Below are 72,089 nucleotides of genomic sequence, written 5' to 3'. Positions count from 1 at the left end.
TTTAATCAAGAAAGGTACAAAACGTCTCATCCTTCCAGGTGCTTATTTTTTTGATGAATGTAAGAGGCTAAATAAGAGATAAATCGTTTAGTCTTACATAAAAAGGTGGAAATTCTATGGATAAAGGAAATAAATCAGGAGTCTAAGAAGAGGAATTGAAGTGAGAGGAATCTGTAGATGGTGGAAAATGACTGACTTTACATGTGGTTTGCAGAGCACACAGTGGTGTCCAAACAGAAGCCTGAAGGAGCTGAGAGAGCTGTTCAAGCCAGTGTGCAGGATTTCAACAGGGCGGCGAACCTGGTGTGACTGAGGAAGAGGAAGTGGCCTTGCTGCAGTCTACCTCTGCCTCTGGGAGACCCTCGAGCGGGAAAAACCCACCAGAGTCTGAAGTCATTAGATGCTTTTAAAGGTCCCTCTGAGTCCTTCACGTGGCTTTTGACAGTCCTGGGAATATACCAGCTTGTGTGGGGGACTTCTCCACCCCGTGTTTTTCCTTTTAATTTTTAGTGCTCATCCCGCCTTCTTCTCTGTCTTTACCCCTTCCCCTTCCCCTTCCCTCCCTCCTCCTCTCCCTCTCTCCCTCCTACCTTCCTACCCTCCCACCCTCTCCCTGTGTATTTTTGATGTAGTATCTTCGTGTGTACTAGGCTGGTCCAGAACTCACCATAAAACTGTGGATGGCCTTGAACTCCTAATCCTTCAGCCTCCATTGCTCATTATAGTGCTGGGCTTATAGGTGTGTGCAACAATGCCCAGACTGATGTGGTTCTGGGTGCTGAGGATTGTTAGGGTTTTATGTATGTTAGGTGGACACTCTACTAACTCTATGTCCTCAGCCACTAGTTACTTCTTTTAAAATACCTGGGCAACAGGTGACAGCAAAGCTTCATATATGAAAAGTAGCTTGTCCTCAGGATGGTGTTGGGGCTCTGTGGGCAATGGGCTGGTGGAGAGGTGTATGGGGACATATTGCTGCCTGGTATGCTTCTGAGCATCTTTAATAATGGTAAATTTCGGTCTTTCGTGAAGATCTGAGTTCAGTGTATTTGATGGGCAAGAGAAATAAAATGTAAGGGCCGTCGAGATGCCTCACCAGCTAAGGGTGCTTGCCACCAAGTCTGGGGATCCAACTTTGATCCCTGGAACCCATACATGTGTCTTCCCCTAGAAACAAAAAGTTAAAAATCAGAAAATGGAATGAAACTGCCAACCTCAAGTGGACCATGATGGCAGTTTACACCAAGGCAGTCTACAGGCAGGCTTTTAGGGCATGCTTTCCTCTGAGCTTCCCAAGAGGCTACTGTAAAGGAAACACTTTTTATTTAGTAAATCATCCCAAGTCTCAATGATGAAAAGGCAATTTCTTTCCCCTTTAACATCAGTGGCAGGATCATTTCTTCACCAAACCTGGGATAGCTGCAGCATTAAATTTCCCAGAGTGAGGGGGTTGGCTTTGCTGGAGGTCACATGACTGGGGTCAGCCTATCAGGAGGAAGAGGGTCCACAGCTCCAGGACTGCCTTACTGCATTTCTCAGTATCACAGCGGTGCGTATGGCAATTCTCTCTTTTTACAAAAGTTTATTTGGTGATGTGCTGCCTTCAGGGGATTAGGTGGGAATTTGTTTCGTATTGGAGTAATGGTTTGGGTCAGATAACAGTTATGAAATGATTTCAGGTGAGGATTTAATTCTCTACATCTAATAGCTGCTTCTAAATGTATAAGGATGCTGTGGTGTTTCCTAAGGGACCACAGATGGGTTAGGCTTAAAATGGTGGCTCCTTTGTGTAAGACAGGAAGCAGGAATTGAAGAAGCATGGTGGGGGGGGGGGGGGGGGGGGGGGGGGGGGGGCGCTGTTCAGATGTACCAGCTTCGGCAGAGATAGGGAGCAAGTCTGGGTGTCTCAGAAGGATGCAAAAGATAGTGTCTGCTAGCTGTGGGAGCAAGTTAGCTCAATTAGTAACAAAACTCAGATTCTTTGGGTTTTGTGTCTCATGGTCTCACCAGGTTGAAAATTTGAATTATGGTAAATAAAACCAACATGTGAGACAAGGAACAACTTGCCCCTAGGTCCATTAAAGTTGGGCCATGGGATTAAACTGGGTGGGTGAGATGGCTCCAGCGGTGAAAGAGCTTGCCACCAAGTCTGACTTTGCTCCCTGCAATTCACTGTGGAGGGAGAGAACTGATTCCTGAAAGTTGTCTGCTAGGTTCCATAGATACAATAATGCGCACATGCACGCGCGCGCACACACACACACACACACACACACACACACACACACACACACATATGCACACACATACTCACACACACACTCATATACAACATGGTTTGACAGTGTTGGGATTATTTACACCACAGACATGGGCAAATGATTCGCATCAGTATCAGCATAACATTGACCTAGTACCTTTTTAACTCCAAATAGAAGGAAAATACAAAATATCTTTCTCTTATGGATGCACAAGGAACAATAATGGAACACCTCCCAAAGATTTGGTTGTTTTGGTAGCTGCTAAATGTTTCTCACAAAATAGGAAAAACATAAGGTCAAAGGTACTCAAGAGACATTCCAGTGTTTCTCAGGTCTCCTTTTCTCATGTTTATTTACATATACAAAAAAAGAATGACATTGTTATTATTAAATTAATTCATTAAAATAAATGATTATTTTTGATGTTGGGCAACCCTGAATCTGTAAGACAGGTGACAACATATAAATGACTCCCAAGTCTCTGAATTAAAGTTTAGTTCCTTCATCAGTAAAATTAGAGACCCCCCTCCATGATTTCACATGTGAAATATCTTTGTGGTTTGAATGACTCCATGATGGCTGACATACTTATTTCTACACAAAGTCCTTCAGTATGCAGTAATAGTATTACTAGATTTATGGGGTTATTAGGGGCTAGTTAATTTTTTTCCTAAAGTAATCAACTCTTTCTTTTATTTATTCCCTTTTCAAAAAAAAAAAAAAATCCAGGTATTTTGGTATTATACACTAGCCAAACGTTTGATTGACCCAGCCCTCTCCTTTTCGAGTGGCTGCAAAGGAGGTCTGTCAGGTCCCAAGTGAGCAATTGTTTAGGATGGAGATTTGAACTGTGCAAACAGTGCAGGCTTGCTCTGCTGCCGATCGCCGCCCTGTGCAATGGAGGACACCGAAGTGTAAATACACAGTTTACAGAGCGAAAAAGACAAAGAGGGGAACCCTTCTGTATCCATTTCCCTCTTGCCCCACCCTGTCCCTTTCTCACACTGAGCTTCCTTTCTTCTCTGACCTCTTTGGAGTATCAGTTGCTGATAACGCCCTGAATGCTACAGTAGCGCTTCAGAAGCATTCCGGATAGTTATCAAAGCTGTATGACCGACTTGACCGATTCAGAGGCTTTTGACTTCCTCTCTTATCTTTGGACCTTCTCCGCTGTGCGTGGCCCACACCCACATCCAGCTCTAAACACTCATTCACCACCGTAACCCCAGCGCTTCCACTCTGCTTGTGGCTCAGCTGGCTGCTGATACCCATGTCGCATCCTCGTTCTCCAGATCATGGTATTGACTCTTCTTCCACGCACTTTGGATCCAGCAGGGACAATTAGTATTTCTGTACCCTTACAGTGACATATTTCATTTGTGTTTATTCTGCATTGGAACTGATGATAAACTGAAGTTCTGTCTTTACCGGCACAGCCCTGCCAAGCCTTAGTTTCTTCTCTTGTGAAAGGAAAAGAGAGAACACTAGTACTTTTCTCTCAGAATTGTGTGGGTGAAGCAAAATGATGTATGCTATGTGCCCTGAGCTCTGTAGGCATGCAACGGATCTTAACTTTCATCTCTTGCTCCGTCCTTCTCTTCAGTACCAAAGACGAAATTTGGAAGCAGTCAGCAGATATGGGGTGAATGGTAATAGAACCCATATGCATAGGAGCTAATCTTCCCTGACTTTGATATTTATTTTTCTTTTGGAGGATTTCTATTAGTCATCTTAAATCTGCAATATGAAATAACTTACTGAAGAATAAATTTGAAATAAAGAAATTTGGGATATGGAACTGAAATTTGTGATGTACAACATGAGGAAGCAGTTACCCCCTCCCCGTGTGTGTGTGTGTGTGTGTGTGTGTGTGTGTGTGTGTGTGTGTGTGTGTGTGTAGAGGGGTTCTGACTGCTTAGAAACACATTCCATCCTGATCTTTCATGCTGCAAGTTTCACAGGGCAGGCTCCCACAGGTGTAGGTGTATGTTTTTTTCAGACTTCCGTGCACCCATTTCTGGGACTTGGTCCATCAAAAGGGCTCACTGTCTGCATGCATAAGCCACATTCTCCAACATGAGATGCGTTAAAGGTAAACACACCACCTTATCTCCATATAACACTCCTTTTGCCTCTGTGTTGGATCTGAATCTGGGTGTTTTCCTAAACCATCTCCAATATCTCCTGAAGTCCTCTTTTGTACATTCTAAAATGACAGCAGTTCAGTAACATCCTTTCTCTGCTTTACCTTTAGAAGTTCCTTTCTTATGGATTAACATGCATTCTGCAGTAAATAGAGGGTGTCATTATGGTTTCTATGATTCAAAGCACCCCATGTTATCTCTTGCTTCCTTGAAGGTGAATCATTTTCATTTCTTGTTTTTGTGTTTTGAAAATACTAGCTTGTTTTTTTTTTCAAAAAATAAAAAACTTTTGAGGCATTTCTAGCAAATTGACCTGTTAGAATCATAATTGTTATGTTTTCATCTCAATTTTTATTTTACTTGCAAATTCTTTTCCCTTTTAATATTATTGTTGTTTTAAAGTTCATACTTCCTCTTTACTAAGTGACAAGATTTCCTTCTGGAACATTGTTAGAGAGCAAAGTTGTCAGCTTGTGAGTGATTATAAAATGCTTGCATGGGTTCTTTTATCCTTTTCCCTTGGTCCTGACTCTGAACCTCTGCAAAGGGTCATAGAGAAGAGAGAATGGGAAAGGGGTGATGAATAAATGAAAGGACAGAGGGGTAGGCTTGGCAGCTAAACAGGCTTGTGACTGGGAGTTGGAAGAGTGGGGTGTTCCCCATGCCAAGCTGAGTTTTCATAGCCCAGTGAGCCTGGGGACGATTGATCATTTTCATGTGACACCAGTGGGAATGAGTGGACGTCATTGTTGGAGAGAGGGCTTGTTGAGCATAGAGAGGCATCTGTGCCAAGAGACAGACTGTGGTCAGCACATTTTGATGGAGAAAAAGATTTCCCATGAGCCAGTGACTCAGGGCATCCATGTTAGGCTGAAGGAGAGAACACAGGGGGCTTTCCTGAGTCCTAGTAGGGTTCATCCATAGGCATTCTCAGAGCAGAGGCTGGAGAAACCTTATTGTGAACTCTAGAACTTAAAGTGGCTTTTCACAGCCTGCTGACTTTTCTTCCAGAACCAGGGTTGTGTTCACTGCTCATGAGATGCAGGCACTTAGACAATAAGAAATCTAGATAATGCCAATTCTATGAACTCATGACCCAAAGTATGTAGTTGGTTTTCAGATTTCACTTTATTGGTCACAATAAAATAAGAAGAATGAAGTCCCAGGGTCAGATTCATTAGTAGCGAATTAAACACGAATACATTCGAACAATTTGGCATCTCTGACACTGGATTTGATGATGGAAATGTGTGAAATGAAGTAAATGTGGTTGTTGGTCTGCTCATGGGGGAACACACGGTCTGGAGAAGCAGAGGTTTAAGTGGACAAAGTGAATTCTCAAACAAATCAAGAATTAAGGGATTTGGGGACAGTGAGGAAAGAGAAATGGATTTTTCTTGTGCTATGAGGACAGGCAGGTTTTGTGCCATAGAAGAAAAGGAAATAGAAATGCTTGCTGTTCTTCAAAACTGATTGGCGTTTGAACGTCGTCATTAGAGTTTGTGATTGAGTTGCCTCACCCTAAGCAGAGAACATGGAACACATCAGTATGAAGATAGGCTACTGTGAGCACATATGATTTCATTATCTCAAGGAATCATATAAAACCCGAATAAGCATGTTGGAAGAAGACAGGTGTCCACAAAGGCATTTCCTACAGTAGGAAGTGTGGTTGAACTGGGTTACTACAGGGGCTAGAAATGGTGGTCAAGCTTAGCTAGGTGACCTGCAGGCAAGCAGCAGAGGTGAATGTGAACTCCTTATAACTGGAGCTGTTTGAGCCTAAGAGAACAAAGAAAAGACTTTTATTTTGCAGACACCTCTTATCAGCTGTGGAGTTGGAAATATCCTGATAAGTCTGACATCCGTTGAATGACATGCTCCCATGGGAAAGAAAAAAACAAAACAAAACAAAACACCCCTGATATAAATGCTGTCATTTTATTTGCTCGGAGAGCCTTATTGATAGACTATACAATTCCTGGAAGCTTCATGACAGCCTGAGTTGCTTCTGAAGATGGGGTTGAGAGCTAAAATTCCAGTGTGCTATGTAGATGTAATTCTGAATGGTCTTATTAAATACGAAACACAGAGCCAAATAAAGAGTTAAAAGCCTAGAGATCAAGCAACAGCTAAAAGCTAAGACCACCTTATTTTACCACTCGCTACCATCTTTCCCCTGAGAGAGAGAGAGAGAGAGAGAGAGAGAGAGAGAGAGAGAGAGACCTTCTTCCTGTGTCCTGTCTTTTTATTGCCTTTCTGTTCTGCCTTCTTATTGGTTCTAAACCCAACCACATGACTTCCTTGTCACTGCCTGTCTATACAGACCTCCAGGTCTCTATGGTTTGTATTGCGATTAAGGGATCAGGTCACCGCTCGGCTATGTCCTTGAACATACAGAGATTCTGCCTGCCATGTGATCAGATTAAGGTCGTGTGCCACCACCGCCGGACTTCTGCTAAATGGCTTGCTCTTAGCTCTGATCTCCAGGCAACTTTATTAACATACAAATAAAACCACATTTCAGCACAAATAAAATATCACCATAGTGCTAAGTTACTAGTGTTCTTCAGTGTGAAAGGAATGGTCAGGACGTTTGCTGAACGGATGATGGTGTGAAGGAGCAGTATCTTATGAATCTGTGACAGTTACCACAGTCTGAAAGTGGCTTGCATATTGTGATATAAATGTTATATAAAGCTTATTGTAAATCTATGTCTCCTAAGTAGCCACTGAGAATGGACGCGCAATTTCCAAATGCTGCTTTGCTTTCATGATTGGAAAAGACACGGCAACTCCTTATAAATATGGAAGCCAGGGCAAAATTCTACAGTGGAAATGTTGGGTAGAAGGGAGGAAAAGGATCCTTTACTGAGTGAAATTACTTAAAATGGCAGCTGGAGAGCATCACTTTTTATTGCCCGGGAAGGAGAGACATCAGTAAATCAATGGTAATTGAGTTATAACTGGAAGTAAGGAGGAGACTGGACTAAGCTTGGACTAAGCTTAGAACTCGGGGGAAAGAGCCATGATGCTCAATTTTAATTGTCAGTTTGACAGAGAGTTTCAGTGAGGGACTGTTTAGGTTAAGTTGGCTTATGGGCATGTCTACAGGGGATTGTCTTGATTGCCCTGACTGATGTGAGGACACCCATCCTGAAAGTGGGCGGTTCCATTCCCTGGTTTGGGACCATGGACTGTCTAAGAGTGCAGAAAGCTGAGCACTGAGTAGTCATTTCTCTCTGTTCTTGACTGTGGTGTGACCAGCTGCTTCAAGAGCCGCCATTATGACGGCCTATAATCTAACATTGTGAGCTGCAATAAATGCCCTTTTCCTCAAGTATTTTTTTCAAATCACAGAAACGAAAATGAATCTAGAAGACCCAGCTCTTGTTTCTTTGCAAGACTGTTTTAGTTAAACTGTTTAGCCTTTTTCAGCTCAATGAATAATTAAAATACATCAATATTTTATATTAATAATAAATAGTTAAGTGAATAATTAATAAAAATAACATCTCAGGCTAATAATTAAAATAATAATAATAATATCAACAATAATATGTTACCATGCTTGTTTATAGTTGATGGATGGTTTTAATATCAATTATTTTTTAATTTTTTCCCTCTGATTAATACCTGTATACAGTAGCTAGAGTAGATGTTATAGAAGAGTAGAAAGTGCTGGAATCCTACATTCAAATTCCAGCTCTGCCTTCGGTCTGCTCTTTAACATTGGACCTCATCTTTAGTACAAACAAGATGAGGATCTGTACCTCAGAGCAGATAAATAGGCTCCCAAAATGGAGGGAGGGCTATTAACTTCTGTCTGAGGAGTCGTTCCATAGTTTTCTGCAAATCACACATATCCTACCAGGTCCTAGGCAAGGAGTCAGAAGCATGGACTTTAGAGCTCAGTAGACTTCTGACTTAGTTCTGGATCCAGTTCTCCCAAGCTCTGTGACTGTGGACAAGTGATGCATCTTCCTGAACTTTAGTTTCTCATAATAAAATTATCTATAAAATAAATGCAGCCTCACAATGGATGGCAAGAGGAATATGATCAAAACATCTTAGGAGATCAGACATAACCTTTATCAACGTAGGGCTGGAGCCGGAAGGATATGTCAAAGTCCAAGGAGCCCTCTTCCGCCACTTGGACTCAGCTGTCAGATACACTCCCTGTCACCAGGCTCTTAACTCACCCAACTGTTAATGATGCTCACGCTGCAGGGTCCCTATAATGACCGGGTGAGATGATGATGCTAGTGGTACTTTGTAATATCACAGAGACAGGGATGTGTGATCACGTATACTGAGTGTGAGCATAGGTAATGGGTTGGGTGTTTAGTGCTGCAGCCTGTATGCCAATTTTAGTGCCAGATGATGCAAACCCTGCCTGTGAAGAGCTGCATAAAATTCCCTTCTCATTGTGTTATTTTTTCATTGTCCATCTATTGAGCCCAGGGCTTCCCTGCCCGGGAACTGACTCACTTCCAATAAGGAATCTATGTGCTATTCAGACATAAACGTTTTCCAGCCAATGGTTTAAGAGTAAGTTTACAACCGTCGTTACTCTCACCACAGACTTTTACCAAACAAACAACAAACAAACAACAAACAACAAGACAAAACATGAGAGTAAATGTAAAGTCAACTGCACTTGAGAAGGGAAATCCATTTGTAGGACTGCTCTTTTTAAATGCTATGTTGTCTTTATTATGACCTAATTTTTAAATTGCATTCATATGTCTGTGCCTGTGCCTAGGCCTGTGCATCTGAGTGCAGGTGCCCATGGAAGCCACTGGATCCCTGGAGCTGAGTTGCAGTCAGTCGTGAGCTTCCACCCAATGTGGGTGCTGGAAACTGAACTTGTGTCCCCTGCAGAAGCAGTATGGGCTTTGTACAGCTGAGTCACCTCTCCAGGCCTGGACAGACTGGTTCTTACTTACATTCATATCCAGTGCTTTCTACGATGTGTTAGAATCTAGGATGATTAAATGAGTGATTGTTTCTTCTTTGACTGAGTACTATGACCCAGCTCCTTCTTTTGGAAGCCTATGCAGTCCGGGCACAACTCTCTTGACCTCTGACCCCTTTGTCTTTTCACATGAGTTGGTTCGTTCTGCGTTTGTGGAGCTCTTTGAAGACCATCCTGCTCCAGGAGAATCTGTATTCTTAGCGACTTGTCACTCACAGTGAGATAATATCATTAGAGAAATTCAGATCTGTAAATCCCATATCTGCCAACACGGGAAATGAGCTCATGCTGGGTAGGCCACATACCTGCCACAGCACCTCAGTGTTACCCAGGCTCCCATCCCTTCTGTCCTGAGTGTGTGAAGGAAGAAGAAAAGCAACAGGCTCCAGTGTACTCCGTGACATCCTGAAAGCTTCCAGCACTTAGCTTGATCATTATTGCTTCCCATGGAACAGAGCCTTAGGCAAAATGTGGGGGAATGGCCCATTAACTGAAAAAAACAGAAAGAAAGACATCAGTGAACATGAGCACTGTAAAAAGCGTTGAGTGATTTCTTTATTTTTTAGATGATGATAGGAACAGGGGTAATGTGATTATATGATTGTGGGTTATTCGCTTATTTCCCCAAACTCCTAACCAGAGGTTTAGAGGCCAAAAGGCAAATCCTTCTCTTAAGTTTCCTAGAGAGATCTTGGAGGAGGACAAATATCCTTAGGTGCTTTGGGTAGGCCACCTATTGCATAATATCTCTATGCTGTGTGGGGCTAGCATGCAGAATCATGGGCAGTGGGAACTCAGAATGTTCCAGAATGGGGAATGTCTGTAATGGTTGGACTTTGGAGGTATTCAGGAGCTGAAATACAGGATCCACAGATATAACCAACACTGGACAGATGTTTTCCCAAGGATCCAGACTCTCTGATATGTTTGAATAATAGGTTTATTTTGTCCTAAGGAATGTCCCTAGGGGAACAGATGTGTGACCTGGATGCTACCATGTTCTCTTCTGGGCACTGGTGTGAAGGGTGCATGGGTTGGTGGTAAAGGGCCAGGAATTGGAAGTTTCTAGAATTTTAAGTTAAGCACATGGTTTAGGAAGGCTGTGCCGCCATTTTCATGTCATTTTGGCATTTATTCCTTTATATGAACTTTACTGGTTGTATAATTTCAAAATAACCTTACCTATTGATTCTAACTAGAATCAAATTTATTGATCAATATTGAATTTTCTTTTAAATTTTTTACATTGATTTGTGTGTGTGTGAGAGAGAGAGAGATGATAAAGAAAGAGAGAGAGGAGTGTGTGTGTGTGTGTGTGTGTGTGTGTGTGTGTGTGAGAGAGAGAGAGAGAGAGAGAGAGAGAGAGAGAGAGAGAGAGAGAGAGAGTATACGTGGAGGTTACAGGACTGCTTGGAGGAGTTATTTCTTTCGTTTCCACTATCTGAGTTTCAGGGAATGAAAATAGCTAGTCCGCCTTGCTGGCCAGAGCCATCACCTGCAGAAATATCTCACAGGCTTGTGAGAAGTCCCTCCCCTTGAATCAGCACCACGACAAACACAAATGAAGAATCAGAAGTTCAGTTCTCCCCACTGAAATGAAGAGAAAAGGTCTCCACGCTTCTCCTTTTCCACTTTCTCACTGATAGTCTGTGTTCAGAAAAAAATTGGATCCTATGAGTTTGAAATTTAAGTGAGAATGATTGGTCAGTGATATGGAAGTGGGAGTCACTGGCATATTGCAAATCCAGGAGACTGCCCGAGAATATTAATGGGGTGTAGAGGGAAGGAGCCAAGGACAGCGCCATTAAGAGACTGGGGAGTGATAAGGAATGGCTGGCTTGCTTAGTGGAGAGAGATGCTTGTGGTGGCCTGGAAATAAGTGAGAAAGCAGAGAAGGCTGTGTTCAGCCAAGCCTGAAGGCTTCTTACAGCCAAGCAAGTGAATATGGAGCTTGGTGTGGTGGAACATGGAAGTCACTCATGGTCCTGACCAGAGGTCACTCATGGAGTGGGCAGAACTCAAGGTTGATATTTAAGTAGACGGATTCAATCCTTGACTGAATTTTGGGTTACTTTAATGCCATCCTCACTATCATCACTGTCATTATCATGACCAGTAATGGTAAAATCCAAGAAGGATATGACTGAGGACAATGGAGAAATTTGAAATGGGTCATTCAGTGCATTTAGAAATGGTAAGTTCCCTGAGCAGGATGGCTGTATTAAGTCCTATATCCAACTGTTTTTAGGATGTACATGATACAGTCAGCAGGAAGGACGTGATGCCTGTCATTAACTTGGAATAGTTCACCTAAAAGAACGTAAGCACATAGATACATATTTATATATACAAATTGATATATGGCTTTAAAATTAAAATAAGACTTTTCAAGAAAATACAGAAATGGTTAATAATTTGTGTATTTAGATCTATGCGGTATAACATGTTTATTTAGAGTAGTGCATATGTGTTTGATTGTACTGATTTCAGTTTTTGTGGATTGGGCCTTGGATGTGGTAGACAAGTGTTCCATCATTGGACAGAAATACTCTCTGCTTCAGTTCTGTGTGTGTAGAACTTCATCCATTTGTTGACAAGTAGCACCTTTGCTGAAATCAAACAATTTTCAAGTACTGGGAAAATAAATTTAAAGTCTTGTGTTATTTAGAAAACTTGGCCACATATTGTGTAGATGTAACTATCTTGTTAAATAAGAAACACAGAACCAATTGCAGAGTTAAAAGCCACGAGGTCAGAGCAAGAGTGGAAAACCTTACCCTTCACTGCTTCTGCTGTCCTTCCTCTCTACTTCGGTGTGTCCTATCTTTTTTATAGACTTTCTGTTCTGTTTTCTCATTGATTGTAAACCAGCCACATGACCTCCTCGTCACTGCCTGTTTGTACAGACCTCCAGGTCTTCTATGGTTGGTATTGAGATTAAAGGTGTGTGTCTGCCATGCTGGCTGTGTCCTTGAACACACAGAGATCTACCTAGCTCTGCCTCCCAAGTGCTGGGATTAAAGGCATGCACCACTACCACCCAGCTTCTGCTCTGGCTTGCTCTGACCTCAAGACAACTTTATTAACGTACAAATAAAATCACATTTCAATACAAATAAAATATCACTATATGTTGGCTATACTACTTTAAAAAAAAACTGTATTATTTTTAACCCACATTATCTTTTTGTAATCTGCATTATTAAGGGTTTCACCATCCCTTTTAAAAGCCCAGATAATGCAAATTAATCAGACTTCGACTTTTGGTTTCACTGGTTTTCATGGAGTAACTCCTCCTGTTATGCAGATTTCAGTCACAGGCATGTTGTTTCTGCTGAGGAGAGATGTGTAGCAACATTCTGTCTTCTATCATCTCACTTATGCACACAAGGTAGGTAGCTGGACCTCAGGAGCACAGCTGACTGGAAAATGCACCTAAATAATTCAATAATATGAATTTTGTGTGTTTATTATCTTTAAAAGTTTCAATTTATTCATTTAATTGTAAGCTCACATAATTCAATATAGAAAATGTTTATGTTTGGCCTTGCCCCATAAGACCTCTGGAACATTGATGTTTGGCTCTTTGCTTGTTTGTGAAATAGCTGCATCCCACATTGCTAAGGCTACTGCCTCACTTTTGGGGATAATTCTGGGTCAGTAAGGGAATTTAAACTTTCCAAATTCTTAAGAGCAAAAGGAGGTCTGGAGTTTTCTCAGGCTGTGCTTTCCTCAAGCCTTCCTGTCCGTCTATGCTCGTGAACAGAAGGTGGATCAGTGTGAGGAGTTTCTTGTCCTCTCCCCATGCTCACACCATCCATCAACCTTCCTCATAGACACCGCTTTGGAAATAAAGCAAGTGAACTTTGAAAAAAGCTACACAGGCAAACAACAGCAAGGGGTAGTTCACAGAGGGAGCCATACACACCGCTGGTGGGAAGGCCAAGCTGTCCACCATGGCTATCATATGGAGGCTTCTCAAAAGTCGGAAAATAGGAACATGACTAGCTGTTCCACTCTGGAGTATTTCTTCAAAGGACTCAAAATCAACACATCAGAGAGACGCTTGCATATCAGTGTTCTGCAGTTAAATTAGGGAACCAACCTAGGCGTCCAACAACAAAGGAATAGATAAAGAAAATGTGCTACCTAGCCACGGAGTATTTCTTTTTCATTCTAGAGGATGGACTTATGTCATTTGTGGGAAAACAGATCCAACTGACTGGACAATCATATTAAGTAAGTAAAGCCAATTTCAGAGAGATAAATACCATGTTTTCTTTCATCTCTTGTTCCTAGTTTTCATATAAATATGTATATTTATGGCATGAAAGTAAAAGTGAACGTAATGATCAAGGGAGACTCATAGGAGGGAGTATCCTCAACTTACAGCATATGCTTGTATGAAATGTCCTTAATGAATATACTTAACACAGTGAAAACTTTAGAAGGCAGAAAAAGGAAAGACAAAGGAGGTCTTGGTCTGAAACCTTTCCCTGGAGACAGAATCTTTCATACCCTCATAGTCCCTGGCTGGAGCTAGGATGGCTTGGGGTGTACTGTGTACTTTACCTTCTCAGGAGGGGATAACATGTTTGACTGCTTGATGAGCTGTTTCATTGGATACCCTGAAATGCCAAGGCCATACCTGCCCACTCTGTGGGAGACCTTTCATTGTTTGAGGCTCTCCTCTTGCAAATCATGGTTGACTAGGTAGATACCTTAGAGCTGGGCCTTGTCAACTGTTGCCATATCAACATCTGGAGGGCCTCATCAGCATTTCTAAGAGGGAGACAGGACTTTCATCAAGGGCTGTGGTGATATTTTATTTGTGCTGAAATGTGACTTTATTTATATTTTAATAAATAAGGTTTGCCTGGAGATCAGAGGTCACATAGCAAGCCATAAACAGAAGTCAGGCAGTGGTAGCACACCCTCTTAATCTGATCACATGGCAAGCAGAGTCTTTGTGTGGTCAAGGACACAGCCAAGAGTGGTAACACGTGCCTTTAATCCCGGTACCAACCATAGAGACCTGGAGGTCTGTATAGACAGGCAGTGATGAAGAAGTGATGTGGCTAGGCTTAGAGCCAATGAGAAGGCAGAACAGGAAGGCAATAAAAGCTCAGTTTAGACAGGAAGAAGCTCTCTCTGGGGAAGCTATGGCATGGTGGTGGTAAGTTAAGGTAAGTTGTGGCTATTCGCTATTTCTCTGCTCTCTTTGGCTATTATCCCTGTATTTGGCTGTAGCTGGAGTTTTTTCCAGTCCTGCCTGGCCAACGGTCAAGACAATTTCTCTCACCCGCCAGTCCCACAGTCACTCAGACCCAACCAAGTAAACACACAGAGACTTATATTACTTAGAAACTGTATGGCCATGGCAGGCTTCTTGCTAACTGTTCTTATATCTTAAATCAACCCATTTCTATTAATCTATAAGTTGCCACGTGGCTTGTGGCTTACCAGTACCTTACATCTCCCTTGTCATGGCAGTGGCTGGCAGTGTCTCTCTGACTCAGCCTTCCTGTTCCCAGAATTCTCTTCTCTGCTTGTCCTGCCTATACTTCCTGCCTGGCTACTGGCCAATCAGTGTTTTATTTATTAACCAATCAGAGCAACACATTTCACATACAGAACATCCCACAGCATTTGGCTCTGTGGTTCTTATTTAACAAGACTGTTTAGAAATTCGTCTACAAAGGGCCCTGCCTCTTTCTGTCTTTAACAGACTGCTTTACAGCTGCAAGGTAGTACCCTTTTCTATTGCCAGTGCCAGTGGTGACATCTGTGATGATATCACAGAACCCAGCTTGGAGTTTCTGTGTTATGTCTATGAAGGTCCACTCCATCAGTAAAATGCACTGGTCTGCCCCAGTGTGACAGGCCAAGATCAGCAGGAGTGTATTGGGAAATAAAAAGCACAACAAAGAGTAAGGATGGGCTTATAGGGGGTTTGTTGACAGAGAGAGTAAAGTAGCGTTGTACATTTCCCCTCCAAACTTTACTGAATCCATGGCAACTTGGCAAAGGTGCTTTTGCTGGTTTTGAAAGAGCAATGATGAGTAAAGAGCCTGAAGGACTTTCTTTGATCTTTTTGATCTAATAAATATAATTTAGATGTAGGACTTGACTAAAGAGAGCCATTTAAGAGCATTCAAAGACTGTTTTATCTGTTCTTTCAAATGAAAGGTAACATCCATGTCTTGTAAAGCATTTTGTTTTCTTCTGTGCCTACCTACTGGTGATATGACCCCATTGTCTTAGAGCTTAACATCTTCTTCTCCAAGACCCTGAGATTTGATTTCAGAGTCATGGTGTCAGAGCCGAAAAGCAATGTCAAAAAAGGAGACTATTGCTTGATTCTAGACAGCAGTTCATTCAGAAAGTATTAAGGCTGGAGGTGTATCTCAGTGGGAGAGCATCTTCCTCACCATCATAAGGTCCTGGGTTGATTCTCAGAACTGAAAAGGACAAACAAGCATTGAGAAGAAGAGAAAGTTGGCTAAGGATTTTTTTCCAAGCAGAGGAATGCAGCCTACAGTCAGGCGGACCAGAGGCTTTTGGAGGAGGTGATCCTGCCTTAGATGAGAGCAGTGTGTTTTGTCAATGTTTCTATGCTGTGGCTCCCAGGAAGACTGTGGGGAGTCTATGTTTCTCTCCAAGGGTGAACTTGACAAACAAATCAGTTACAATAGAATCTTTTAGAAAGTGATTCAACATTGTGACATTTCCTAACCAGTGGCTGTCAATTTGGGAGTTCACAGAGTACTTTGTTCCCACAACTTCGCATAATTAAAGATCACATCTGGCTTTTCAATCAATCAATATGTCATTTTTTCCCCCTTCAACACAAGTCAGGGTGAGGAGCGCTGGGGACAGATCTGAGGAACGCGTGAGCGTGGCAGGCCACTCATCTTCCTGTCACTCAGCTAGTTTATTTCTTGGCTGAACACTTTCTCCCCTTGTGAATACTGTAATTTTAAATGATTTTATTCTCATATCTTTTAAAATGTGTTCTTTCAATGCAAGATCAAAATAGTGAAGCTGAAACTAGCATAATCCTGTACATTATTCACAAGATGGTTTCCACTATAATTTTTATCTGATAGAAAAGCTTGTATAATACATTGATATGTTTTTAGTACTTTGAAAGCTAATGTTACAGAGAATGGGTGATAGTCCTTGATACTAAAAATTACATCTCAACGTGATATTATTTGTGGAAAGGGCTGTACTAGTAATCAATGCTTTTGCTACTGTAATGAAGTGTCTGAGGCAGGCTAACCTTATGAGAGAAGTTCAAACACAACGATGCACGTTTGGGCAGTTCCTCCTGGTCTCTGCTCTGTCATGTTATTTCATGGAGGGTGGCCACAGTTGAGCACATGGGAGAGAGAGAAATAGGGTCATTGGTGTGCCACGGGAGGCTGGGTGCGAGAACTAACTAAGGGCACATGGGACACATAAGCAATGCTTCAGTAACTACCAAAGAGCATACTCCCCACCCCTGAGGATCCCCATCTTACAGTGATGTGATGATACTTTATTTGGGCTGAAATGTGGTGATACTTTATTTGTATGTTAATAAATAAAGTTTGCCTGGAGATCGGAGGAAATAGCAAACACAAAAGTAAACACAAAAGTCAGACAGTGGTAGCACACACCCGTAATCCAATCACTTGGCAGGCAGGGTCTCTGTGTGTTCAAGGCCATACTAGGGAACAGAGCCAAGCATGGTGACACATGTCTTTAATCCCAGTACCAACCATAGAGACCTGAAGGTCTGTACAGACAGGCAGTGACAAGGAAGTGAGGTAGCTGGGCTAAGAGCCAATGAGAGGGCAGAATAGCAAGGCAATAAAGGCATAGGTAGACAGGAAGTAGCACACTTTGGAAGCTGTGGTGTGGTGAGGTAAGGTTAGCTGGTGGCTATCACTAATTCCCTGATCTCTAAGGCTTTCAACCCTATATTTGGCTCCATGTTTTTTATTTAGAAATTTGTCTACATGGTGACATCATCCCCTGATGCCATCACTTTGAGGAGTGATCGAATAACCTCTTGAGGAGACATTGAAGCAATGTCTAACCCATAACAAAGACTAATAAATGAAAATGTGAATTTTTTCAATTGATTAATAATTAAGCTTTAGCAGTTATTAAAAAGTCCATTTCATTGCTATAATGTACAGTTAACCTCAGTCTAATACATACCTGTGCATATATAAAGCTTTAATACATGTGCATATAGTTACAGGCATAAAGTTATGTAGCGTTGAATTTAGTGCTTTATATGCTCTAAATAGAGGTTGGCTATCACTTATCCGAAGTGCCTGGGACAAGAGGTGGTTTAGATTTAGATTTTTGCTTTTGCAAATTTTGGCATATTTTCCAGTCTACCGTGAGATTTCCTGGCATCCTGGCTGGTCTAAACACATTCCTGTGTGTTATGCACACACACAGTATGGAGGTGATTTTCTATACTCTTTAGGAGCCCGTGTTTTGGCTGTGGCCTCTCACACAGGTTAGATGTGGAACTTTCCATTTGGGGTGTCATGTTAGTATTTATAAGTTTTAGAGTTTGGAACCTTAGATGAGAGCAGTGTGAGACTTGAAAGTTTTGTATCAGAGACACTTAACCTATATGACACTTCAAAAAAAGATATTTTAGCTTTTGGGGTAAATTTTCATTTTATGAAATTAATTTAGTGAAACTGAGAGTCAAAACTACTCTTTAGATATCATGATTATCATTGATAATACCAGTACTTTTACGATGTAATAAATATTATTATAATCTAAAGTAAAGACAAATATGCATTTAAAATCATTTATCTTGTGATCAATAGCTTCAAAGTGTCTTAAGAGACTGTGGGGAGGCTTATTCTGTGGAAGAGATTACAGATCATGTTATACCAGAAATGTCACAATGTGACACTGGAGTGGAGTACACACTTCATGTAATTATTTTTTGGGGTGCTGCTGGGCACCGAACCCATGGCCTCCTGCTGGTACTGAACCCATGGCCTCCTGCGTTCTAGGCAGATGTTCTAGTACTGAACTACAACCCAAGCCCTGATGAGCACTGTAGAAACATCTGAGAAGTCGTCTTTAATTATGTAGGTGAGGAGAAACACACTTCAAATTGCAGGCTTTGGGGAATGGAGAGATAGCTCAGTTGGTACAGTGCTCACCTTGCAACTTTGATCCCCAGAATCCATACTTAAAAAAGCCAGGCATGGCGGCGTGCTTGTAATCCCAGCATTGTGGAAGTGGAGACAGGCAGGTCCTGGGGTTTGCTGGCCAGCCAGCCTCATCTACCTCGCAAGTTCCAGGTCAGGTAGAGGTCCTGTCTCACCAAACAAGGCGGACAGTGACTGAGGAATGGCAGCTCACGTTGTTCTCTGACCTCCAATGCATGTGCATCTACATACATGTACACATGGACATACACATACAGGCATTGCAAGTATGTGACCCAAACCAAGTGTGGTGTCCCGTGTCAACACTGTGGGTGTTCGACACTTTATGACTCGCTAACAGTGCAGGGAACATTAAAAATGCTTTCCCTAGTGATTTTCTCTCTCACAAACAGAACACTTGGAGTTCACTGTTTTTCTAAGAAGCTTTGAGCAAGAACCATCAAAGAAAATAAATATCCAGGCTTGAAAATGGGAAAAGGCCTTCTGTTAGTCAATACTATCCAGCAAAGAGTGGATTGAAGTCAATATTTCATCAAGTTGAAAATACATATCTTGTTTGGAGGCAATTGTTTAAAATTAATATGTAATACATTTAAAAAATAATTACCTGATGAGTATAACTACCCTATAAGGAAGTTTGGCTTGACTTGGGTAGTTTCTCTTTGTTAGGTGGGAATGAAGTAAACTCAGGCACTCCCCTAGGCTCCGGCCTCCAGTTCTTAAACTGTGGCTCATGAATCTATTCTAGTTTTTCTGTTGCTGTAAAAATACACTGACCAAGACCCACTTAGGGAGGTTACAGTCTGTCACTGAGGGAAACTGAGGCAGGAACCTGGAGGCAGAAACAGAAACAGAATACTGCTTATTGGTTTGCTCCCTCCAGCTTGCTCAGCTAGCTTTCAGCTACAGCCCAGGCCTATCTGCTGGGGATGGCATTGCCCACAGAGAGCCGGGCCTTTCTGTGTTAAATAGCATTCAAGAAAATGCCCAGGACATGCCCACAGGTCAATCTAATGGAGGCATTTTCTCAATTGCGGTTTCCTCTTCCTAGGTGTGTCGCATTGACAACCAACATTAGCCATCACAGACCCCATGTCAGGTCAGGTGGGGGGAGTCACTAAATATTGGGCAGCCACAGGGAGCTTCTGAACGTGGAACAACCAAAAGTTAATTTAAAGCTAGTAGGTTAGGGTTGGAAGTAATCCTGGCGGTGCTGTCTCTGTTGTATCTGGGACCCCACTGAAGCCTCATTCTGCATGTATAGCATATGCACTTTGCAGCATGTGGGGCATTGCACCATGGTGCCGCTGACTGCTGCCTGAGCCCACTCGGCTCAGATTCAAGACTGTTGTCTGCTATGCATCGCTGTGCTTTTCCTGCACATGTAAAGTTTTCCACTCTTACAAAACCAGAACCGTTTAATTATGGAAAACACAGGCTTTTAATATCTTCCTCTTGTCATTCACCAGCTCGTAAGCATTAAATTATGTATCTTTGGATTGTACTGTGTTGGAATGCTTGGGTTTAAAATTTCTCTTTGAGTTGTTAAGTCAAGTTTTATATAAAGGAAACCCACTCAACGGAGTTTGGCTTGGGACGAGGACCTAATATCCAACGATCTCGGAAACGGCCATAAGTGTCCCCCTGCCCCCTTTGTACTGTGTACTTATGCAAAGTGGCATTTCACAACTGATGACTATAAAATCAAGAGTTTCTATCCACTTTGAAAATTGTCGAAGATGCTTTATATCCTGTGGTAACAAATATTCAGCCCAGATTTAATTGTTTATGAAAAATAAGTAACCACATTAATCTCTTTAGAGATGCTTTTACCTTTAATAAGGAGTGGAATCATATACACATAAAAATTGTTTTAAAGCCCAGCAGTGGTGGTGCATGGCTTTAATTCCAGCACTTGGGAGGCAGAGACAGGCAGATCTCTGTGAGTCTGAGGCCAGCCTGGTCTACTGAGCAAGTTTCAGGACAGCTAGGGCTACACAGAAACCCTGTCTCAAAAAAACCCAAACAAACAAACAAACAAAAAACCAAAACCAACCAACCAAACAAACCAAAAGAAAAGTTTTAAATTAAATTTATAATTTTTTTCTCAGTGAAGGTACAATTTCATAATCCTGAAAACCTAAGGTTATTCAAACATTTCTGGAGTGAAAGGGGGCCACAAAGAGAAAACGTTTTAAGATCTTTCTACTCTGGTCATGTGGGATTCAGGGATTCAGAAAGTAGAAATTTCTAGGTTGACCAGGTACTTTCCCCTCTGGTCCTTCTTGCTGTTAAAGGAATTGAAGACTTGTCTCCTTTGGGTCTGAGACAATGGAAACCCCAGGTTGGAGTTTCAGTGACTGTCTAACATGGGTATAGCCTTCAGTTCCAGCTTTTGGAGGAGGCAGATCACTATGACCATGTGCTCTTGAGTCATGTGATGATTTACTTGTGGCAGAGGATGCTGTGGTCCATTTCTCTAGGAATCCCCTTTAATCTCTCCGTGAAAGTCAAGGGGGAAAGCAAGAGAGGGAGAAATTCCCCATGTAAGTTGTGTTTGATCAGAGAAGCAAAACCTCCCTGAGGCCTTAGACTAGACAACCTTACCCAATTAGAGGCCTGGTAAGGAATTCGGTGGGAGGCTGTGCTGGGACAGCTGCTGTGAGTTCTGAAGTCGTGGTTGGTCTGCGACACTAGCTGTCAGGAGGGAAGGCCAGGCATAGAGTGGGGAAGGACAAAACCAACCTGGACCCTCAAGGACAGACTAACTTGGTCATTTAGGGAGCCCCAAGAAACTCTCTGATGAGAACTGGAGCCATGCTGGCTGGAGAGAGTACCACATCCAGGAGCTGAGCCAGCAGATCAGTGACAGCACTTGTGAAGTGTCACCTTACACTCTGAATGACCTTCAGAGTGTCGGTTCCTTTCTCTCACCTTCCAGAATTTGGGACAGTTTCTCTGGTCACCAGTCCTCATCTGGCGTGATGCAGGGAAGGGGACTCTAAGAGATCTCCATTTTACCTAGAGTGGCACACTGGAAGGTCACCAATTACATCTTCTTGGAATCTGCTTTTACCTACATGTTTAGATCTGAGGTTTGGCAATGGTTGCTCTCTCAAGTCTCCCAGAGTTCTTCAGTGCTCCTGTTGGAAGAGGCTTTGATTGCAGCCGAGGTGCAGTTCTAAAATGTGTTGATGGGTGGGATGTGTCTCTTTTCTCCTTTATTCCCCCCCAACAGCCTTGAGAGATTAATTATGACATCATCACATCATGACATCACCTACATTTCACAGCTGGAGGGCACTGGGCTATTTATTCACAAAGGACAAGAACAACCGCCAAGAAACCACCTTTGTCTGCTCGGTCAGTGGCAGTGAGTGACGGTCACAGGAGAAGGCGGAGGGCAGGCAGGCGGTTGCTGATGTTGGACTTTGCTGGGAGCTGTCCTTTCTCAGATGGCAAGTGCTGGAATAGATGACCATGCCACTGGTCACTGGCCTCCCAGGGAGCCCGGGAACACCTTCAGTCATCGTGGACTTTGGCCTGTGCTCATTTTGTTGTTCAAGTTCATCTGAGAAATCAAAATTTCATTCTGGCATCCTTGGCTTTCCCTTTTGCCTTTTCTTTTTCTTTTTCTTTTTAACCACATCAAGAACATTCCCGGCAGCTGAAAAATTTGAGGCTCTACCCATTTCAATCACAACTTGAAACAAAAATGTTGACAATTTTCAATGCATTTGTAACATCTTCACCTTCTGGAATCTCTCTCCTCTTGCTTATGAGAAACAGCTGAGTCTGGAAGCATCAGTTTAGCAGAAAATGTTCTGGTGGCCAAGAGTACATTAGCCTGTTGGACACTGTGGGCTCAGTTTCACAAAGTAACCAGCTTTTGCACTTGGGGGTGTTTATCATCTGAGACTACACTTTGTTTAGTCCTAGTGTAGTGTGAAAGCTTATCTGTAGGTGAAAGGGATTGGGGGAAATAACACGATGGCTTTCATTCTTCCAAATCAATCTACAAATATAAAAGTGACAATTAAGGGAGATTTACCCAGTAACCATGCAGGATACTTGAACTATCTATCTCTGAAATCTGTCTAGTCCCCTTTCTGTTCAGCATTCTCATGGCTGGGTACCATCACTGTGTTATAAAGATTGGGCAAAGGACCAATGGGTAATTTACCATCTCTGTTTCAACAGGGTTTTGGATTTAACAGAAAATCCTGTAACACAAACAAACAAAGCATACATGTTATTTAAAAGGCATCCAGGCAATAATAGGGTCATAAAAGTGACAAGATTTCCCAGAGAAAGCCAGCCTTCATCAAGGCTTAATTATTGAACAGATATCCCAGAAGCTAGGCCTTCTCAATCTAGTTGACAAGCCATGAAGACTGTCAGTCTATTAAGTTATCAGATCCCTTAGCTTCTAGCTCATGTAAATATCATAATCTTTAAATATGTACTGTGACCTGAGAAATGCTTCCACACAGGAAGAGGAAAGACCGAAAGGAGATGCTGGCACTTAGGTGTGGGTGTGAATCACCACCATCTTTAGGGACATTCAAAACTGTATTCATAATTTTATTTTAGAGAGCCTATGATTCTTAAAATGAAATTTGGATGAGGGCACTATGAGATGAGAAGCCTGAAGACCTTGGGGGAATTCTGCAACCTGTTACACTAAGCAGCTAATGGTGCAGAGGTAGAGAGATCAAGAGACAGGAATAATGCTAAGAACACAGGGTTGAACAAACACATTTTCTGCATGTTTGCAGGAGGAATGGAGAATTCATCAATATATATATATATATATATATATTGTAAATTATGTATAGACATTGTACTAGGCTTTGGAAACATTGGTAAGCAAAATATATTCATCCTCAAGGATATTTAATTTTGACAGAGGGCGTATTGATCAAGTAATCACTGATGAATATGAAGTTATAAGGTGTGAGATATGGAAGCAGTGTGGTCTAACTTGTAAAGAGAAGCTAAACCAGTTTAAGCTCTGAGGGAGGGATGTTTGCAGAGAGAACTAACTAACTTTGATGATGGAAAGAATGTTATGGTGGGTGGGAAAAAGACTGGCCAGAACAGTGTGTAGAAATGCCATGTGGGTGAAGGAAACACAGCATGTCCTGAAAGGAAAAAAAAAACAAAAAACAAAAACCTTTAAATTCAAAGAAAAGATAAAGCAAGATATGAGGTAAGATGGAAGAGGGTGCAGGAGTTGGCCATGCAGGGCCTTCAGGGCTCTGCAAAGGATTTAATATTTCTCCTCAGAGACATGGGAAGAGGCTTATGGTGTGTGTGTGTGTGTGTGTGTCCATCTGTCTGACTGACTGTCTGACTGTCATGGTCACATCTAAATTTTAGCGGATTTTTACAAATTCTGACCCAGAGCTGGGCTGAAATTACTCTATAATTTTCATAATTTTGTCTCCCCTCACCTTTTCCAGAGCCGGGGATCAAAACCAGGGCCCTGTTCTTGGTAGGCAAGCCCTCTGAGCTAACTTCCAAACCTCTTGAATTTTGCAGATTCTGTAAAGGGCACATTGTCTCCAGGACAGAGAAGGACTGGAGAGGAACGAGAGTGGAAACATGCTGTAGGCTGGTCAGGGCCCTGCAACAATACAGGTAATAATTGGAGGTAGCTAGAATGAGGGTGGTGGCATTAAATATGGAGGGAAGTAGATGACTTTGAGAGACATTGAACTGTTGGGAGCAGCAGGATTTGGTGATGTATTGGGAGTAGAGAGTAAGGCTGAAGCCTATGATAGGTAGATAAGTTTCATGCTTCCTAGAAACAGGAAAAACCATCAGTATGGGATGAATGTTCATGTCTTTGAGTTGGATAGATGCCTATAGAACTTTCAAGATGACCTGTTCAGTAACAATTTGGGTCTCAGGCATATAATCTGGAGAAGGTGTAGTCCTTAGAGTCAAGAGTTTCTAAGTAATGGTCACCTGTGTGGTCTTTTAATGAAGATGATAAGGAGTCTTAGAGGGTAAGGGAAGAGTTGACAGTATGGACAATGCCAGAGCATAAGGGGAGGGCACCAGGCTGAGGAGCCCTCCACAGTAGGTAGGAGAAGCTCCGCAGCAGTCATTTTCAACCAATGATGACGTGAAAGAGACAGATCTGGTGGAGACTGTCGCTCAGTCGGTAGCATGCTTGTGTAGCAGGCAGGAAACCCTGGGTTGATGTCCAACACCGCATAAAATAGAAGTGGTGATACACGCCTGTAATCTCAGCACTTGGGAGGTGATGAAAGAGAGAGAGAGAGAGAGAGAGAGAGAGAGAGAGAGAGAGAGAGAGAGAGAGAGAGAGAGTCACTTTGAATGAAAGGAGATAGGAAACCATAGAGACTTCAGATGACATGCCTCCCTCACTCTTCACCAAGTGCTAGTGAAATAGCAAAGATATTTGATTTTTAAAAAATTGAGCAAGTGGGCACGCAGCCACCAAACACCCTCTGGACTCGTGTTTATCCTGGCGCTGGCTTTCTCTCCTTTCTCTTCACATTTGAGGCGTAGCATACAAAGACGAGGTTCCAGAAACAGTTGAGAGCAGTCAGAGGAATGGAGTACCACCCACCAGCGCTCCTGCTGGGTTTCTTGTAACCACGGATTCTTTGGTGTTATTCTTTGTGCCCTGCCAATGCACAGGGAGGGAGGGTTCTTTCTTCCCTTTGATTGGGCAGTGGCTGGGAAGTTCAGTGCCTGCTGATTCCTTCCTCTTCAGTTGATACTGGAGGCCTAGGAAGGTGTATTTGTTCCTTGAGACACAAAGGGCCATGGAACCTTGGGAGGTGTTTAACAAATGTTTCCACTAACTGAAATCTCAAGGACATTGCTGTTGGTGATTTATTGAGAAGTATATTAGTCCTTACTGCCCCCTTTTCAATCAGCACCTACTGATTACACATTTATCACGTCTAAGACACTGTTGAACACGGGGGAGGCTAAGAAGGAATAAATGGGCTTCTTTCCAGCCCGGTCCATATTCCCTTTCCTCCATGGAGCCCCCCCCCCCACTTTACACCATCCTCCACTGAACGCTTGTCCGGCTTCGCATTCTCTTCTGTGATCAAATTTTAGCAAGATAATAGCTAAGAGCTGCTTGGACCTTAAATGTGGTTCTTCCAAGGCAGTGCTTGGCAGGTTAATTGTCAATTAATCAGAGCCAGATGGGCTTAATCAGACTTGCAGAAAGATTGAAAAAGGACCTGGACTCACCAAAATGTTCACTAGCCTGGAAACACTCTGAGAAAGATAACGAAGGTTTGCAGCCCCCAGGAAAGTTCTCTATATGTATAGGTCGAGACTCCAGGCTTTCTGAGGTGATCGAATAAATGTGTTGAACTTTCCAATAGGATATTCTTAAAACTACTTGTGGGAACATCTCTCTTTCATATGGCAAAACCTGTGCTAGTTATGAAATATGAAGGCAGTTTCATAGGCTGCATGCATTCCTCTACTCTGGTCAGGCTCAGCTCACATGGGATTAGTCAGAGAGCTTGCTTTTGGTTCTTCTCCATGCCTCTACATGTTTTATCTTCACCAGGGACTAGTGCCATTTTCTGGAGCCTGTACTATGTGATTTCTTCTGCATCCAGGCTCTGAGGACATTATCTAGAGTGTCATGCCTCAGCACTCTGCCCTCTCCTTTCAAAGGGCATCACTAATTAGTTGATGTAATGACCTATGTTAAAAAACAGAAACAAGGGGCTGGAGAGATGGCTCAGAAGTTAAGAGCACTGACTGCTCTTCCAGAAGTCCTGAGTTCAATTCCCAGCAACCACATGGTGGCTCACAACCATCTGTAATGAGATCTGGTGTCCTCTTCTGGCCTGCAGTCATACGTGCAGAATACATAATAAATAAATAAATCTTTGGAACAAAAACAAAAACAAAACAACCCTTCTATTGTTTGTTCTTTGTAAGTTCCATATAATGTGCACTTTGATTATTAACCCCTTCCTTATAAATCACCCATGTTCATAGGTGGTTTTTGGTTTGTTTATGTGTGTGTGTGTGTGTGTGTGTGTGTGTGTGTGTGTGTTGCAGTGTTTCTTTGCTTTTGAGCCCCACTGAGTTTAACCAGGGTCATCTGTGTGACTGTGGATTTAGAACTGCCCACTGGAGCCTGATGGGCTCTTAGTGGGTACACAACTGAAGACAATGTCTTCCCTCCACCCAGAACCCATCAGTAGCCAATAGTTCAGCAGGAAGGAATAGAGCCCTGATCCATGACTGAGCATCCACAGGCCCAGTTCTGTGTAGGCCCACTGTAGGCAGCTACAGCCCAGCCACTGTGAGGTCAGGACTGCATTGGTTGTGTGATGCTCAGAGACAGTACCCAAGAGTCCTTTTTCCTATGTTCTGACACTTATATTCTTTCTGCATTCTCTTCCTTGAGATTCCCTGAGCCTTTTGGGGGAGGTACGAATGTCCTGTTCATGGCTGAGTACTCACTGTGTTGGTTTTTAACAGCTGAGAATGAATTCATACATCACCGACATGTAACGTATATGCTAGAAACTCTGAGCAATAGAAATAGAAAATAGAAAGAGTAAAACATGTCTTGGAGAGACTTTGCATGCGGTGGGGCTGATCTTTTTCCTCAGGGCTGATATCTTTTGAGCAATGGCTCCATGCTTCCTTTTCTCAGGTTCAGAATACCAAAGATTAGTTCATAACCTTTGAAATAAATTTGGTAATAAACAATGGCAAGGGTTAAGATATGTACTTTTCTTTTAGGGAAAATTAGTCACTTGCTAATCACCCGAGCTGCTAACAAATAACCCCAATAGGTAAATTCCAGTGGCTTCCTGTGGTGCTATCAATTAGTAATGTATATTGATTCTATTTATACATTAATTTGCATTTACTGGTACTAACTAAATGCAGTTTAATGACGACTGTCTAGACTTTAAGTGGCTGTCATTTCTAATAACATACATCAAATATAGCATCACTATATTTGTTTTTTCTGAATCCCATTTTCTTTTACGCCCTTCTCTGTTGGGCCCATCCCTTACCCCTTTCAAAGGGGGCTCTGAGCACAAACTATGTGGCTGTGTGGTTGCCATGTCATATCTAAGACTGTTGCACGTTTGGCTCATATCAGGGTAGGGAAGCCAGAGCTAGAGGTTCTGAGAGGGCTTCTTTCAGCACTATGGTGCAGTGAGAGTCCAGGTGGGTCACCCAAACCCTCCTGCAGGGCAGCCTGGGCCTAAACGTCCCCCTTTCCTCTCTGCCTGAATCCCAGGCAGATCATTGCTGTTACCTCCCGGTGGTCTCCCTACACTCTGCTCCCTTCGTCCTTGTCACCCCTCTTGCCTTTGTTCTTGGACACTGCCCTTCAGTTTCCCCAGCTACTTCCACAGGCCATGTTTCAGAGTCTCATGTTTGTGTTTCACCAACCGTGATAGCTCTGAGCCTGAACTTAGTGTTCCGTATGCTTTTATTTAATTCTCTTCACAGCCCTGCTCCTTGTTTAATGGGAGGGAAAACAGGGGTCATAGGAGATGAAGTAACTTAATGCAATGTCCCATTGCATCAAAAGATGCATGCTCCTCAACATTCTCTTCCTTCTTCATGCGAAAGGGCCCAAGTCTCTTCCTCTGCAGTGACACATTGGCTTCATCCTGGTTGTTTCTCAGCACCTCTGTCTCCCACACCCTCCTCACGACTTTAGTCAGCGCAGAGCTGTCTTCTGGCGAGCCTCATGGCAGGGCTCTCAGTCCCACAGCTCTTCTGAACCAAGACAAATACAAGCACTCCTGAGTTGAGAAAATCCTGGTCTATCTGCTGAAAGCACATTCGTGACACTGGGTAAGTAACTGAGGGAAAGGAGCCGAGTTTTGATTTTCACAATCCCTCCTCGGTGAGGTAGATTATGCCATGATATGATAGCCAGGATGTGATTCTTGTTCCACTTTTTTTTTCTTTTAAATTCAGTCACTAAAACAATGGGTTGCTTTCATTATTGCATTTTCATACGCATATGTCGTTCTGCTTTGCTCTAGCCCATTCCTCTCCTCTACTACCTCCTCTTACGTCTCTCGAACCAGAGAGGATGGAGACAACCACCATGCAGCAGTTTATCATGAGGTTTGTTTGAGAAGAACTGAAACAGTTTTCTAGTTACATTTGTAGAGAAAAAAAAAGGTTTATAGCCAAATTCAAGGCCACCACTGATAATTTGACAAACTTTCTGGAATGGAAGGAAAAGGCTAGGAAACCCAGGCGCTGCCCAACCATTCTGTTGCCCCGTGTGAGTTTTCAGATCTGGCTAAGATCGCTGCTCTGGTTTGGACACTTCTTTGACAGGACAGTGTTTTCCTCGGAATCTGGCCATGTGTGTGAGATTAAGCATATTGTGATAGAGACAAGGCAGTGTGCTCACAACTATTCACTAACTGTTCTGCTCTCGGCCTGTGTATGCAGGAAGACCACATCTCCGTTTCCCCAAGGATCTAGTTAGGATGGTGTGACTAATATAAGCCAGTAAAATATGACCTGGAGACATGGGAAACCCTTCTTCAGTGTATTTTAAAAGTGCTTAGTGATCAGGCCTGGGGAGATGGCTAAGTTGGTAAAATGTCTGCCATGAAAGCATGGTGTCCTGTGTTTGGATCTCCAGCATTCATATAAAAGCCAGGCACGGCAGGGCATGCCTGTAACCTCAGTGCTCTGGGGGCAGAGGTAGGCAGATAACTGGAATTCTTTGCCTAGTCAGCCTAGCTGAACTGGTGAGCTTTAGGTACAGCGAGAGACTGTCTCAACAGCTAAGAAAAGAGTAACTGAAGATGTATGACTTTGATATCTGAACTCTACACTCATGACCATTTACATGTACACACACACACACACACACACACACACACACACACACACACACACATGCATACATACACACATATGCATACACACTGTAGAGTGTTTTTTAAAATTTTTATTGTATTATATATCTGGGTATGGTGGTAATTACCTTTAATCCCAGCACTTGGAGGAAGAGGGAGGTGAATTTCTATGAGTTCAAGGCCAGCTTGGTCTAAGTAGTGAGTTCCAGGACATCCAGGTTATATATAGAGATCCTGTTACAAAATACCAAAATAGTTTTTTATGATGGTGTGTGTATGTGTGGGTGTGGGTACACGCTTGCCATAGTGTGTGTGGAAGAGAGGAGAACTCTGGAGTAGGAGCCTTTCTTCCACCTTTATACCAGGTGTGAGGATTGAATTCAGGCTGTGCAGCTTACACAACATGAGCCATGCTGGTAGGCTGAGTCATAGGCTCCGGGTAGTGACTTCAATGGCTGCTACAGTCTTGTTTCCTAAGTGTGGCACTGTGGATGTAAAAGTCACTTAGTGCACAAGGCTGTGGAACATGAGTAGAAATAAACTGTGTGTTGCTCCACACTTGGAGTTCTCGGTCTTTTTGAAGGTCTTATTTATTTATTATACCCTCATTGATGTGTAAGCAACTTTCTTGTCATGGGTAAGGATTTCCACATCTGTGTGCTTACCATATTTTCTTTAAAAATGTTACATTCACCAGCTATTTTCTCTTATCTTAATCCAACTCTACAAATGTAGACAGCTTTTTTTTTTTCATAAATTTAAAACTAAAGTGTTGACTGAAGAAGAAGAATATGGCCCAGATAGCAGATCATCCCCACAAATCATATCTTTTTTTTTTTTTTTTTTAGTTTAGGAATTTTCTGAGTTTGAAGTCCTTAATTAATCAAACACTTGTCAGATTTCTTAAAGCCTTTGCTCGTATCCAGTCTTACATTTGTTGCTGTGGTTTATGAAGAAGGTTGAGATGGTGTACTCATCCCCACACAGTTTACAGTCTGTTAGGAGAGGGATTACAGATGTGAAAACAGGGGTTTGAGAAGTGGCTCAGTGGTTAAGAGCACTTGTTGATCTTGCAGAAAAACTAGGTTCAATTCCCAGCACCCTCATGCTTGTAATCATCATGTTTATGGCACTGATAGCTTATAATCATCCATAACTCTAGTTCTAGGGATCATCCCATGCCCTTTCTGACCTCTGTTGGCACCAGGCATGCACATGGTACAAAGACATACATGCAGGCAAAACACTTATATACATACAATAAATAAACAAAAATGAAATAAACCAAACAGTTCATAAACAGTAAGGTCTGATGTTCATAACAAAACAAAATCTCTTTATTTAGCTGGTATGCTAGCTAGTTTTCATGTCACCTTGACATAGGCTAGAATCACTCAGGAAGAGTGAGCATCAGTTAAGAAGATGCCCCCACCAGATTGTGTTGGAGTAAGCTGGTGGTACATTTTTTTGATTGTTGTTGGAGGCTCCAGTTCACTGAGTGGTGCCATCGGTGGGCCTGGATTATGTAAGCAAGCAGGCTGAACAAGTCACAATGAGCAAGCCAGTAAGCAGGATTCCTCTATGATCTCTGCATCAGCTCTTGTCTCCAGGTTCCTGCCCTGCTGGAGTTCCTGACTCTCCTCAGTGGTGGACTGTTACCTGGAAGTGTAAAATGAAATAAATCCCTCCCTTCCCCAGTTGCTACTGGTCATCATGTTTATCACAGCAATAGAAATCCTAACTGAGACACCCAACAAGGGTGATTATGTACTACCTCAGGCTTATATGTGGTGCTGTTTTTACAAATCTTCCAGTCACTACCTTGCCCACAAGAGCCTGAAAAGCCTTAAGGAACTCTCCTATTTGTAGTTATGTATTAATCAGCCAATATAAAACTAGGGCGTTATGTCAAGTCTTAAACTCTGATTTAGTTCATTTTTGAGCCCATTGTTTTTCATAGCTAGATTATAAAGTGGTATTGCCTTTGGGAAAAATCTCTTCTAGTTTGCTTTTGATACAGAGTCTCTGTCTATCCCAGGCTGCCCTTGAATTCTTACTCTTCCTGCTTCAGCTCCCTAAATTTTGGGATGACTTTTTTGCTCCATCATGCGTGGTAAGTAATTATTACCATTTTCCCTCAAACATTGATAGATTACATTACTCCCAGAAAAAAAAATAAATTTAGCAATATTGTTTCTTTTGGTTTTCACTTCTCTTGAGTTGAAAAGCCATACAAATAGGATTAAAAAATTACAGCTATAAAATCACAAAATCCTAGTTTTCCCTATGCACACTTACCAGTTATCTCATGGAGGCTTTGGAGTGAGGTTTTATATATGTATGTCTCCATAAAATTGGGAAGCTCTAGAAGATGGTGGCATAAACTGGTAAGCAATAGGCCACTGAGTAACTTGAGGCCCTCACACAGATGGCAAGGACCCACTAATTTCCTTCAGACATAAAATATAAAGCAAAGATATTGTTGTGAATAGGATACAAGGCACTCCTAGGCAAAGCAGGCCTGTTCCATGCATGAGGTACCTGGCAGAGAGTTATCTCTGAAAGTGAGTGCTGCAGCCATGGCTCCACAGTTCCAAAGGCTGCATGGAGGTTCAGCTGGGTGGCCACAGGTGGCTCCTGACCCCATCTGTGTCAGACACTGTTTTTTCTCTTTGTTCAAGTGCCAATATGTCTGTGATGAGGACAACTAATACCAAGAGTGGGGATGTGAGAGTGACCTGTTGTGGATACCTGTCATCACACCAGTTACCTAGGTCAATTTGCCTGATCTGCCTGGTGTGGAAGGTGTCCTCTACCATCCCATGTGCATGATTCTTGCACCTGGGCACCCAGTCAGAGGATGATTTTCTTTGGTCGAGGAGAAACATTCTTTTATCAAGGATATATAAACAGACGCATCCCCTTGGCAAAACCCCTAAACATCTCAAAGTCAACCCCAAGAATGAGAACACACTATCTCTTTCTGCCTTCTTCGACAGACCTTCTCTTTCCAGTACTCAGTTATCTAAATTCTGGACTCTCAGGAGAAGGTGGTCTGTGTGGTAGAGCTAAAGAAGCTTGGACAGTTTCCCTTAACAAAGTGATAAAGTTTAAATTGCCTTTTAAGTTGGAGAAATTTGGTTTTGTTTGTTTTTATGGTTTAATTTTTGAAACAAGGTCTTCAACTTATGATCCTCCTGCTCCAGTCCCTTTAATGTGGACTTTTGGGTATGTACCATCTTTAATCTATCCATTTAGACCTCAATTTTAGGTATCCATGTTGTGTTATGCTAGAGTTAGCTTTGTTTCTGATTGGAAAATGAGATTCAAAGGTGAGCTCAGCAGTAGGAAAATAGAGCTTTTTTTTTTCTACAACACTACATAGCCAGGGATTTCCATTTCTGTTGCATGTAAAAGGAGTTCATGTATTCCCTTTACAGCATCACCAAAGTGACTGGTCCAGTCTATCTAACACAGGTGGTGTTATGTTGGGTGAGATGCTGTTCTTTCATGACTGCTTTTTCAGTGAGAAAGTGTATAGGGTGGGGACATAGCTCAGTTTTAGAGCGTACTCTATTTTCATTCTGTTGCGGGGATAAAAACACTCTGACCAAAATCAATGTAGAGAAGGAAAGAATTTCTTAGTATTAAACTTCCAGGTCACAGTTCATCATTGAAGTAAGTCAGGATAGGAACTCAAGGCAGGAATCTAGAGGAGGGAACCACGGAGGAATACTGCTTGATGGCTTGCATACTGTCTCATTCACAGGAGAACGTGTGTGTGTGTGTGTGTGTGTGTGTGTGTGCGTGCATGCACACACATATGTGAATACACACACACACACACACACACACACACACACACACACACACATGCATTCATTAATTCCAGGACCACATGCTTGATGCTACTCACTATGGGCTGGGCCCCCTACACTAGCTAATAATCAAAACAATCCTTCACAAAGATGCCTACAGACCAGTCTGTTACAGACACAATATTCAATTGAGTCCCTGCTCCCCACCACCCCCATGGGATTCTAGGCTTTACAGTTAATGCTAACTAGGACAGAGTGCATGCCTATAATGTGCAAGGTCCTGTTCCATCTCCAGCAATAAATATAGTGTACAGGGATGGAAGAATGGAGGGGAGGAGAGAAGGGATGACTAGATGTTTTTGCTCTAGTAGACCCAGGACTTTGCAGCAGGACCTCATTACATATATCATATGTTCATTTAGGAATTTGTCTTCAATTATCAAATGGAGCCCAACCTTAGCAATCACTTTCCTAGAAGAGCATAAAGTACTAGAAACAAGATCTTCCTGGATATTCCAATAAATCCCAGTGGGCAGCTGTAGTTTTAAAGAGTTTTCAAAGGATAATGTCCGTAGTAAAAGACTAAAGAAGAAAGGATTCCCCACCCAGCATATGATATAGATCAGCCAGTCTCTCTATCTGCTGGACTTTTCCTGTGCTAGCATGGCCGTTATTTCTGTGAAGGAATGAAGAATGGCATCTTAATACTAAAATTAGAGTTAAATGGGGTTTGGGAGGTTTCATCTGGGAATTAAGATCAAAGTTGTCTTTGAAAATGATTTTCTAAAATGTGTTGAGTATAGTGTCCTTGGGAAATGCTACTCAACATCAACACACTGAAAGGCAAAGGGGAAGAAAGAGGTATAGGGATCCAGGAAAAAATATTTTGTAATTATATTATAAGCATATTATGTAGGCTTCTTCCTCCAAGGCTAAACAACAGTATTTGCTGTTTACATCCAGGAGTGAACAGCATCTAGCAACAACTTGGAAGAGTTTTGGTCCCAGAACCCATGTGCGGTGGTTTGAAAGAAAATGGCCCCAAAATGGAGTGGCACTATTAGGAGATGTGGCCTTGTTGGAGGAAGTGTGTTCCTGTGGGGGTGGGCTTTGAGGTTTCTTTTGCTCAAGCTCCCCTCAGTGTGACAGTTGACTTCCTGTTGCCTGTGAGATGTAGCACTCTCAGCTCCAGCACCACGTCTGCCTGCACAGTACCATGTTCCCCACCATGATGATAATGGACTGAACCTCTGAAACTGTAAGTGAGCCACCCCAATTAAATGTTGATGTTTTCTTTATAAGAGTTGCCATGGTCATGGTGTCTCTTCACAGCAATAAAAACCCTAACTAAGACAGAAGACTATGGGCAGCTACATTCTGGGGAGTATTTTTCTCCTTCTTAGGTACAGGAAGATGTAGACACACTTAAACAGATGTCTGATAGTTGGTCTTAGTTGATAGGAGTTAAAATCAACCCAGGAGGCATATCCCTGGTTGACACATGCAGGTGTTTCCTTTGGGTTTAAAGGAAGAAAGAAGACCCACTCTGAAGATGGGTAGAACTATTCCTTGTCCTAGACACCAGGAAGTGAGCTGAACACCAGCATTCATCTCTCTCCGCTTCCTGACTATAGACACAGTGTGGCCAGTGACCTGCTCCTGCCACCACAGCATCCCTCTACTATGCCATCCACATGGCATGAGGGGCTAGACCCTCACACCATGAGCCAAAGCCAACCCTCTTTCCTTGAGTTGGTTTTGACAGATTTTTTTTTTTCAGCAATGAGAAAAGGAGCACCAGCTAGAGGTTCCAAGCTGCTTTTATCCTGGTATTTAGATTTTTCCAGGCATTTCTCAGAGTAACAAACAAGTGAGGAACAAGTGAGATAGCCACCCTTCCCTGCAGCCGTGTCCTTTTCAGAGTGACCTTGCCACCAGCATCTTCCACCAGGAGATACAATTTAACTCCCCATTCTTGGAGTCTGATATGGTCTTGTGGCTCATTTGCCAACAGAATGCAGAGAAAAAGAAATCGTGGAGATTCTAAGCTTGGATCTTGGGAGACCATGAGTGCTTCTTCCACACTTCCTAGAATCTTACCAGCTCATGTGAGAGAGCCTGGCCTATCCAACTGGATGACCATCACCCTGGGGCCTAGTTACCCTTGTCCCTGTGGCTGCCAGCCAGCCAGCTGACAGATATGTGAGATGATATGAGATCAGGCAACTGCTAGTCAATTGATGCCAGCTGCAAGAGTTACCCCAGGTCTAGATCACTGATGTGGGCCCAAGTCAGCACAGATCATGGACTTGCTGACCATAGACCTCTTAAATGTAAAATAATGCTGTCTAAGCTACCAAATTTTGGTATGTTTGTCAAGCAACTATACAAACGTAGAGCCTAATTTTCTGTTGGGATGGCAAATGCCCCCAGAGTAAGGACAGCTAAAATGGATTGTAGGTCACAAAGAAAATGTGCTGTTGTGGAGTGGGTGATGAGATGGAATTGTGGGTCTTACAGTGTGGCTCTGAGTCTGGCGGCTCTGAGTCTGGCAGCATTAACAGCAGCAAGCCTCTGAATGGCACATTGGGTCCATTGAATCTGAGGCTCCAAGTCTAGCCTAGCAACCTGTGTTTTAATATCTCTACAAAGGGTTTGGATACACATAGATCAAAGCCTCCAGGATATACTTAATGATTTATAAATTTAGACACATTAATTTAAACCACCCAGGCAAGCTAATTTATTGATGAGGAATAGAGATCTCAAATAATCCAAACGGCAAACAATTTCTATTTTACTGTGTTCCTTATTTTGTTTTGGGTTGCAGAAACTCAGAATTGCTTTCAAATGTACAACAATAGCTTTAAAAAACCAATTGACATTTTAATATTTTGAGGTTTATTAGTATTTTATGTATACAGGTGGGGTATTTTCCCTACATGTATGTTTGTGCACCACACATGTGCAGTGCCCAAGGAAGCCAGAAGAGGGCATTGGATCCCTTGGAACTGTAGTTACAGATGGTTTTTAGCTGCCATGTGGGTGCTGGGAACCAAACCCAGGTCCTCTGGAAGAGAAGCCAGTGCTCTTAGCCTCTGAGCCATCTCTTCAGTCCCTCAATTAAAAACTAAGAAGGATTCTGCTGATGCCACCACATACATGTCTGTTACTATCATGTTACCCTGGGTATGATCAACATCCTCATGGTGACCAGCTGTTCCCTGTGTGTAGGACTGTCTTTAACACCTCACATTCATCACTCCAGTCAACACTGACAACACCACCAGGAAGCAGGGATTACTACATTCATTTCAAGGATAAGGATTCAGTGGAATTTAGAGAGATTATATAATTTGCCAAATATCAGAATTCCCACTAGGCAGACAGCTCTTTCTAATCAAAATGGGAAACATGATTTGGTAAACATTTAATTACTATTAGCTTTCTGGAAACCAACAAGCTCCTGAGTGGAAGTGTCTGCCAACTTCTGTGGTATAAAGATCAACACCTCAGTATCCGATCACAAGCCAGCCAGCCAAATGAAGACATTGAAAAATGGAGTTTGGAAAAGCTGTGTCCAATTTCCTCTTAGGACCCCGTGTAAGCTGGCTGAAGTACACCATTAAAGGGCAGCATGAGTTATTACATGCATAGTTCACGGTCACATGGACACACTCATATTTCAAAGTTTATATGTAAAAGAATGATTTTCAGAGAACTAGCTTATTTTCAAGCACAATCGAAATAGATATAGGGATGTTTCCAATTGAATTTCTGCCCTAACTTTATATAAAATGATTTCAGAAACATTTGGACCATATATACTTTATGAATTCATGGCTGATGATACCTTGGGCAAATATTCCACCCTACCCTATGGATGGTCAGAGATACCCACCAGGGACAAATATTTTTAAAGGATCTCTAAGCAGGATGAATTTGCAATGTTTTTTTTTGATTCTTAGTAAGTGTTTTACTTTTAAGAGAATTCTTTCCTAGAGTGTTATGAAAGCTCTATGCTGTAATTTAAACCTACTCTTTTTGTTTTGTTTCTACAGACATGAAAAGCCACTGATTGGCACTCACCTCTTAGAGACTTTCTACTTTGACAAAGGATGGTAAGAGATTCTTTTAGTATCTAATTCCAGTGTCTTTAACAATAACCTTTCATCATTCCATAAAGAGGAAGGCTTCCAGCCAGGCATTACTGGTCCCCTAAGTGCACAGTATTAAGACTTCTCAGATTTCCAGGCCTTGATGTCCTGAAGAGGTTTTGACACCCCCATGTCTTGATTTTGTCCAATGCTGTTTTTTTTTTTTTTTTTTCAGAATTGTGGTAAGGATGTTTAACATGAGACCTACTCTCTTAACAGTTTTCCAGCATACAATACAGCATTATTAACTGTGAGCATGGTGATATAGAGCAGATCTCTAGAATTCACTTCCCTTGAGTAACTGAAATTTTATGTTATTTTTTGCTAAGGCCAGGTCGCATCACACATACATTTCCAGTGATGTCAATGGCTTCTCCTATATCTTTCATCCAGTTCAGCAATGAATAAGCAATGGAGCCATTTGCAGCTTCTTGGCCATGACACTACTGGAAAAATAGAAATGGCAAGCCTGCTCTCTTCACTGCCATAGACTGTTCAGCGGAGAAGGAAAGAATTATTCTTAGGTAACAGGATTTGAAATACAGGAGACTGAAGATAGATTCTAAGGCGATGAATCTACCTTCTTACTGCTCCTTTCTTCACCTCTTAGGAGAGAGAGAACCATTGCATATATCTAAATAACGTCTCTTCCATTGAAGTATCAAAAGTATCCCTTTGATAATCCTTAATAGCCTTTTTCCACTCTCTCTGTCACTACATATAGATGTGTGTGTGTGTGTGTGTGTGTGTGTGTGTGTGTGTGTGTGTGTGTGGTGGTGGTGTTGTTGTTTTTGTCATAGGAAATTTAGAGGCTAAAATTTTAGCTTTGAGTAGCAGAAGATCCTCTGGGAACGTTGCCACACCTGACACTTGCATCCTTAGTGGGTACGGCCTGAGGATAGAGAAGAGTGGGGTAGTCAGATGCTGGTCTACCAGATGGCCAAGTGATGCATACTAGAGAGTTGTATTATAAGAGACATGGCAGAGAGGGATAAAGACAAATTTTGAAATTAAACCAACCAGAGTTAAATGAAATGCCTCTTTATTCCCTTTACTTAGCTAAGGCCTTAGGGAGTCAGTTTATATCTTGGTACTTTTATCTCTCAGAATTAAGCCAATATTATATGCTGCAAAACAGATGAGTTAATGGCTAATGTGCATATCACCATCTTATTTATTTCTGCTACTCAATATGTTTCCAGGTCACCTGAGGTCAGAATGATTAGCGTTCCCAAGATGTGAATGACTAGATCCCTGTGAAGTTTCTGCTCTTAGAATACTTTCGCTTCTTTTAACTCAGGAATCACTTTGTCTGCTATCCTTGCTACTAAAAAATGTCTACCTATTTATTGTATGTTCGTTTATGCATGTCAGAGGGCAGCTTGGGAGAGTTTGTTCTCTCCTCCCACTATGTAGGTTTGAGGTCTCAAACTCAGGTCATCAGGCTGGATGGCAGGTGCCTTTACCTGCTTGGCCATCTCACTGGCCTGCTGACTACATTTTCAGTGTCGTGAAAGTGGTAAGTTTTCATACCGGGTAAAGAGAATGTGGGGACTGTGTAGAACCAGAGTGTGAAAAGTCAGGTTTTATTTGAAACCTAAGCTATGGTGACACCATAATGACAGTTGGATGAGATTCTACTCTGCTGTGCGGTTTCAGGGAAACCAGTTTACTGTTATTTTTTTTCTTTAAAACCTTGAAATACAGTTCAGATTCAAAGGGGTGCGGTCTGCCCACAAAGTGTAATTTTGGCATCAGAAGGGCATTGTAAGGTTCTAGAAAGACAAAACCATTCCCTGTACAGCTTTAAGCATAAATACTGGTTAGGATAATTTACACGTTAAGCCACTTCAGTGATCTGCACCAATGTGGACACATCTAGGAGCCTTAAATATCTGTCCCTGAGGAACAGCTCTTATGAACAGAAAAGGCCTGGGAATGGGTGAGTGGCAGGCATGCTGCACAGGGGTCTGTTCTTAGATAAGACCAAGGACAAAGAGACAGAGCGTGATTCACATTTAGGGGAAAATAATGACTCAATAATTATTTGCTGCCAAAATAGGGAGAAAGAAAGAAAAGGAGTCATCTAAATACAGCCTTGTTTGTAACTGTCCATTGGGCCAATTCTTATTTTCTGAACATACATCTTCTGATTCTAAGCATTTGTGATGTTGCAGAAGGGGGATTTGCTATAACATAAAATGTATCAATATTCAAACTATGGTAAATAATGTCCTCTTCTTCCTAGGCAGACAGCTGGAACTCTACTGCCTAGCATCTCTGCAGTGGCCACATAAGAGACTTTGGACTAGTAGAATTTGGACAGAAATAGTGTTTTTTATGTGGGCCTTCATTATTTCATCTTTGGCTAGGCCTATTGCTAAATTCCAGGGAAACATGGGAAGCCACTGAGGTCTTGGGATTATGTGTTAAGGAAGCTAGTATTGTTTATGGAACTTTTGCAAAGGCAGACACTTTAGATGTTACTGTCCCACAGAAAGGGTCTTAACTGAAGGAATGCTGTGATTTAAGTCCCCACTTCACATGGTGCTTTAGAGGACAGTGTGCAGGGAAGCTCTCCTCTGACAGCAGAAGACCTTTGGCCAAGAAAGACAGAAAAGGGAGGTCCCCCCCCACCCCACAGGGAGCCTTTTTGACATCCAGGAGGCCTGAGTTCCTGCGAACATGGAGGGGCTGGATATCCTGTGCACTTGCCGGATATCCTATGCACTTGCTTCCAGTGTGGCTCACCAAATCTGCCACTGTGCAGGTCTCTTAACTTGTTCCTCAGGTGTCTCTCCACTAAATGAGCTGGAAGCTGTTTAATTGTGTTGCTTTGTTTTAAATGTGTCAGTAATTAATACTCATCCCCCTTCAAACTCCTATCCCTTAATTACCAGCTCTGAGTCAGGCCTGTGGGGCTACAGTCTGTGTCAGTTTCTTCCCAACTTTATATGTAGTAAAGTGAAAAATCAACTGTAAAATCGAATATCCACCTGACAAATGATGAAAGTCTTGAAAAAGCTGATGAAAATCCGATTGACTAGATTCTTGGATCGCCTGGAGAAGCATTGTTAAGTAAGAATGTGAAGAACATGTTCACACTGCAGGGAGAGAAAATCAATAGGGCAAACGGCAACCTGTGTATTTGTGGACTGATGGTGCTGAGGGTGTTGGGGGAGGAGGTATGGCTTGAGTGTCAAACAGCAGCTGTGCTTATCTCCACCTCCAAAGATGCTCATCCTGACTAGTCAGGAAAAGTTGAATGTGAGGCTGAATTGTCCTCCATGTTCTGTTTTACGCTGCTGTGCCATCAGGTGGGAATACTTGTATGCAAGAGTCCATTCTTGGTTTGTGCTTTGGTAGAAGAAGTAGCCTAGCTCCACCCCTTGCCTGGGTACATGGGAGAGCTGGTCTGGTGGCATGAGCAAGGGACAGCTGGCAGGCTGGCCAACTCAGCTACCACCCAGGCCCAGATCCAGGGCCTTGAATTGGTCTACCCCAGCATCTTCCCCATCTATGAGCTGCTGGAGCCCGTGAAGGGGTGAGTCCTGCAGATTCACAGCTGCAGGATCTCTGAGACTCAGGGCAACAGCAGAATCTCTGAGAATCTCTATGAGGGTTCTATATCGATGGTGTACCAGAAGCCAGAGCCTTGAACTAGACTAATGACTCATTGTAGTGAACATTTGCAAATAAAGCATTTGGGAAAAGGGTATACTATGTGACACCCTGCAACTTCTAATGCCACTATGATGAACGAATATGTGATGGAGAGGTGGAGAAGATGGAGGAGAGGAATGGTGCATGCACAGAAAGCTGAGGTGGATAGAGGAGCAGGTCGTTGCCCAGAGGGGTCAGTGAGATTTTTTTTTTCAAATTTCTATTTTTATTTTTATTTTATTTTGGTTGGGGAGATTACAAGGTTAGAGGGCAGATATGGAAGGACTGGGAAATGAATGAGATTGAGGTATACTATGTGAAATCCCCAAAGATTCAATAAAAAATCATGTTAAAAAGTATAAGTGAATTTAGAATCCAATATCTGTTATATTAGTAAGGATGTATTCTGAAATATTATTTTATAAACTGAAGTTTTAATTTTTTTTAAGAGAAAACCATTTTTTAAGTATAGGTACTATTTCAGTGAAGGAGGTCAGGTATGTTCGGATTTCAGGAGAACTGGGCAGAGAGTTAAACTATGAAGAAACCGGGTAGATGGTTAAACTATGAAGAAGCCACAATAATGGTGCTGCACAGAGAGAGTCTAGGGTAGGAGCAAACAAGAAAACAGCGGTCTGTCTGGGGAGATGGCCCAGTGTACAAAGCACCTGCTGTGCCTGAATTTTATCTCCTGAACACACTCAGAAAAGCCAGCATGGTGCTGGGTACTTGTAATCCTGTGGCTGAGAAGGCTGAGACATGATGGAGTGTGTCCTTGGGGTTCACTAGCAGCCAAGCAAAATTGCCAAATTCCAGGCCAAGTGAGAGATTTTGTTAAAAAACAAAAACCAAAAACAACTAGGTGGATGGCACCTGAGGAATGATACCAGAGTTGGCTTCTGGCCTTCACACACATGCCCACCCATGTGAGCATCTCCTCACCACACACTCCAAAGCAAGCAGTGTGGGGCGGGCACATGGTTCATCTAGTGCATTGCGGTTCAGTCGAATGTTTTTATGAGGTGCTGTCAATATATTAGATAAAAGGAGTTGCTTAATATAAATATGAGAACCATAAAAAGTTTGCTGAATCTTAAATGCACATTAAAGGGTCAAATTTCCTCTGTGGAATATTATTTTTATATTGGGTTTGGCAGTCTTGATTTAACGTTTATTGCTATCCAAGGCAATCATCATAATGTATATCCTTGAGACATTTTGTTGTAATAATTAACAATGAAATTCCTCATTTGGCTCCCATTACAATTCTAAAAGCAGGACTTTGTAGTGGATATATATATATATATATATTTGGTTTTTCGAGACAGGGTTTCTCTGTGTAGCTTTGCACTTTTCCTGGACCTTGCTCTGTAGCCCAGGCTGGCCTCGAACTCACAGAGATCTGCCTGGCTCTGCCTCCCGAGTGCTGGGATTAAAGGCATGCGCCACCTCTGCCTGGCAGCAAAGGATATTATTTTAAAGATTTCCACTGAATAAAATAGGCTACCATTTAGGGGAGTTCTCCTACCTCACCTCCTTTCCTCATTTTCTCAGATTGTCAGAAGCATTTAGTTATTGAATTTGTTTGAGAATGGGTTGATAGACAAGCTCTTAGTGGGATATATGGGTCTCAAATACAGGGAATCAGAAGGCCTTCCCTAATGGAAAATGGCCACAGTAGACAAAATAGCCTTCTTGTTGGCTACAAAGGAAGTCTTACAAATTACCTTATAATTGAGCATATGAACTGAGAATTGCAGAGTGTTTTTTTTTTTTAAGATTTTGACACACATTATTTGTGTAATAGTTTGAGACAGATATTGTGCACAGAAACAAAATTCCCTGTTGTTATTTTCCATATTTGCAGGTGCCTTGTATTTTTACCACAATGCAATTAGGCTTTAGAGATATATCTTGATAATTTCTCACTTAATGAATCTTTTCATCTACTGCAGACTGAAAGAGGAGAGGAAAACTGTCTGGAGGCCAATCAAATATAATCTATCTATCTATCTATTCCTAAATACATCCTTCGTGATGAACCATCTTCAAATCTCTCTCTCTCTCTCTCTCTCTCTCTCTCTCTCTCTCTCTCTCTCTCACACACACACACACACACACACACACACACACACACACACACACACACACACACACACACTTTTAATGTTTAAAATTAGGAGCTCATTTTTTTTTTTTATTGTGGAAACAGTCACAGCCAGGGCTGTTGCTCAGTGGTAGAGTGCTTGCCAGTAATGCTTCAATGTAATAATTACTTTAATGTTCATTATCTCATTTTTAAAAATAGTACGCTGGGCAGCTTTCCTGTTTGACATGTACAGGCACCTTACCTTCATGTGCAGCCTGTCAGGACCGTGAGAGGCGTCACAGGATCTTTTGTAGTTTTGCCAGCCTTTGCTGTGATGATAGATGTGTTTAGGCTTCAGAGAGTCCCTCAGAGTTTGTACAGATTGACTCATTATCTTCAAACAGTAAAGGCAACAATGGACAAGCAAAGATGCTCAATAATCAACCAGTTGGCATTCCCGTATTTTCTGTCCTTAGTTGGTGGGTTATGTGAACTTAGTCCCAAGGTCAAGGTTTCATATAAAACTTTCATAGAGGGAATCTTTTGTTCTTGTTTTTACAACCCTGTTACATGAATTAAGGGGTTATCTGTTGGAAAACTTTGCTTAGATCAGTGAAGACTCAAATCATTTTAGAATCAGGTAAAGCTTGTCATTCCCATGACTTTCACGTTTTTGTTTGTTGTTGTTGGGGGAGTAAAATTGTATCACTTTGACACCATTTTGGCAGCTTAGATATTCATGCATTTCTTATCTTCCATCAATTTAATCACTGTGTATATAGCCAAGATAAAATTAGACAAGCCTCAAACTCACTAGCCCCCTGAGTGCTGAGAGTCCAGGCCCCTTCTGATATGTAAGACCCGGTCCTCAGGAAGGAGGACTTCCCAGTCAGTTCCCGTTGAGTTCCTCCAAACTGTGTCCAAAGTGTGTGGTGTCTTCAGCAACAGTAGCTTTTACTTCTCATCAGTGAAGCTTATTATATTTTTTTTTCAGCAGATGGGAACTATTACAGAGATATCTAACTGGTTAAAGTCCAGAAAATATGTGACTATGGGATGCCTAGCCCAAATGCTATATCTACAATGCAACCCCTATGCTTAAGACTCAGGCAAAAATATGGAAGAGGGGGCTGACAGACTATAAGAGCCAGAGGACCCAGATGATTGGCAGTGACACAACAGGGAAGCTGTACCTGCAAAATCTCAGCAGTATAGGCACCTAAATAAGACCCACATAATGACAACCCCAAATGACATGCCCTCATAGATGGGGAAATTTCTCAAGGGCCCACCCTAGATGAAGAGCTACAGGCAATCAATGGCTGCTGAGAGGGAGAATCAGTTTTCTTCAGGGTCGAGCTTCCTAGATGCTTGTTCCATCCCAAGGGGTCAGCTCTAAGCACATGTACTAAATAGAACAAGACTAAATAGATGCAGTAGGTTATATACGTCGAAAGATGAAGAGGGTGTGAGTTTGAGATGGGCTTGGGGGGTACACAAGAGGAGTAGGAGGAGGGAGAGGGAGGGAGGAAATTCTGTAAATGCAATACGCATGTATGAGATTCCCCAAAAAATAAAAAAGGAAATTTCCAGACTTTTTTTTTTTTTAAAAAAGGGAATAAACCATGTTAAAATAGACTAAATCATTCAGAAACAGACAGATACACCTCTTGTTTCCAACCTGTTTTTCCATATCCATGAGAATGTCACATGGTTTGGAATGTGTAGGCAGGCAATTGAGTCCATACCTTAAGTAAACATAAGCACATTAGTTTATATCACCATGGCGATTTGATCACTTGTAAATGGGAGCTGAAGATACTGTTTACAAAACAGTTTTGTAGAAGTGAGAACTGATGACGGCTTACACAGCCAAGGCTGTATACACCTGCAGGATTGCTTCACTTTTTTTTTTCTGTTGTTGTTTCTTTGGCTTCTTTTGGGTGGGGGAATTGTTTGCTACTAAGTTCTTAATTGATAACCAATTTATGTAAAGACACTCCTCTAAGTGTGTGTTAAGCATTTAGGTATGGGGAATTTAAAAATGAATAAGACATAGCCCCCAACTCAAGTACATAGTGGTACAACAATGAGCCGTTGTTGGTTTTGCTGCTTGGGGATTCTGGAAGGCTTCATAGAGGTGAGGCTGGTGTGTTCAGTCAGAAGGTAGAAGGTTGAATGTGGTTATTATAGGTCAATAAAAGGTGTAAAAGAATTCAGAGAGTAGATGATAACATGCATAAATCATGAAAGAATGGGGCTGTAGATTGTGTTTGGGCAATGGCAGAGAGCACTGCATTTTTGAAGTAGAGAATAGGAGCCTCTAATGGAGATAAACAATATGCAGAAGAGACTTGCTTCATCATGTACAGTAATTTCTGTGGGTTTCCATGGCAGATTACCAGACTCTGGAAGACTTAAAGCCATAGAAGTTATTTTTTTCAAGTTTTGGAGCCCCGATGTTTAAAACCATAATATTATCAGGGTTCTACTCTTCCTGGGGTCACTAGAGAATTCTTCCTGATTGCATGCTGCCTTGTGTGTCTGCTGATAGTGTTGGGCTTGCCTGGGCTTGTGGCTGCACTGTTCTATTTCATGTCATCTTTGCACACTCACATCCCCCCTCTGTGTGAGCATCTGTGTTCAGATCTCCCTATGAGGACACTAGTTACTGTCCTGGGCTGACTAAATCCATTGTGGCTTTCTTTGAAGTTTGATTAAATTGGCAAAGACACTATTTCCAAATGAAATCACATTAGTAAGTTATGGTGGTTGTGGATTCATTTGTATCTTTTTCTGAAGAGGTTAAAAAACAGACTTCAGAATAGTTTTCAAGTCACTGTGGATTTAGTAGGAAGGGGCATAGATACTGCACATACTCGCTGGTTCCTCTCACATACACTCTTCTCTTCAGTCAGCCCCACCCCCATTAGGGCAGCACATTACAATCAGCAATCCTGCCTAGATACATCATGACCACTTGGAATCTCGAGTTAACCTTAAATGCTGTTGTTCTTGGTGTACATTCCATGGGTTTGAGCCAATGTATAGTGACATAGATCTGCCACTATAGTTTCATATAAAATTGTTTTATGCTTTTTGCAATCTTGGATTCAACAATTCACGCTCTTGCAGACCCTGCTCTTTCTTGACAGTTGGATACCTGGAGTTCTATCTGGGGCCTGGCTGAGGATCTCTGCCTCCACTTCCATCAGTTATTGGATGAGAGTTCCAAGACGACTGTTAGGGTGTTTAGTCATCTGATAACCAGGGACAAATAGCCAAATGAATGGAAGCACATGAATTATGAGCCAAAGGCTGTGGAGCCCCCAGCTGGATCAGGCCCTCTGAATAAGTGAGACAATTGAATAGCTTGATCTGTTTGGGAGGCACCCAGGCTGTGGGACCAGGACCTGTCCTAAGTGCATGAGCTGGCTGTTTGAAACCTTGGGCTTATACACGGACACTTTGCTCAGTGTGGAAGGAGGTTACAGGACCTGCCTGTACTGAATTCACCAGGTTTAAATGAATCCCCAGGGGTGCCTTGATCCTGGAAGAGATGGGAATGGAGGGAAGGGGCTGGGGGAAGGTGGGGGTGGGGGCAGGAGGGGGGAGGACAGGGGAACCCATGGCTGATGTATAAAATTTAAAACACATAATAATAAAGAAAAAAATTTAAAAAAATTGTTTTATGTTCTTAAAAATTCTCTGTTCCTGCCAGTTCATGCCTCTTGATAAAATGTGAAAAGTACTGATCTTACACTGTCCCAATGCCTTTCCTCTTGGGGGTGTCATTTAGTTGGAATACTCTAGTAAGGAGACTTTCTGATTGATCTCTTTGACTTAGCAAGACACACTTAAGCTTCCTCCTTATATTTTCATGGTTGACAGCTCATTTTCTTTAGCACCAAATAGGATCATTTATTTTGGGTGAGGCAGGGCAATTTACACCATGCTCTGTTTAATGAATGTACAGGAGATGGTAGCCATTGATGCATATCTACACTATTCTACACTGTGTTATCAAAGAATCACACAAGAAGTAAACCCGATACTAGGATATTACTTAGGAACTCACCAGAGTATTTGAGGCATGGTACGGTTCATCAAAGGTTTGCCTCAGCCTCCTCTCTCTATTTTCCAAATATTCATTCATTGTAAACTGCATTACCGTCTTCTCTTCATTTGCCACATCTGGTTGGAATGGATTATAAGAACTCTTGCTCCATCCATTTGCCTGCAAACCTCATGATGTCATTGTTTTTCTCTGCTGAGTAGTACTCCATTGTGTATATGTACCATATTTTCTTTATCCATTCTTCAGTTGAAGGGCATCTAGGTTGTTTCCAGGTTCTGGCTATTACAAACAAAGCTGATACGAACATAGTTGAGCAAGTGCCCTTGTGGTATGATTGAGCATTCCTTGGGTATATATGCCCAAGTGTGCTACAGCTGGGTCTTGGGGGAGATGGATTCCAATTTTCTAAGGAAGCGCCATATTGATTTCCAAAGTGGCTGTACAAGCTTGCATTCCCACCAGCAGTGGAGGAGAGTTTCCCTTGCTCCACATCCTCTCCAGCATAAGCTGTCTTCTGTGTTTTTGATCTTCACAATTCTGACAGGTGTAAGGTGGTATCTCAGAGTCATTTTGATTTGCATTTCCCAGATAATTAGGGGCTCTCATCCAGTGACTGATGGAAGTGGATGCAGAGATCCTCAGCCAGGACCCAGGTGGAGCTCTGTGTGTCCAGTTGTCGAGAAGGAGGAGGGACTGTGTGAGCGTGAATTGTTGAGCCCAAGATTGGAAAAAGCACGGGGACAAAAGGCCAGACGAATGGAAGCACATGAATTGTGAACCAAAGGCTGTGGAGCCCCCAGCTGGATCAGGCCCTCTGGATAAGTGAGACAGTTGAGTGGCTTGGACTGTTTGGGAGGCATCCAGGCTGTGGGACCTGGACCTGTCCTTAGTGCATGAGCTGGCTGTTTGGAACCTTGGGCTTACACAGGGACACTTTGCTCAGCCTGGAAGGAGGGGACTGGACCTGCCTGTACTGAATCCACCAGGTTTAAATGAATCCCCAGGGGAGTCTTGGCCCTGGAGGAGATGGGAATGGAGGAGAGGGGTGGGGAAGGTGGAGGTGGGGGCGGGAGGGGGGAGGACGGGGAACCCATGGCTGATGTATAAAATTAAAATACAAATATAATTTTAAAAAAAGGGGGGGAGAAACTCTTGGTGGCAGGATGTAATAGTTAATGTTAGTGGCCATCTTGCCAGGATCTGGGATCACTTAGTAGGCAATTCTCTGGCATACCTGTTGCCAGTGGTGGTGGTGGTGGCTTAATTGTGTAGATTGGCTTAATTGAAGTGGAAAGACCCACTGTAACTGTGGATGGCTCCAATCCATGGGTTGTGGTCCTGGACCAAATAAAAAGGAGAAATGAGCTGAGTTTCAGCATTCATGGCTCTCTGATACCTAACTGTCGATGCGATGTGATCTCGTGGTCCAGCTGCATGACTTCTGTACCATGAGGCCTGTCTTACAGGAGCTCACAGCTAAGAGATTGTCTCAAGTCTCAGAAGAGATTTGACTTTGGACCTTCAAACAGTATGGATTCTGCATGACATTTGAAGTTTGACTAAATCCATTTTACATTATGGGCTAGCCATGAGTTTTTGGGGAAAAGGGTGGGAGGTTATGGCTTCCCTATGACATGATTGGGTGTCAAGGTTATGAAGAATGGAGTTGTGATGCTTAATAGTGATTCTCAACTTGCGAGGCTTTACAACCACCTTGGAAGTAAAACTCTAGGTGTGTCTGTGAGCCACTTTATAGATGGACCAGGTGAGGAAAGAAGGACCATCTTGTGGGCTAGGGTCCTGTCCTTGATTTAAAAGGAAAAAGGCTCTAAAGATGACAAGTTGTCTGTCTTTACTTCCTGACCGTAGATATAATAGGGCTGTCTGCCTAACTGCCTTGTGACATCCCCACTGTGATGGACTGCATTCTTAAACTATGATTCAAAATGGACTCTTCCTCAAGTTGCTTTTTGTCAAATATATTTTTTTTTATTACAGCAACATGAAGGTAACTAGCTCAGGGGTCCTTGATGCCATTGACTAAAAATAGCCAAGAAAAGACATGATTTTTCTAACTAGATCTTATACCGAATACATTCTAGTACTCCCAACAGGTAACAATACCTACTGGTCAAAATCTTCCTCAAGAAGTTGATCAAGCTATTTATTTTATATCCTGCTTATCATCTACCCCAGCACAGATCCTTCTCTACCACCCACATTAGCCAGTATTGTGTGCACAATTATAAGGTTCTATGTACATGCTCAATGTTATGCAATTATCACTATTGGTTTTCAGAGTTTTGGTATTGTGATAGTTCATCTTTATTATTCATCTCTGGGCATATCTATGATGGTGTTTTCAGAGAAGTTTAACAGAGGAAGGAAGATTCACTCTGAATGTAAGTGCCACCATCCCATGGCCTGGGGTCCTAGATGGAATAAAAAGAAAAAGTGAGTGGATTGTTGGCATTCAGCTCTTGGCTTCCTGACTACAGTGGCAATTGACCAGCTGCCTCATGATCCAAGTGACCCAGCTAGACCTGCTTTTACCCTTATGGTAACAAGCAGCTCACATACTATGTTTCATGGAATCTAAACCTGTAGTCAGAGATCTTGGAAATGTGGTGGAGCAAAGACACTTGGTAATTCCCTGAACTGTAAGAGTGAATTGTCTGTGTCTTCTGGTTTTGTATTGGTACCACATTTGTTTTGGTATAAGAAGAAAAATCCTCCCGAGTTTTGGCTGAGCTTCCCTTTGTGACCTGGAGATTGGCATTCTAGATCACAGGTCTGGGGAGCTTGTTCATGCTTTTTCTTGTTGGCGTCACAGATCCTAAACACTCCTGACTCCAGGTCTTGAGCAAGGGTCCTGTTTATTCAAAGACAACTCACTCCCTCCTCTCACAGGAGTTTGGTTTTCATCTATGACTGGGTCATGTTGGGAATTATCTTTCAGTGTTCAGCTACCCTAGCCAGCAAACTCTGTTTGCTAATTGCATTTTTGTCTAACTATGGACCCAGAGGCATTATGAAAAGTTCAGCTCTGACACACCATGGGGAAAAAGAAAAAGAATAAACAAGCATGCTGTGAGCTTTCTACTGTGTAAGAGTCCAGGCCCATCAGGGCTCTCAGCGACCTCCGCAACCTTTGCATACTGCGACCATCATCTCAGAACTAGCCAAGTGTGACCAGGAGCTAGGCTTCAGAAGTCTTGCACCTCCCTGGAGAGCATTGTCACTGATCTCAGACATGGGTTGAACTTGAACCAAGTTATCTTTGCTGAACTCCTAAAGGAGAAATTCGGAAGGGAGATTAGAGCTCTGCCCCTCCTGCAAACAAGCTTCCTGCCTGTCACAGGGACTTTGCTATAGGGAGTCCTTCCTCAACTCTGCTTGAAAGCTTGGGGAGTTTGGCAGGCTCCTGATGCTTTGGGGAGATCTGAATCACACCTGAAGCTGATGGGTTGCTGACATCTGGGGCTATAATTAAACCAAGCTGAAGGAAGAACACATCTGGGTAGCAGGGCCAGGCCTTAAAAAGGCCTGTAGTGCTTTTTTGATTATGTTTTTTTTTTCTTTTCTTTTCTGTTTTCAGAGACCGTGTTTATCTTTTCTACCAAAAAAAAAAAAAAAAAAAAGAAAAGAAGTTGGAATAACATGAATAACGGGATTGAACTTGGTTAAAATGTGTCAAAGACATTTGTTTTCTTTTGTGAGTGTTATAGGCAGTGCTTGAAGGACTCGTAGTGGGACTCAGTTGTGAAAACAGCCGCAGAAGGGTATAGTTGTTCTCAGTCTCAACAGAACATCTCCTAAGATTGGGTTTTCTTGTGTTAAGGGAAGGCTGTGGACAAAGGTGGTAAAAAGCTTACACCAGATCTTCTGAATTGGACTCTACCTTTCAAAGAACTGGTTAGCCAGTAGTTTACTTATGTTCCTGTTGCTATGATAAAGCAACAAGACTGAGGCAATGTATACAGGGAAGGGTTTATTCTGGGCTTATGGTTCCACAGAGAGACGCATCTGTCACAATCACAGTGAGGAAGCATGGAGCCAAGCACGGTGGCTAGAATACCAGTGCTCATACCTCGCAGGCAGGAAACAGAGAGGGGGTCTTAAATGCTCTCACAGCCTGCTTCCCGAGACATACTGCCTCTAGCCTTTGCTGTCTTTCAGAGGATCCAGATTCTGCTCCCAGCGTCCATATGGTGGCTCACAGCCATCTGTAACTCCAGTTCCAGAGGATCCAATGGCCTCTTTTTGCCTCTAAGTGCACCAACCGTGCACGTGGTATACATAAATACAAGTAGACAAAACACTCATACATGTAAAATAAAAATAAATAAATCATTTTTAAAAATGGAAAGGTGGAAAGTGATAGATACCTCCCACCAACCTTTGTCCTCTACACAGACATACAGGGATACACACAGCTGTACACACACACAGACACACATACATCACATGCATACATGCAAAATTAAGTTTCAATGACAAGCTATCATCCCAGATACTTGAAAGTTTGGAATTGCGGGTCTGCACTTACAGTTCTTATTGGGAAGAACACTGGAAAGACTATCAGAGAGGCCATCACAGTCCCCACGGCTATGGGCACTTCCACCTCACCACTCCAGCCTGTGGTTCCACTACTGCCGTTCACTTTTAGTTCCTGTGTGATGCCAACAGGGATCTCAGTAGACACACATGTCATGGCATATGTACTGCCTTTAGGGTCAGCTGAAATGCTTTAAACACAACATAAAAGGCCCCTGTAATCTTGCTCCAGTCTCAGCTTGGGACATGCTGGTTGTAGTGCTTTGAATGATAAATGTTCTCTGAAGGCGCTAGCATTTGTAGAGTTGGTCCCAGGTTAGTGGTATTGTTTGGGAAGGCTTAGGAGGTGTGGCCTTGTTGGTGTCTTCAGAAGCCAAAAGAGGGCATTGGGTCCCTTAGAACTGGAGTTACAGATGGTTGTGTACCACCACGTGGACAGTGGGAACAGAACCTGGGTCCTCCGCAAGAGCAGCAAGTGTTCTCAGCCACTGGGCCGTCTCTCTAGCCCCTCCACCTTACTTTTTTTTTTTTTTTAATAGACTTCATTACGAAGTGAAACTGGAACTTACTGATTGCCTAGACTAGTTGACCACTGAGCCTCTGGGATTCTCCAATCTCTTTCTCCCAGCATTGGGGTTAGAAAGATGCACCAGTGTGTCCAGCTTTGACATGGGTTCTGGGGATCTGGACTCAGGGCCAGAGTTCCTTACCCACTGAGCCATCTCTCCAAACTCACATTTAATTTTATTCATAATGTTTTTATAAGAATCACAATTTCTCTTTTTGACAATAAAATAAAATAAAATAAAATAAAAATAAACCAACCAGAGTCTGGTATTGACAATAATGATAGTAACCTAACCTACAAACCCTTAGAGTTCAAGGTTAAAATCTGGGGACTACATAGCACTCAGCCCAAACAGTACTGCAGTCTGTATTTTACCCCCAACAGCATTGTTTGGAAGGATAGCACACCAGAACAAGAGAAACTATGCCAATAGTTTTCAGATCAAACATGCTGCCTCGGCAGTAGGTAACTATTGTAAGAATGTGTAAGGAGTATTTAAACTGTTAACTGGGTTAAACTGTAAACTGTTTGACTGGTTGTGTATGTGGTAGAGCACATGTGTCTTCAGAAAGTGAGGCCACATGTGCACAGTGACTGGGTCATCATCAGTGTTCCAACCTGGTTCTCTTGTTTTCTTCCTCACTCCCAACTCCCTTCTTTTAAAGACCATTTTGTTTTTCTTGGCTATCATACACCCTAATGACACTTGTTACAGTTCCTTCTGTTGTCATAGGTATAAGAGGATCAACTAAATTAAATTAAAATATCTTTTTTTTTCTTTTTTTAAAGATTTATTTATTTATTGTGTATACAGCATGTATGACTTCAGGCCAGAAGAGGGCACTAGATCTCATTACAGATGGTTGTGAGCCACCATGTGGTTGCTGGGGATTGAACTCAGGACCTCTGGAAGAGCATTTGGTGCTCTTAACCTCTGAGCCATCTCTCCAGCCCCCTCTTCTTTTTATATGTATGTGTGTATAGTTTACCTGTACATATATATGTGTACACACACACACGCACGCACACGAGCATGCATGCACACACACGTGTGTGTGTGTGTATGTGTGTGTGTGTGTGTGTGTGTGTGTGTGTGTGTGTCTGGAATTACAGGTGGGATGCCATGCTCTCTTGCATATGTACATGGGTTCTATGCATCTGAATTCCTGTCCTTTTGTTTGGGTAACAAGTCCTTTAAGCACTATGCCATTTCCTTGGTCCTCTTTTTCTTTTTTTCTTCCATCCTTTTCCTTCTCTGTCTCCCTTTCTTTTTGAGGGAACAAGACAAGTTAGTAATTACATACTGACCATAACACTTGCTGTCAGACACCATTCTGGCTGTCTTTGACACACGGGCTCGTCTTCTCTCAGTCATAATCCCAGGACAGAGATGCTCTCTTTGTCCTCTTTTATAGGTGTGTGGCCGGGAGAACTTGCCCAGTTTCTCTCTACCCATAAGTTACAGTCATGGTGTTTGAGTATGGGCAGTCTGACCCTGTAGTCCTTTTGGGGCCTATTGTACAATGTTTGCCTTCTCGGTTCCTTTAGGTATTTTTATTAGGTGTGGGACGTGGGACATTGGTACTGTCAGTGACCTTTGGGGAGAGGTGGGGAGTCTTGCCGGGAAGTGAGGAGAATTTGGCATTTATGAGTGCATATAATCATGTGCCTTACTCATGAAACATAGTTCCCTTCTTTATCCCTCACCATCTGTATCACACCTGGACATGCTGAGTACTTTCCAGAAATATAGAAGATTCAATTATTTTCATATAATCTCACCTCCCAGAGGAGGTACTGGAGGAGAACGTTCTTTTACAGAGATCAGTTGTATTTTTAAAGGCATCTTAATTTGGAGAGTTGGAGACAGCCAGACTGTTAATTGATTACCTTGTTTCTTGACCTGCTAATTGAGACTTGGTCTTTTTTCACATGGCCCTTAGGCAAGTGTTGGCTGCTATTGTGTGTCTTGATCTATGCTTGCCAAAATCAGATGCTGTGGGGTGTCGAGTTCACAGTCTGGCAGAGGACCCAGGGATGTCATGTGGATGCTGTTATGGAAAAGCAGGCCACCTCCTCACCCCCACCCGCACCCCAGAAGACCGTGTTACTGCTTACTCTGACATCACAGTTTTGTTCTCTTTACCCTTTTACCTTTACCCTTGTAATTCCAAAATATGCTATTATTTTCTAAAATGTGGGAACCTGAGGGCTAGGGAGATGGCTCCATGGGTAGGAGCACTTGCTGTGCAAAGATGGGGACCTGAGTTCGAATCTCTTGCATCCACATGAAAAGCCAAGAGTACTTGTGCACACATGCAACCCGGCACTGTGGAGAGTGGAGACAGGAGGGCCTCTGGGGTTTGCTGGCTGCCAGCCCAGCTCCAGAATCAGTCCCTGTCACAAGGACTCAGGTAGAGAGTGATAAGCAGGCCACCTGCCATTCTCTTCTGGCCTTCACATGCACAGGGGCACTTGTACACATATACACACACAGCACAGACATACAGCACACATATATACCTCATACATTCAGAAAAAAGATTTTTTTAAATAAAAGGTAACCTGTGTAAGTTTTAATATTAGATAATGTTAAGTAAAATACTCTGAATAAATGTTTGGAGTCAAGTTGATTCCTTTGCACAGATCTTTCTAGACTAGATTGGAAAGAGAGAATGTGTTAGATTTGAACTGGAGAGAGAGAGTGGTGTGTCCTGTGAATTTGAATTACCCCCTTTTTCAGAGAGATGAGAGCTTCCATGTAGAAACAGTTAGTAAAATGATTTCTGACACAATCCACCTTTGGAAGTGTTTTATGTCTCCCATGCCCCAAGCAAAAGGAATTCCCATTCTCCATGCCCTCCTGGTAGTTCCTTCTGAGTTCACAGGCAGAAGAGTGGCCAGCTGCTTTCACCTGCACAGGTCCTGGGCCAGTCATCAGGCAGTTAATATTTATTCTGCTTTGCAAAGTAATGATTCCACATTACCCAAAGAGAAGAGGATAAGAAGAAGAAGTCATAACAAAACCTCAGGGCTTCTATTACGTTTTTGTTTCTCAGATGGGAATTATAGCCATAGTGTGTGTGTGTGGTGTGTGTGTGTGTGTGTGTGTGTGTGTGTGTGTGTGTGTGTGTGTGTGTGTGTGCGGTGTTCTCCTGTGCACATGTGGAGGTCAGGGGAAGGCATCTCCATTCCTCCTTTATCACTCTGTGTCTTATTCCATTGAGGCAGGGTGTCTTGCTAAACCTGGTGTTCAAATTCTTTGGTTAGGCTGGCAGCTAGCAAACTCCAGAGATCTTCCTGTTTCTACCCTGATCAGTCCTGGCGTAGCAGGCATGTGTAGGGGCACACCCAGCTTATCACATGGGAGTGGGTATGAATTCCAGTGCTTATGCTTGCATAGTGAGCTCCAAAATAGAGAACATATTTAAAACATAGAGTACAGGGCTTAAACCTCAATAAATAATTATAACCAAATATTTAATATTTTAGAGTATTTGGTCATGCTTATATGGGGAGTCCCCCTTTTTCATTTCTCTCTTCTGTTTCCCTCATTTTAAAAATAACACGTGAGATAGAGACTCATACAAATTGGTAACCAAATTATATACGTGATATAGAACTCTTAAATGGAACAATTGTTATTGAAAAAGCAAGGACCCATCATCACTCCTTGCTGAGGTTTTTGGACAATAAATGGTCATTCCTCTGTTAGGTGTCCTCTGTACGAAGTCAGGAGATCAGTGGAGCTGGCAGCCTCCCTACCTGCTGTCTTCATACTCTGCTCCTACATTCCCATTTGCTTTTCCAATGTCTTCCAAGGAGAGCACTCAGGCTCAGGAGCTAGTCATGCTGCCCACGGAAGATGTGTTTGACTAGGCAGCTGCTGTATCAGAATGAAGAATGACCTCAGACAGAGTTACACCCAGTGAAGATGACCAGGGTGAGCTCTCACAGAAATGAGAAGGTGGCCAGGATGGGGCCCAGCCTCTTGCTCCTTTGCCTCCATTTCCTCTCCAGGTGTCTTCAGATCTGGTTAAGCCTTGAACTCAAAATTTGATCTCATTGTCATTTTGCTCAGAATAATGTTTTCTCTGAAATGAAAGCATCAGAAATCAAGTTGGAATTAGAGGGTCTCTGATGAATCTTGCAGGCCTTTGCTTCTGTGGACAGGAGGAAGATAATAACGCCATTCCAGGACATTTACTCTAGTGAATTTCCTCCAAAGCCACACAGCTTGAAGTCCCTGCATTCAGTTCTTCTGAAGGTTGGGTAGTTGTTTTAAACACACCACAGCTTGGCTGAATGCCTGTGTATTTTATTTACTAATAAGTTGGTGGGCTTATTTGATTTAGCTCATGTGAGAAGTTTAATTATTTTTTTTCTTCTTTTCTTCGCTGGCAGTGCATATATCCCGTAGAATCAAGCTTTGTTCAGGCAATCCCTCTTGAGCCTTACACATTGCAGATGGCAACAGTGGATGGCCGGGGGTGGGGTTAGGGGAGGGGATTCTTGAGGCTCCTGATACACTGTGTGTTTCATATCAAGTGGGCAAATACCTTTCCACCTGAAAACCTTTCAGTAACCTCAAATTTCCAGAACAGGTTTTACATCTGTGTTCTAAACAGATCAAGTTTTACTTCCACTTTGGTTCACCCTGACCACTGGGATAGAGGATGCTCATTCATGGTTTCTGAGAGCATGCCTTAGGTCTCACACCCATTACAGTTTTGTGTCCTGCCATCCTGTCACAGGCAGGAAGCATTGATAATATTAATGACTCCACCAATCGTTATGCCCTCAGCTCTTCAAATGATCCAACAAAGCATTGACACATAGAGCCCTGACTACAATCTCAGTGTGCAGGGCTCTTGTGTTCAGCCTGCTTTGGCACACCAGGCTGTCTCTACAGTCAGAGAGGCAAACTTCAGGGCCTGAGAGGTTAAGACAGCCTTTGCTTTTGCTTTGAACAAATGAACTTAAAGCAACAGGCATATTTAAGGTCATCTTCTCCCACCCCTTTAGAGACAGAGAGATGGAGGAGTCAAGAGTGTGAGGGTGAGTCCTTGGCTCAAGGTCAACTGTGATCAGTATTCACTACAGAACAGGGGTAGCCTCTGTGCACTTCTTTAAGGCAGTGGGAAGTGTAAGAAATGTGAAATTGTAATGGGGTGACATGTGGGATGGCATTAGACAAATTTCTTTTCTTCCTTCCTTCCTTCCTTCCTTCCTTCCTTCCTTCCTTCCTTCCTTTCTTTCTTTCTCTCTTTCTCCCTTCCTTCCTTCCTTCCTTCCTTCCTTCCTTCCTTCCTTCCTTCCTTCCTTTCTTTCTTATTTTTTTATTTTGGTTTTTCATGACAGGGTTTCTCTGTGTAGCTTTGCACCTTTTCTGGAACTCGCTTTGGAGACCAGGCTGGCCTCTAACTCACAGAGATCCACCTGCCTCTGCCTCCCCGAGTGCGCCAGCACTGCCCGGCACATTAGACAAATTTCTAAGTGATCTTATTAAATAAAGAACATGGAGCCAAATATAGGGGTGAAAGTCTTAGAGATCACAGAAATAATGAGAGCCACCAACCACCTTACCTCACCAGCTCTGTAGCTTCCAAATGCCACAACTTCCTGTCTACCCATGCTTTTATTACCTTGCTGTTCTGCCTTCTCATTGGCTCTTAGCCCAGCTACCTCACTTCCTTGTCACTGTCTGTCTGTACAGACTACCATGTCTCTATGGTTGGTACTGGGATTAAAGGAGTGTGTCACCATGCTTGGCTCTGTTCCTTAGTGTGACCTTGAACACACAGAGACCCTGCCTGCCAGGTGATTGGATTAAGGGCATGTGCTACCACTGCCTGACTTTTGTGTTTACTTAAAACAGCTTGCTATTTTCTCTGATCTCCAGGCAAACTTTATTTATTAGCATACAAATAAAATATCACCACATCAAAGAGTTAGGAGAACTAAAATTTTGTTGTGCATTAGAATGAACCCACATTTTAATTAACTAAAAGTATATGTTAAAGAATTCTGCACATGGAGGGATCCCCAAAGCTTCCCCAGTGCAGTCCCTCAGTACAATCTTGAGCTCATTTTGCAGGGTTTCCAAGGTAATGCATGGTCCCTCCCTAGCTCCTGTTGCAAATCTTTGCAGTGATCATCTCATGGGAGTCTTAGAACCCATGCTCTTTCCACACATGCTCTTGACCTGTCCTTCTGCACACAACAGTTTAAATATCCTCCCCATCTCAGTGAAGTCTTCCCATGTCCCCAGCCACATCCATTATCATTTTACATGTTTTTGTTGTTGTTATTTTATATTGTACTGTACTTTGGCCCTTACCATTCTGGAATAATTCCTTTGTTGGTTCACTTGTTGGATACTGGCCACTTCTGCTGGCTTGGAAGCCCACTGAAGTCAGGGCCAGGACTGTGTGGTTCAGCACCTCTACCCTGGCACACTTATTAAGTGCATGGTTGAATGGCTGAATGGCTGAATGGCTGGGTAGTTGGCTGGACCAGTTCCATCTGCCAAAGCTCAAATATTCACTTCTAGTACCTGAAGCTCTGAAGGGATCCCTCTAAGTACTACAGTTGAAAATCCAAATTTCTTGTATCTTGTTATTCCCCCTCTCTATTTCTTCTGCAAGACCATTAAACTTAAGCTTGCATCCTTTTATCGAAACAGTAGCTCACTGCTTAGCAAACTCCTAAGAGAATGGATGGGTCAGAAGGTAGGTGTTACTTTCGGAAAAGGACAAAGGATGAAGACCAGTCAAACAAAGCGTGGCTGTGATGCAGTGGGTCATGCATGTATGTGGCTTTGTGTGCATGTGGGTCATGCATGCATGCGTGTGTGTGTGTGTGTGTGTGTGTGTGTGTGTGTGTGTGTGCCAGACTTAGTTTCGTGAGTTCTAACTGATACCCTTAACTCACTCAGACTTCTCCTATAACAGAGCATCTTTCTGTGTTGACACTGTACTGGATGTTTCCTTCTGGGCCTGGGACCATGCTCAGCACCAAGTACTTTATCAATGTTCATTAGATTTAATTTTTTTGTAAACATACTAAATGGATTATACAAGACTGTTTCCATGCAAGTATGTAAGTATACTTGGAGCAAATTCCCTCCCAGATTGCCTCAATGCAGGGAATGAGTGCATTGGCAAAATTATTCTCTGATAGTATTTTATAAACATATAATTAATGATGATACAAATATTCATAGTGCTATTGGGTGCTTACCACATGCCCAGTAATATGTGGTTTAGTTTTCAGTATTATTTAATTTTTATGATGACCTGTTGGAAATGGGCACTTTTTATTATTTTTAAATAATTATTATTACTTATTTTATTTTTATCTATGTGTATTTGAGTGTCCAGGGAGGCCAGAGGAGGGGGGTGCTGGGTCTCTGGAGCTGGTGCTACCCAATGTGGGTACTGAGAACTCAATTCCAGTACCCTGCAAAGCTCTTTGTCACTGAGCTGCCTTTCCAGCTCCCATATAGATGAGGGGCTGAGGCTATGGTTGTCATGACTACAGAACAGCTCCCTGCCTGGAAACATCTAACTTCTCTGGGCCATGAAGTGAACTGATACAGAGCTAGGGTTCCTGGATGGTCCTCTTATACCTAACCCATTCTACCATGGATGCAAGCTCAGCTTCTCACCTTCCTGCTTGCCTGGAGTCTCACTCAGGATTAGACACAGTAGGGCCAAGAACTGCTTGCCTGAGTTACACACAGTAGGATTAAGAACTGCCTGCCTGGCAGCAGCTTTGGAAGGAGTTGTGGCAGGTACTGTGGGTACCCAGAAGCAGCTGTGGGAACTTCTCCCTTGTGTAACCACTATGGTTGTTTGACTCCCAAGGGACTTTGCAGTGATCTTGGGAACCTAAGTCTCTTTTGGGGAGACTCTGGGACTCAGTTTCTTGATCGTGATCACAGCTGGGGAGAAGTAGAGGAAATACCAAGTATGGCCCTGAGCTTTGAAGCCTTGTGATTTGGAGTCAACAGCTGACTCATCTAATGTGGGCTACAAGGTCCCTGATGATTGCTATTGACTGGGACTTCATCAATACTGAGGAGTGCGGTGCATTTTAATCGTTTTGCACAGAGCTTTCTTTTAGAAATGTGCAATCCTTTTCCTCCTTCTCTCCTTCATTCTCCATGCTGTTAAAGAAACTCAGGGCTTTTTGCCAGGTTGGCTTAGTGTTAGGCCACTGACCTGTACCCCAGCCCACCCACATCCCACTAGGAGGCAGGGTCTTGCCACTTACTCAGGATGGCCTGGAGGTGGTTGTAGTTCAGTTTGGCCTCGTATTACAGATCCTCCTGCCTCTGCCTTTGGAGTGCCCAGATAGCTTTTTCAGGTGAAAACTTTGGATCTTTAGATGAGGCAGAGGTGACCAGTACATGCTGCCGGCTGACTGGCACAATATTCAGGTTGTACTAGTCCTGAGTTCCACTGGTAATGACCCCAGTGTTCAGAGACACTAATGGCTGGTGGATCCCAGGCTTTCAATACTGGGCCTGTATAGATGCTTCCATGATGAAAAAGATGTCTGAGGCAGGCTATAGCTTCCCAAATATCTAGAGCAGTGGTTCTCAACCTTCCTAATGCTGCGGCCCTTTAACATAGTTCCTCATGGTGTGGCGACCCCCAACCATGAAATTATCTCATTGCCACTTCATAACTGTAAATTTGCTACTGATATGAATCAGAATGTAAACATCTGATATGCAGGATATCCTCAACCCTGGTGAAAGGGATCAACTCCAGAGAGGTCATGACCCACAAGTTGAGAACCACTGATCTAGGGTGACTATTGTAACTTATTGTTGTAGGGCACTTATCATGGACCTCAGTCTTTCACCCTAACACATGACATTTAGTGAAAGCAATGACCTGAGATGTAACACCACAATGGTCATAGTCAAACACTGTCTTTGGAGCCAGGCATTGCTCAGTGATCACCCTGGAAGGGCACCTTCAAGACACAGATTGGCCAGGGACAGAAGGTCAAAACCACTCACGGATGTTTCTGAATCAACCCTCCACTTACTACTCTTGTCCTGTCTTGTGGGAATCACTTACAGAACTGCTGTTGGCTCTGAGGGATGCTTCCCTGAGTGGAGAGATGTGTTCCTCAGCCAGGAGTAGTGAGTGGTCCAGGAAAAGTCCTAAAGCAGAGAGACAAATGGTTTTGTGTTCTGTGGTTCTGAGAGTTTGAGGATAAAGCTTCCTTAGGAGAGTTAGATGAAGCCATCAGAATGGGCACAGAGTGCTTACCCTTTGCAGATCCAAACCAAACCATTGGTGACTCAGATGGGCTCAGTCCTCCTGTCACTGTTTATGAAGCCATTGCATCCATTGATAGGAGAACATGGAAGCAAATCACAGACGGGGACAGGAGTCACATCAAATCTTCCTTTCAGCTGAGTGAGCCCCGCTACATACACTGGGGAGCTGACAGTGGCTACATGCTCCTTCACCATTTTGTGATGAGTCTTGCAAAAGGAAAACGAGGTAAATGTTCCAGGGATGAAAGACAGGGGCTGCTGACAGCTCCACTTCTCTGCATGGGCAAGCCTGCTGCTTTTCCATCCTGGAGACTTGGTTGTTGCCCATGTCACCAAAGCTTGGACTATCTTCGCATTGCAAACTGCTGCCCTGTGGCTCTGCACAACATGCTGTTTCATGCATGTCTCACAGCAGCTTGTTTGTACATATTCTATCGTCTCTGAGTGTTTATTCCAAACTTCTAAGTCCCAGGCAGCAAACTGTCCCCGACACTCGAACAGTTTAGATGACATGTGCTCTTGCAGGGCGATGTGTATACATTTTCTCCACAAAAGAGAAAACTGTTTTCCTAGCAAGACTGGAAGCAGAAGACAGCCTGCCTGTTTCTGGGGAGTAGAGGTTTCTTTTGATGGAGTCTCCAGATTGATGAAGATGTGAAATCTACCAGCTCACCCAAACTCTGTTAAGATCAGCAATGGATGCTGGGTGGGATGAATTTATCCATCGGCTTCCTGTGACAGGACCCATTGGCAAGACTCTAGATAACTCCAGAGATCGGGCAATGGCACATGTCTGAGGACTGTGGCCATTTGTGCACATGTGCAAATAACATTACGCAAATGCAGATTATAGGAGGTCCTGGGTTTGTAGCACCACATAAAAGTCAGGATTAACAAAATTCATATACATGTGGATATGTAGGTAGTTGTATAATTATAGACTGTGTAAATATAATGCTCAATATAGCTGAGTGGCCCGTGCGCTGCCTTTCAGCTCTATTTGAATGTTCAGGCTAAGGGTAAACTAAGGTCACTTCCATAAATAGCATGTGGACTGGTCACCATTCAGGCCAGAGGGATTTTTTTTCTTCTTCTTAGGAAATGACTGATCATACCTATGACATATCATTTTATTTTATTTTTGTATGCGCGAGTATTTTGCCTGCTTGTATGTCTGTGAACCACGTGAGTGTCTTGTGTCCTCGGGGATCAGAAGAGGGCATCAGATCTCCTGAGACTGAAGTTACAGGTGGTTGCTAGCTGGCGGTGTGCTGGGAACCGAACTCGGGTCTTCTGAAAGAGCAGCAAATGCTGTTAACCTCTGTGTTCTCTCCCCAGCCCTGCCCTTTTAGTGACCTTAGGCCCATCTATTTACACATGCCGGTGACAGGAATGAACACCCCTGTCTTGAGAGGGGCTTCCCCTCCTGTGCCTCCACCCTGTGGTAAAGCTGGATCTTTCTCCACAGACTTTGAAATGTTTATTCACCCAGGCACCTGGGCAGCTGGTTCTAGGCAATGGATGAGAAAGATGAGGGGTGGGGATAGCTGTCCTGGAGGCGCTCTGTGTCATCGATATGATTTTAGGTTTTGAAGTTACACTGAGGTCAAGGACATGAAAATACAGGTTGAAGTTCACTGGAAGCTCTCTGAAGACTCCATGCTGAGACTTGGGTCTGCTTTCTGTGATCTTCCAAGACTTTGCTTTCTGGGGTGAACTCATTTATTTGTGCTTGTTTTTATGGCTCGTGAAGAGCAGATGAAATCGCGTTGGTGTTTCACCAAGGCATTGTAACATTGAATTATTTATTTGTTTTGTAGTATAAATTAAAAAAAAAATTATAAAAGGTATTACCCAATTATCCAGGGTGCTGGATATCCAGGATGGCTCAGTGGTTAAAAGTACCTGTTGCTCTTTCAGAGGTCCTAGGCTCAGTTCTCAGCACCCCACATTAGGTGGATTACAACTACCAGTGACGAGCTCTGGGGATCTGACACCCTCTCCTGGCTTCCTCAGGCATCTTCGCAAATGTGGCATATAGGCACATGCACATACATAGAAATCAAAAGACAACTTTAAAAAGATATTATCTATGTCTAAAACATAGTGTTATCTTCTGTTTTAGTTGACTTGATTTCCAGAAGTTTTGCAGTGCTGTGAATGGAACTCAGGACCTTGCAGATGCTAGGTAAATGTGCTACCACGGACCCATCTCTTCAGTCCATATACTAAATACAACCATAAACGGTCATTGACTATATCATGCACGTAGTTATTAGTTTGAAGGCACAGAATTCTTTCTCTTAATCATTAGAGTATGTGTGTGGGAAGCCCGAGGGATGGCCAATCACATGCTATGGCATGTGTGTGTGTGTAGATCTGAGCTCAGGTTCTCACACTTCTGTGGGAAGTGTTTACTTACTGGGCCATCTATCTTCCTAGCCCAAGAGGCAAAATTCTTACACCAAATGAATTCACATCCTAGGATAGGAGGCAGGAAAAATCGTTGTCTGAGAGAGTGTGAAAACTAATGATCTAGAGATGTGCCCTGGGAAGAGACCGCCTGGACCTGAGGCTTTGCTTCGCCATTGATTAGCTGTGTGCTGTGGGATAAGCTTCCTAACAGGACTATTGGAGAGATAATAATTGACAACTAAATAAGGATATAACTACCTTCTGGAAGTTTCTCTGATAATGAAGTGAGTCTGTATATGTATGAGGTCCTTGGAAATGCTCGGCACAGAATTAGGGGCTGATAATCATCAGTCACTGCTGTTTGTCAGAATTCTATGAACAGAGTGGTTGTAGCTGTTGGAGCTCAGAAGGATTTATCGTACATGCAGACCCCCAAACCCCACTTCTGACTCCAGAGCTCTGGGTGGATAGAGCTTGGGATTCTGCAACAACAATAATAAGAGCCCTGGGCATTTATTTCTGTTGGAGGGTGTTCATAGGTCTCATCTGGAGGATGCTGCTATGCTGAAGGCGGAAACAAGACCAGAAGGCAGAACTGGTTGTTGTTTGGGGAAGGTGTTAGGAGAAGCTTCACGGTAAAGGCCATCCATTGTATGTCCTGTGAAGTCAATGGGCAGATGGAGAGAAAACAGACGCACTGAGACACACAGCTGTGAGTCAGCACAGTTTGATGGGAGCTTTCCCATTTCCATGTTTCTGGGGTGGCTACAAGGATGGGTGGTAGGGAAAAATGGATGGGTGATGAATTTACTAAGAGAACTGTCTCCAGAAAACCTGACTGTCCACAGTGGTGGGTAGTAATTGTCAATTTGGCACACAGTAGAATCACCTGGAAGAGGAGCCTCTGTGCACACCTGTGGAGATTGTCCAGGCTGTGTTAATTGATGTGGGAGGACCCATTTTAATTGTGGGTGGGACCTTTGCCTGGGAAGGGGATCTCAGATTGTATAAAATGGAGAAAGGCAGCAGAGCACAAGCATGCATCTGCCCATCCCTCTCTGTCTGTTCGGATGTGCTATGACCAGTGTCTTCAAGCTCCCGTTGCCATGACTCCTACCGTGATGGACTATACCCTGTGATTGTGAGTCAGAATAAGTCCTTTCTCTCTGAAGTTGATTTGTCAGAAAATTTTATCATAGGGACAGGAAAGAGGCTAAGACACCCATCTAATTGAGAATTCCAGTGAGTGAGTGGGTCACACCGCTTGCTGCTAAAGCTGCTTGGATAGTATAACAGAGGACTGGTGAGAACTGAACTCTGCAGTTAGTTGTTCATGGTTGTGATAGAAGTAATTCCCACTGGGCTGCTCGGCTGTCATGTAAGAACTCGAATAACCTGCATTGAACATTGCTAAGAAAACTAGCTTGACGCTGATCACAGGGCCTGCTTTCCGACGCCGAAATGAGTTTTGTGGAGGCTGTGAGGTGGCCTGTCCCTTCTGTGAGTATCTTCCAAAGCAGGCAGGCTTTTGCTCATCTGAGATGTTTAGATGCTTTGGATTTCTTAGATTGGGTATTTGAATGTCTTGGGGATTAAGTCAGCAAGAGTCTCAAAGCTCCTCCTTTCCCCGTAAAGAAAAAGCATCTTGGGGAACACACATGTTTTCTTTCTTGTCAGTTCGAACACAATTATAAATACCTAGTGGAAGGAAATGTCCCTATAATAAAGAGAAATAAACACATGTTAGAGGGGTGAGTGATGTTTCCTTTTGTAATGGTTTAGATCAAAGGCACCCCCAAGTAAAGAGAAGGAAGGAGTTTCTACGTGAAATCTGCCCCCCACGTTGTTTCATGGTAGAGTGATGTTTCATGAGAAATGCTTAATCACGTGATCTAGCAGATTCTTTGGGAAAGCTTGTTGGTGACATGCACATTTTAGACAAAGGGAAAGAATTAGTAGGGACCTGGAGCTGGGTGTGCTGGCACATACCTTCAGTCCTGGAACTTGGGAGGTAGAGGCAGAAGGACAAAGAGATCAAAGCCAGACTCAGCTATATAGTGATTTTGGGGCTAGCCTCAGCTACATGGGAGCCCTGTCACAAATCACTCCCAAATAAATTTGAAACAGATGCATTTTCAGATACTTTCAGGACTCAACACCTTTGTTTCCTTTTAAAATTATCATTCTTTTTAAAACAGATAATACTTATTTATCACGGTGTAACAAAAACTGGAGTGTGTAAGAATGAGTTCATAATCTGCATTGAATTCCACTATCATGGGAAAAACCCACATGGGCATCATCCACAATCAAGAATTACCTTTCAGCAATGCCTGGGGATCTAGGCATGAGAGATAGGAACCCTCTTTGTGTGTGTTTGAGGCTAATGGAGACTTGCTTAAAAAGCCATTGGGCATCAGGCTGGAGTACCTCTAAGCAACACCTGCCACCTATCAGGGGATGGCAATCAGAAGGTGGCCTCAAACACTAAGTGATCATGGGGCTTCTGGATACTTCTAAGAAACTCTGAGTAGCAGAGATGTGAAGGTGACCAGGTTCTCTGAAACACATCAGGTTGGGTTGAATATCTGAGAGACATCAACATTCAAAACAATCCACAGCTTGGATACTTCTGAATATTCCTCTTACTGGCTAAGCAAACCAGAAACTATACCGGAACTTATACCAGGCATGAGCAGAAGCCAACATCAGGCCTTGGAGAAATGACTCAGGGGTAAGAGTGCTTTCTGCTCTTGCAGAGGACTTGGGATTCAGTTCCCAGCACCCACAATTAGGGGACTCATGACCTGTGTTAACTCCAGGTTCAGAGGGGTCTGAGGCCCTCTTCTGACCTCTGAGTGCTACTGCACCCACACCCACACTGTTTTACACACACACACACACACACACACACACACACACACACACACACACACACACACGTTAAAATCAGTCTTAGCTCCACAATGATTTTCAAGACCATCCTGACAACATGAAACCTTGCCTCCAAATTAAACCCACAAATATGGTTGGGGATGAATTCATTAGCAGATACTTTCAGGGCTCAGTTTTCTAGTCTTTTTGTTTGCTGTGCATTTTAGATTCTATGAGCTCTCCTCTTTTTAAGAAAAGAGAGAAAAGGGATGAAGCAAACGATCACCCAGGGAACCTGTCCTGTAGTGCTGACCTCTTTGGGCTTTGTTCTGCATTTTGAGCTGGCCTGGGAGAATGAATGTGGGTTTTATCCCTGAGAACAGAGACCAGCTGTCTGATGCCGGCTTCTCTTTCCTGTTTGATTGGCAAGGCTTTCTGTCTCACTCCCATTAGAGAAGAAATACTGTTTAGATTTCGACACAAGATATCGCCAGCGGAATAAACAGTGCCGTTCTCGAGATAAAGTAGATGTTTAAGATGAAAGGTTTATTTAAACCTACTAGTAAACCACATTCCACTGAATTCCGAGTCACTCCTACAGGAAACAAATTTTATCAACTTAATTTTGCTATTTTCCAAGCTTTTCCTGTTGCACACACAGCAACAGGGTCCGCTTTGGTGGCCGGTAAACCTGTTTCTAGGGATTTAGAAGAGACACGGGGAAGGCCGAGTAGTAGAGGTGATCGGCAGGGGGCGCTCTAGGACTAGGTACTGCAGGGAGGCCAAGGGCCAGCAAGTGCTGAACCTCCAACCAACCGCCTTTTAAAACATTTATTGATTCTTTGAGAATTTCATACAATACATTTTGATCACATTCACTCCTCATTCTTCCTCCAACTCACCCTAGGTCCACCCACCTCCCTAATCCCCTAACTTTATCTCTGTTTCTTTTAAAAAGTGTCTCAATTCCCATTTGTGCTGTGCATACACTCCTGGATGTGAGGCCGTCCACTGGAACCCGGTCATTTCCTTCCTCCTTTTTAAACATAGGAGAGGAAAAAGAACAGAGCCCTCGCCAGAGAACAAAGAACACCAGAGCACCAGATACACGCGGCTGAAGAACCGATTTTTTTTATTTATTTCTTCCAGAGAACTCGGAGGGACCTTAGGCTACATAGTCTTATTTTCCACATTGGCCATTCCACAGCTGTCCTGGCAAACAGCCCTTCCCTTCAGCAGCCTCAGAACCCTCAGCCCACCCAAAGGCTCACTTAGGTCCTGTTTGCCAGCAGCCTGGGAAGACCCTGGCCCACAGTGACGTCATCACGCCTAAGCCCCACCTCCCACTGCTAACCAAGAGAAGCTGGGAGCCCTCACCTCCCTTTGTTAGTGGAGGTGACAAGGACAGCTTAAGTCTAGACGCCTTGTAAGCCCAGCTCTACCCTAGCTGTATCTCCCTCCCTTAATCCCTTCATTCGTAAACCCAGGGACTTGGGCTAAATGGTTATGTGTGTTCTAAGAACCGGAAGTAGTAGGTGAAGGCTGTAAACACAACATTATCCCCAGAGCAAGATTTCTAGTGCAAACTTTTAGATAATCGGGGCTAAGGTGCCTTTGTTTTCTCTTTCTGGAGGTGAGTGGTCTGACTGAAGACCTTCAGTCCTTCCCTTGTGTGAAGGGATAAGTTTGTGTGACACTTCAGCTCTCTAATCAGAAGGGGAGTGAGAGGAATCACTTGGCTTTGGCCGCCTTTTTTTCCCCCAACTAACTTCTTGTTTGGAAGTGACAGTAACATCTGCATTAGGAACAGCATTGCTTGTTTGGTCCACTGGCCCTCTGCTTCTCAGAATCAACTTCCTCCGTGTGACTCATCTGAATACAGCTTTGTTGTTTTGGGGGTCTCCTGTAGCCCGGGTAGACTCCAAGCTAGGTGAGGAGCTCAGACTCCTCAGCCGTTAGCTTCTCCCTTTGGAATGGTGGGGATGAAATGTAGGGCTTCTGGTACACTAGAGGTTTTCTACCTACAGAGCAATTAATAAAAGGCTGGCAAGGCAGCTCAGTGGGTAGACTGCTTAATTAGCATACATGAAGTGCCTGCCCCCCACCCCCATCTGGTTCCCAGTGCTACAGAGAACTGGTGTGGTTGAGCACTCCTGGACTCTCCATGGAAGAGGAGGTAGGAGGGATGATTTCAATGTGAATAAGGGTGTTTTTTGTTTGTTTGTTTGTTTGTTTTTTAAATCTAGGGGGCAGAATGCTCTGCAGGCTTATTCTAAGATGCCAGTGTGGCCCGTTTTCCTTTAACTACTAATTTGTGTGTGTGCTAACAATTGCATCAGTTTCTTCTAGGGTGCCCTTCAAGCAATTTGCCTTGACAGCACCTGCCAGGCATGGAGATATCTGTAAGATATGTGCTGGGGCAGTCACTGTTGTTGACAAGGTCAAATGAAGTCACGATGGGTACTGAGTCCCTTTTCAGCTTTCTTGAGGGTGCTGGGAACAGACTGTCTGAGCTGGGGAGATACCGTGTAACGCTCTGATCATTAGGCCTTGGTGTTCCAAACACCAAGACTCAGGCTACTCTAAACTGCTGCTGTTCTTTAGAACCTGTGTTCTGAGTTTTAAAAAAAATGACTTATGTTAGGATAGTAAAGGGACCCTCAGGCTGGGGAGATGATGTAGTTTGAACTTGTGCAATCTCAGTGTTCCTGTCAGGATGTGGGAAGTGGAGGCTGGAGAGTCCCTTGCTCACAGGCAGAACAATGAAGAGACCCAAGGTTGTCCTCTGACCTTTCCTCTTGTGCTTCACACACATGAATGCACACCCACGCAGGAGTGCATGTGCACATACCGTATGTATCACACCCAGGGAAGCTACTCTCTATCAGAGTATCAAGGGCAGTGAAGTATGGAGGACCACCCAGAGTCACACCCTACAGGCAGCTTCCTGGGTCGCTCTGGCTCAGCTGGTGAGGAAGGCAGTAATGGCGTTGGTGTAGGGATTAGGTGATAAGCAACACGTGCTTAGAAGCTCTGTTTCCCCTTTATTGTTTAATCCCCCCCCAACATTTGTTTCTTCATTTGTAGGATGGGAACTCTTGTCATTGAATTGTTTGCGGTTTAAGAAAATGGATGAAGAAAGCGTGGAGCATTTTAGGTATTTGAAAAGCAGGTTTTATTATCTAAGTGCAGGTAAACAAACAAACAAACAAACAACCAAACTTAAAAAACAAACAAAAAACCCCTCTTTGTCCTAAGGAAACTTCCAAAAAATTGTCAAAAACATATTTAGGATTTTTCCAGGTGTGGTGGCTTTTGTTTGTAGTCCCAGTACTTTGGGGGGCCTGAGGCAGGAGGATTACCCTGAGTTTGAGGCCACCCTGGCCTATACACTGAGTTCCAGACTAGCCTGGGCTACAGAATGAGACCCTGCCTCAAGAAGCCATAATGATGATGTGTGTGCTTGCAATACACACACACACACACACACACACACACACACACACACACACCCCATGCAGACAGTTTTTGGTGAAGATGAGGCCATCTCATTTAATACCTTCTCATTTAAACCCTTTTCTGTTCTTCAACTGTGTTTTCCTCTTTCCTTCTCTTCATTCCTTTCCCTGCAATTATCAAATTCTTTTCAAAATTTTTTACTTGATAGTTATTTAAAAATATTTCTAAGAAATTAAATGTAGAATGGTAATTTCCATACTTAGTTAACACACAAAATGAATTGTTTTTCAGGCACCCTGGACTTTGTTGCTTGTCTTTAAAGTAACTTATTAATTGGTGGTTGATAAAGCCTAAAGCATACCAGCTGTTAAACCATTAGGACTACATTCAATGATTTACTCTCTTGTTACCTATTTGGAAAGGCGACAAAGAAAACACACACAAACACCATTGTCTTATCCATTCATAGTTTTTATTTTGTTTTTACTTGTATGATGTATCTTTATGTGGTGTGTGTGTGTGTGTGTGTGTGTGTGTGTGTGTGTGTGTGAAGTGTGTGTTTGTGTGAGGTCAGAGGTCACCATTGGGGTTTTCTTCAATCACTCTCCATCCTATTTTTTGAGACAGGGTTACTAGCTGATCCTGGAGCTTACTGATTCAGTTGGCCTAGCTGACCAACAAGCCCCAGAGATAGTTTGACCTCAGTGCTGGGATTACAGGCACATGCCATGAGCCTGTCTTTCACATGGCTGCTGAGGATCTGAGCGCAGGTCTCCATGCTTGTATGGAGACCGGCTGAGTCACCTCCCCAGCCTTCCACTGTGTTAGACTGCATGGGCTAAGAACCACTGGTGTGGAGTCAGTCAGCACTGAGGCAAGGCCTGTACTGAGACTGCACGGACTAGGGTAAGAGAAAACAGAGCAACCCAAGCGCGTTGACAACCTGGAAGCAAAGTCTGGAAGATTGTCAAAGGCCCAGCACTCTCAGGCATGGCCTTCAGAAAGCATACTGCCCCCTGCTGGGGAAGATTGTCAAAGGCCCAGCACTCTCAGGCATGGCCTTCAGAAAGCATACTGCCCCCTGCTGGGAGTAGAAGGCTACACAGCCCCACAAATTGATCCTGACCAGCTGAAGGATTTCCTCTAGGGCTATATGTTTGTTGATCGACAGTTGATTGGATCTGTCTAAGTGGATTGTGGTTAGACCAGAATTATTTTTAAGCAGGAATTTCTCTCAAATCCTGGGCACAATTATGGAAGCAGAGGCGCGGCCTATGTGACCTCCTTTTAACCTTGGGACTATTTACGATTTTAAACATTTTCATTGCCTAGGTGAGTAGGGAAAACATCTCCTATTTCTACACTTACATCCTCCATTATACTAATTGCAGGAAGAAAGCTTCCAGAATCCACCATTAAAGCACTAAAGGAACGTCGTATCCATGACATGCAGCCCTACACGGAGCCTAAGTAAAATTGAGTTATGGGCTCAGAGGCCTGTGGCCTTTATTTGAAGTTGTCAGCTGTGTGATTGTGGGATAACTACTCTGAAAGCATGCATCTTTCCCCTCCTAGGCACTAGAGTCGTTTCTGTAGTCTTGTTTTATTTGGTAACTATTCTGTGATTAAATATAGTTTGTGGGTAAAATT

This window comes from Onychomys torridus, chromosome 11, assembly GCF_903995425.1.
Source record: "Onychomys torridus chromosome 11, mOncTor1.1, whole genome shotgun sequence".
Classification (NCBI taxonomy): domain Eukaryota; kingdom Metazoa; phylum Chordata; class Mammalia; order Rodentia; family Cricetidae; genus Onychomys; species Onychomys torridus.
Note: the sequence above shows the minus strand (reverse complement) of the source record.